Source organism: Nycticebus coucang, chromosome 3 (assembly GCF_027406575.1).
Source record: "Nycticebus coucang isolate mNycCou1 chromosome 3, mNycCou1.pri, whole genome shotgun sequence".
In the NCBI taxonomy this organism is placed as follows: domain Eukaryota; kingdom Metazoa; phylum Chordata; class Mammalia; order Primates; family Lorisidae; genus Nycticebus; species Nycticebus coucang.
In genome coordinates this window covers 3,641,996-3,709,538 of record NC_069782.1, presented here as the reverse complement: position 1 = coordinate 3,709,538, position 67,543 = coordinate 3,641,996, and the positions used below count along the sequence as shown (strand labels likewise).

Below are 67,543 nucleotides of genomic sequence, written 5' to 3'. Positions count from 1 at the left end.
CTTCCCAGCTCTCATGGAGGCCTCATCTCACTTGTGTCTGCTTTGGGGGGCACAGCTCAGGAGCTGAAACCAAGTGGTCAGAACAGCATTCCCAGCAGGGGACATCTGTGCCCACATGGCTAATGGGGGCCCCACATACTGGCTACAGGGAGTCCTGAGCAGGGAGGTGTCTTGGAGGAGCTCAGCAAGATGACAGGATACAGGTTTCCCACTGCATGCAGGGAAGAGGGGAAGCTGTCTAGAGCAGTGGTTCTCAACCTGTGGGTCACAACCCCTTTTTAACAATTAAAATATATTGCGGCAAGAGGAAGGTTGAGAACCACTGGTCCAGAGGCTGCGTAGGGACGGGAGCGGAAGCTGGGCTGGATCAGGAGAAGCTCCGTGGCTCAGGGTGGGGCTGTGGGACAGGCGAGACTGCCTCTGGGCCGGGTGACTCAGCCAAGCGTGTGCTTCAGGCCCCGAACCCGCCATTCAAGCCCTTTTAAGAATAAAAACAAATATTTGTGTTGCATGCTGTGCGCGTTGGGGTTTAGTTTTCTTCTTGAGTCTAAAAATAGGTGCATCTGAGCGCCCCTGCCAGGTTCCTCCCACCCGCCTGGACTGGTGTGCTGGGTCTCACGCCAGATTTTGACTTCATGGCCAGCAAGGGTTAAGCAGAGAGTGACCATGATGGGGACACATGGCTGTGGGCTGTGTTGAGGGTGGAGGACACCCAGGGAGGGGCCTTGACACTATCCCGCAAGAAGTGACTTCCCCTCTGAGGTCCAAGGGGTGACCAGGTGGAGGGGTATGTCTCAGCCAGGGGATTGGCAAAGGCTGGGACAGGACAGTCCCAGGTAGAAAGGCCACAGCTGGGCAACTGTGGAGTCCTGAGGAGGAAGAGCAGACCACCGGGCTGGCCAGAAACCTGCAGGGCCCGCATGTCATGAGTAGAATTGGGAAATGGTGCTCGGCCACTTGGAGGGGCTGGGAAGGGTGGTCAGTATGCAGCCCCCAGACGCCTGTGATGGGCAGAGCAGAGTGTGAAGCACGGCCTGGCATGAGCCTAGGAGTCCTCAGGGCCAGGGGGTCTATGAGGGGAGGAGCCAGTGAGTCCCCCAGATAAGGGGGGCAGGTTGGGGACAGTGTAGACCTTAGGAGATGATGTGGTGTGTTGATGCCACTCACAGGAGCTGGGGGTCAGGGCAGTCACTGACCATATTGCCCAAAGACCGGAGGGGACCCAGGGGCCTCAGCCTCAAACAGGGGCTGGGGATGGGGTGAGGAGGAGCAGGAGAGTGGTGGGAGGGACCCCAGCTGAGGGGCTCAAAGAGGAGCACAGAGCCTGGGACTTGGAGGCTGAGCCAGGTGGTGATCACAGGGCAGCTTGTCAAGTAGGCAGTGCGGTGAGCACCCAAGGGAGGAGCTCTTTGCATCTTCCCTGAGAAGTGGTCAAGTGGCCACGAAAGTACTTCCCCGACCCCCAATTTCCCAGCAACCCCATTAGGGTGATGCCTGCCCTGTGTCTGCAGACAGCATTCCCCAGGGACATGTCCTGCCCTCCCACCTCTGCAGCAACCACACTGCCCAGCACAGCAACTGAGGGACCCCAGGGCAGGAGCAGGACTGTCTTGGGGCCCTGAGCAGGGTGGGTGGCCAAGGGGTCCCAGATTTGCTGCCAGCTTGGGGGCATATCTCTTCTCTGCACCTCAGTTGCCGAGGCGTGGGAAGACGTCTGCTGAGTCCTCCTCCCAGCCTTCTCACTGGACCCTTCTCACAGCTCTTAGACAGGGACTCTTATCCCAGCTTACGGGGCAAACTGAGACAGAGTGGTACCAAAGTCACACAGGCAGATACGGAAGCCTGAGTTGGCGCCACTGTTTGGCCCAGAGTCTCTACTGTCAGGCTGCTCCTGGGCCTGGTTGGCCTGTCCCTCACCAGGTACAGGAGGGGTAGGCAGGCTTCTCTCCTCACATGCTGCTGAGGGACAGTGGATCTGGGCCAGGCACACCCTTGGCCTTCTCTGGCCCTCTTGTCCAGGGCCTGTCTGGTCTCTGCTTGGGGACCCCGGGCTCTGCCTGCAAATGTGGCAGGTCCCACTGCTTCTCCCATGGCCACGCCTCGCCAGAACCAGTGTAGTAGACTCCCCACCCCACTCCACCCCTGCCCTGTGGCCTCTTCCCTGCACAGCAACTGAGGGACCCTATTAGCAACGTTGGCGGATGCCAGCTAACAACCTTCAGGGCCAGTCTAGTTGCTGGCCTGTGAGCACCACATCCCACAGGACCCTGCGGTCTTCCAGCCGCACCTCTGCTCATTCCCTAACCCCACTCTGTTCCAGCCCCCCCATTCTCCTGCAGCCCTAGGCCCCAGCCATCCTCCCTTCTCTGGGCTCTGGCTGGGCTGGCCCCTCTGCCTGGAGCATCCCCAGGCCACATTCCCTCATCTCCTCTGAGTGTCTGCTTAGCCATCTCACTGTGGCCTGCTCTGCCCCAGCTTTCCCTTAGCTCTGGCTACCACTTTCCACGCTGAGTGCCCGTGATTGTCATGTTTCTCGCCTTCAGGGTAGACTGTCAGTCCTCTCCTGCCCCTCCAGCCCATTGGCTCCCTGTGGGCAGAACCTTTGCAATAGTCTTTGTGGAGCGAATGAATGGGGGGTAGCTCAGGTGTCAGGCACAGGAAAAGGCCTCCCCCGAAGCTACCATCACTGCCTCCTTGCGCTGGAGGAGGAGTGGCGCAGAACTGTGACCCTGTTCAGTCACAGAACCAAGACTCCTGGTACCTACGCATAGAGTGCAACCTCTCAGCATCTCCGTTGTGGCATCAGAACACCAGGAGGCTGTGTAGCGCCCTCTCTAGAGATCAAACCATGCTTGAATTCCTTCAGCAATGGGCAACTCCTCCTTCCAGGAGGTTGGCCAGCCTGGAGAAGGCCTTTCTAATGTGGTCCGAGGCTGGGCCTCTTAGGACTACCCCTGACGTCCATGGGCCCAGTTGGCAGCAGGCCCCATGCACCACAGAAGGGGCCCTTTGGAATAGGGGAGAGTCCCTCCAACCTCCCAAGAGACAGTCCTGGTGACTCAGATCTGTCGCCGGCTGCCCTCCCCCTCCCAGGGTGTTTGTGGTTGAGATTGAATCGATCTGTCTTTCCTGAGAACCCAGGAGAGGGAGTGGGTGTTAGTCACCCCATCCGTGTCAGGACCCATGGGAGGCAAGAGAGCTCCTGCTAAACGCTAGAAATCAGGGAGCCAGTGGAGCAAGATGACCCTCTCTCCTTCCAGAACCTTCTGGGAAACTTGTCAGCTTGGGGAAGTCATGCTGCACTCCTCCCTTGGCCCTATACCTCCAAATCCATGCTCCGTTGTCCTTTGGTTGACCCCCAGTTCTGGCCTCCATTCCCTCCCGCTCCCTCTAGCTCCCCAGAAAGCCATTACTAGGAGCCCTCAAGGCTGTGTTCCAGGGCCAGCACCTCAGCCCTGACTTCTTGCCCAGCACAGCCTTGGTCACAGGGGGCTGAAGGGATCTGTTGACTTGTCATTCTGTGCCCTGTCCTGGCCTAGGGCTCATTGAGGAAGGACTTTTGTCTCAAACCCAGCTCTGAGACCCCATAATGCCCAGCCCAGCTCGGGCACTGATGCGCTCAACAGTGAGTGTGAGTGAAGAGATGAGCATGTGAGTGGGTGGGCACCAGGCCCTGAGCTCACTGGGAGCCAGAGTGAGGATTAGAGCCAGAAGCCACACACAGGGCCCCTGGGCAGGGCCCTCACCCACTCTGGGATGGTGGGGCAGGTGCACAGTCTGAGTCAGCAGCTTGACCCTGGCTGAGGCCCAGCCCCGGTGGTAGGATGGGCCCAGCCTTAGACAGCCTGGTAGGAGTGCTGCCCAGCATGGCCAGCCAAGACCTTCCATCAGGCTCATCCTAAAGCAGTGGAGTCCTGGAGACCACCCTTAAGCCTCAGGGCAGTGGGGGGGGGCGCCTATTGGAGATCCAGCCAGATCCCAGGTGGGATGCCTATATCTGGCACCTGGAGGCCCTGGCCCTCTGCCTGCAGGTGGAGAGAGGATTCCTGATCCTCAGCCCAGGCTTTCTCCACCTGCCGCTTCCTTATAAGGCTGTGAGGGTTTCCCCTCTGTGGCTGCAGGACTCAGCTACATTCAGAAAGGTGCATGACCCAGATCACAGAGGACAAGCTTGGCCCTCCCTGGGCACACTCTCCTGTGTTCCACCAAGGTGGGGTCAGCCGAAAAATCTCAGAAAAGAGCTGGGTCTGCCAGTCCTGGCTGGGGCACTATTCAGCCCTGGCCTAGGAGCAGGGCAGGCTTCAGGTGGGCTCTGTGTTCTTGCCCCTGCCCATGTATGTGACCAGCTATCTCCCCACCCGTCTACCTGCCCACCTAGAGCCTCTAGTGGACACTGCTGTGAGTGTCAAACCTATAACTTCCTGGGTCTCCAGGACTCACAGGTTTGATTCCCAAGTGTCTTGGGGCACCCGGGCCAGGTGGATCCATGTCCGTAGGTCCTGCAAGTCCAAAGAAATATGGAGAGGCAGATAAAATCCCACAGAAGGAAGATGGGTGCAAGCTCAGACCACGAGGAGAGCAATGGGCTGGAACAAGATCCAGCCTGACTTTCCGCTGAACTTCCTGGCTCCCAGCATGCAAGAAGCCTACAGCACACCGCGCCCGGCCTCACGCCCCCCGGGAGCTGCCCTGCTGTCTGGGCACACAGTGACTCAACTACCACTCACCTCTCTTGTTCCCTCCTCGCCCAGCACTCTGCCTGTCCCTTGGCAGACTTTGTTGAAGAAGGCAGGTGTTGTGGGCAGGAGGGCTGTGACAGGGGTGGGGCATGTGCCCTAGGCTGAGGGCACAGCTAGAGCATGTGGGACAGGTGGAAGTGGGTGGTGGGCAGTGGACAGTCGGGCAGCAGGAAAGACTCAGGCAACCACACCAATGGGATAGCCTCTACCCACCAGGGCCACGGGGCCACCTCTGGCCAGCTCTGGCCACCAGACAGCAGCTCAGTGGGCAGGCCAGGTGGCCCCAGGGAAGCGGGGACAGTATGGGAGACCCTGGTGTGAAGCTCAACCTGGGGGCCAGTCTGGGCAGGGAAGGAGGGGCTGGCGGGGCTGAGCCTATGTCCCCTCACCCCAATTCTCCCAAGGGGGAAACTGAGGTCAGTGGGGGCCAGCAGGAAAGAACTAGCCAAAGCCCCTTCCTCTCTCCCAGGTTTGCCTCAGTCAGCAGTTGCATCCCCCAAATCGGGCACCACACAGGGCAAGTGTATGGGTTGGGGACACACTCCCAGAGCTCCAGGCTCTCCCAGCTGTAGAGGCCTCAAAAGCTGGCCAGTAGAACCCACATGACTCTCATGTGCCTCGTGACCCTGTGTTCTGGGAGCCAGTGGGTAGCAAGGCTGTTGTGGGAACTGCTGGACGAACCGGAGGAATATGGAGGTCTCATTGTGGGTCCCGGCAGGCAAAGCCCAGGCCTGGGAAGAGCTGAGTACAGGGCATCACTCTGCAGAATGATGAGCCACTTCATGGGGGCCGAGGGGCTGGCTCAGAGGAAATGCTCCCCAAACATCAGCCCCAGTGGTGGAGCCGGGGCTGGGGTCAGGTGGGCTTCCACGCTAGACCGGCAGGCCCTCGGAGGATGTGCAGGGTGGCCCCGGGGGCCTGGGCCGGGTTGAACCATGGCCAAGGCGTAAGTACAGTCTGGGCACCAAGGCTGTGGCAGTCTCAGAGTGCTTCCTCATTCCTGGCCCCGTGGGAGTAGCTGGACCCCGGCATTCCGCTGCAGCCGCCACTGCGGATTTGCTTACCGTCTCATGGGGAACCAGGGCCTCCTGCCAAACTGCCCGCCCGGCCTGGGCCCCACACACACCAGCCCCAAGGGCCCCACTGAGCACTAGGTCCTGGCCCTCAGCCACCTTCCGCTCTCAGGGAGACTGAGGCCACACATTGGGGAGGGTCACCCCTGGAGGCTTCCCACTGTCAGGAAGGGACAGGGCTCGGACTTCAAGTCCAGTGCTCTTCCTCTCTTGTCATCTCCTCTCCACTCCCTTGAGAGGGTGCATGCCCCTTGAAAAGCCCACCAGGAGGACCCTTCAATGGGATCTTGATCTGGGGCAAGGTTCCGTGGGTGCCCAGGCTCCGTGGGTGCCCAGGCTGGACACAGTGAGGATGGGGAGTGTTTGATCACTGGTTCCGCCTGATGCCAAGCTGCCAGGGACAGCGGGCAGTGGCCAAACCGGCCCCACCACATGCTTTCCGGCCCTCGGCAGGAATGCCATTCATCGCCCGTGTGTGTGTGTGTGTGTGTGTGTGCGTGTGTGTGCGTGTGTGTGTGTGTGTGTGCGCGTGTGTGTGTGTACCGACACCGCAGGCTGCAGGCTGGGAGGCCAGCTCCAGGCCAGGCCTTTGGGGAGAAGCAACAAGACCTGGTGGCCAGCCAGGGGCTACTGGGCTTCAAGGGGCCTTAGGCTGCCTTCTAGGCTATGTGACAGCAAAAGGACTCTGGAGTCACGTGAGCCAAAAGCCACCAGACGCAGCTAGACAGCCCCACTGGGGCCTGAAGCCAGACCCCTCTGGGCCAGCAGAGGTGCAGAGGTGTGCAGGCTTAGAAACGGCATTCTCCTCAGAGCAGCTCCTGCCCAGTCCCCAGAGTCAGCTCCAAGCATCAGGCCCATGGCCTTCCTCTCCCTGCAGCCTGGGCCAGTGCTGTCCAGGGATGCCTCGGAGTCTGTGTCCAGCCCCCACCACTGACCCCTGCTGGGTGAGGCCGGCCTGAAATTGGGCATGACTTAAGCCCCAGGTGGGACCTGGGCAGGGGTCTCAGGGCTGTGGAGGGATGGGCATCTCCCCGTGTGGAGCTCTTGCAGCCCATGGAGAGGGGTGAGGCAGGTACAGGGCTGGAGGCACAAGAGGCCCCAGGGGCTTCTCCTCAGTGGGCAGCACATGTGCTCCACTGTTGGGGGTGAGAGCCGCAGGGACATCGCAGGGGGAACTCCACACACACTCTGATTCCAGCATTTATTGGGGCCAAGCGCTCCCCTCCCGGGGGGCTGGCGACACAGCTGTCAGACGTGGGCACTTCAGGGACACGCAGCACCTTGGCCACCACAGTGCCTGCACAGAGCACAGGTAGCAGGGCCGCCTGGACCCCCGACCCTCCCACCCAGGGAAGGACCCGCTGCTAACAAACTCTAGGGAGGGCAGAGCCTGGCGGCCAAGGGACAGTGCTAGTGACTCGGTGGCCTCAGGGCCCCCGAGGGTCCACGCAAGCAGGAGGAGCCTGACTCGGGGGGTGGTGGCCGCAGCCACCCCTTACCTCCGGTACCCAGTGTAGGTCACAATAATTTAAAAGACATTATAGACATTTTAACGCTATATAACAATATAAGTTAACCAGGTTCCTTGGCAAAGGACACCATGCCTGTGGACTTGGGGGCGTCCCGGGACTCTAGAGGGGTTGTGAAGGATGGGGCCAGGGTGGGGGTGGAGCATTCACAGTGGCCCAGAGGCTCAAAGTGTCCAACATGGCTGGGGACACATGGGCTTTACACCAAGGCCAGGGCCCAGATGGGGGTCGCTTACCCAGGCTAAGCCCAGGTGACCTGGTTTGTCCATGGCCCTAGAACACACCTCCCGGGCCTCTGTTGAGCACACCCTGAATGGGGAGCTGGAGTAGTGGGGGTGCACCAGAAGCCAGTTGCAAACCATTCTCTCTGGCCTTGGTCAAGTCCCGCCCTCTGTGCCTCAGTTTCCTCAGAGAGGGGGTGGGAGGGTCTGGAAAGGACACATCTAGCTCTGGACTGGGACGAAAGGACTAGGAGAGGGCTGGGGTCCCCCAGGGGCACGGAGTGGGGTATGGCCCCGGAATCAGGTTTCTCAAGGCACAGGGGCCCGGGGGCAGGCAGGAACCAAAGTAGGAGCCATTGCTACACCTGGGGTCTCTGGAAAGTCCTTGTGCCATTTTAGACCTCAGTCGTCCCATCTGTCAACAGGGCAAACCTCCCGCCCACCTGCCTGGCCCTGTCACAGCATCTCCTGGGGTCGGGCTGGCTCTAAGATAGGAGGGAGCTCTGTAAACTGGAGGTGCCAGACCAGGAGGGTAACAGGATTGAGGAGGGGCGAGGAACTCCTGGAACCTGACACAGGTGCCATTGTGATTTGCTTGATACGATTTTTAAAAGAAGGGCAGGTGGGCTGGAGGACCCTGTCCGAAGTGCTCTTCCGAGGTCCTCTTGGTACCGTGTGACCTGCTCAGCCCCTGTCCAGCTCATTTCTGTGACCCAAAGTACATCATGGTCCCCACCAACCCAAGGTGCCTTGGGCCTGCAGGGGAGAGTAAGCAGAGAGGGTGTGGAGGGGGTGGGCTGACACGGAGTGCAGATAGGACTGGCTACGTGCTAGTGCTGAGAATTCTCTTTTGAGACTATGAACACATAAATAATTCTTGTCATTATCTGTCCACAATGCCCCAGGGCCAAGCAAGAGACAAGGCCGGGGACAGAGTCTCAAGTGACCAGCTGGCATGGCCATTCTGTGTCCATGCCACCAAGCAGGGCAGGGGACCATCAGAGTCTTGTCATCACTTCGCTTTCCAAGATGCAGGAGTGTCCTGGAGGTTCACTTTCCCAGAGAAAAGAAAAGGAATTTGCTGGGCCCTGTCAGGGGCACCAGTACCATTGACCTTGCCCTCTCAATGGGTCGTGAGTGCTGTTCTGCCATGGGAGGTGATGGGAGGGAGCCCTTGGGGGACAGGGAGGGAGCCCTTGGGGGACAGGGAGGGGCTGTGGGCCCTGGCTGGGGCCCTTCTGCATCCACCTCTGTGCATGGCTGGCAGCACCAAGCAGGACCGGCATGGAGCAATGTGCAAAACGCCGCCGGTGGAGGGGTGCCGTGGCTGCCGTGGCCGCGCTTACTTACAGGTGAAGACCTCGGTGCGCTCGCTGCAGGTGCTGCACCTGACGAAGCAGCACCAGTGGAACTTGCAGTTGCACTGCCACACCTTGGTGTACTGGTGCGTGTTGTAGCCGCGGCCGCAGCACATGGTGTCGCAGCCGTCCGCGCCCGGCGAGGTGCGGTTGCACAGGCGGCCCTGTGTGCCCACACTGCCCGTGGCCGCATCCTCCTCGCAGTAGTTGGGTGACTTCTCGATGTACACCAGGTCCGTCTCCATGGGCTTCTGGTAGCTGCGCAGCTGCTTGATGCGCAGGAAAGTGGGCTGCCGCAGGCGGCTGGCTCGCACCACCTCCACCTGCACAGCTGCATTGTACTTCTCCTTGAGCAGGTGGCCCACCTCGCGGAACTTGGGCAGCGTGGTCCAGCAGGTCTTGGTGGTGCAGGAGCCAGACACTCCATGGCACTTGCACTCCAGCTGCATCCGGTCCTCGAGAACCTGCAGGTGACAGGGCAGCTGCTCAGCTCTGCGCAGTGGCCCAGTCCAACCCCAGAGCCCACTTCTCCACTGCCCGCTGTGTGACCATAGGTAAGTGTCTTCCCCTTTCTGAGCCTCAGCCTCCTTCCTATGAAATGGGGCTAACAGGAGGTCTCTACTGCATAGGACAGATCAAGACAGCAGAGCTTGGCATACATTTTCCCAATGTGTTTTGTTAAATTCTCACAACACTTCAGGGAGCAGCTCTACCGTCATCGGTCCTCTTATGAGAGACTGAGGCTCGGCACAGGGGACTTGCTGGGAGTCACAGGGCAGCCAGGGACCCAGCGATAGTAGGCGCTTAGTAAGTGTGGGTCCCCCTCCCCCTTCCACCTTGCCACTTCCCACTCTGGTGCCTGGGATAAATGCTGGTATGCAGCTGGTGCTTAACAAATGTCTGCGAGAGCCTGCATGCCCACAGAGCTCATACATGTCTGTCCATGGACTGGGGAGGGGTGAGTGCGGGTCAGCGAGGCGGTCGTGCTGGGAAGCTGGCAGCCACGGCTGCTCAATGTTGTTCTTTCTCTCCAGCTCCGTAAAGGCCCTGGAAGGGTGCAGCCGTGTGTTTTCCTTGGGCCTCCCTCTGCAGCCCTGGAAGGCCCCTTCCCAGAGCCAGCCATGACCCCAGGTACTCATTTACCCGGATCGAAAGGGCCCTGCCAGCCGGGCCTGATTAAAGATGGGGAATCATTAGCTGCCGGTCTGCAGCAGCAGAAGGGCCATTTGTCAGCTGTCAGGGCTCCTCTGGCCTCACTTTGGTGGCCCAGCTCTTTGAGGACTTGGCCACCCTCTGCCCCCCTGGGCCAGAACTCACAGGGGCACCTGCTGTCAGCCCCCAGGTCTGGCCCAGAGGAGAAGTCCCCAGCATGTGAGTGAGGGAGGGAGAGAAGGAAAAAGAGGAAGGAAGAAACAACCTCGTAGAAACGGCCCCCAGCACCTTTCCTGGCCTGGCAGCATGAGCTCCTGGACCTCGCAGAGGACCTCTGGGGCCCACAGGCCAGTGAGGGGAACAAAAGGAAAAGGCTATAAAAAATGCAGGAACCCACGCTAACCTAACCCTACTGGGTAATGGTCCTAGGGGTGGGGGCCTTCCAGGAGGAGGTAGTGCCCACACTGGGCATGGATGGATGAGTACAAGCCCATTAGACCAGAGGAAGATGTGCTAGGAGGGGCTCACTGTGAGCAAAGGTCTAGAGACCTCTGGGAATGCAGGGAAAGGCCAGGCGTGCACATGGAGTGGGTGCAGGGTGGGCCCCAGGCTAGGCCTGAAGTGATGTCCCAGGGCAAAGACTGAGGAGTGTGAGGAGCAGAAAGGGGAGGGAGGCTGACACCCCACGGGGATGGGCTGAGGCAGAGGCATTCCCGGGGGAATATATAAACCAGAATTGGAGGGCTTTGAGAGGCACCCAGAGTCTGGACTGGGCATATCTGGGCCCTCCTGTCTGCCCCAATTCTCCCCATCCTGTTTCTCCCTGTGATTTTCTCCTCATTCTCCAAACAGATATTGGCTTGGATCTGTCCCCTCCCCCTCTAACCTGCCCTTCAAGCCTGGAAGCTTCTCCTGACCTGGCCACACTGCCTGCCAAAGATGCCCCCTCAGGCTGGGCACCACCCTAGGAGCTGACCAGGTGGTGGTCTCTGTCAGAGTCCCCAGCCAGGAGCAGGTTACTTCACCCCAGGAGCTGATTCTCCACAGAGCGGCCTTGATGGCCCAAGGCCTGGCAGAGGTGTGCAGACTACAGGTACAAGCCAGATGGCCCCCTGGTGTCCCCAGTGTGGCCTGTTGAACGACTGCCTCCCCACAATGCTCTCTCATCTGCATCAAGACCAGGAGGCTCAGCCCACACCCTCCTGCCTGCTTGGGGACATTCAGACCTTACATGGTCAGGCCAGTGGCCAGCGGCAGATGAAGCTGACTGGGCAGCTGTTTGCAGAGTAAGGGGCCACATCCTCGCTTGGCTGGGTCCCCTAGGCCAGAGCCTCTCCCAGGAGGTGATCACAGGATTCAAGAATGTGCCGTTTCCTTCTCCTGCACCCTGATCATTAGCATGACAGCAATGGTGTGAAAAGTTCCGGCACAGTGGCAGCCGGAACTTTGGGGCACTGAGACCAGGCCCCTGCCCAAAAAGACCACCGGCAGAGCTCAGAGTAGAAACTGAGCAGCTAAGGCGGGGGCTGAGCCCCCAGGCTGTGGTTCGTCTCTGCTGGGCCTGTGGGTGGGCAGACTGGGGGCCCCTGAGAAGGCCCAATTTTGTGTTCTTTCCAGAATAAGGCTGTGGCCCATGCTCTAGGAACAGTGCTCCATTACAGCCCCAGGGCTGGAGGGGGAGTCAAGGGGCTGGTGGACCCAAGTCCTTCTGGAGGAGCCTAGTGTCTGTCCTGAGGCCAGCAGAAGGCTCCTCACACACCACCCTGGCAACAGCCCGGGGCTGTGGAGGGGGCACCTGTACCCCCTCTTCCTGGGCACCTCCCATGCCTGCCATTTCCCAACCCTGGTGGTGTGGGCATGACATGTAAGCCCCATGTCTGCTCACCCCCTGACCAAGAGCCCACATCGCGGACTGAACATGGTAATCAAGCAAAGCTCAGCCACTGGGCTGAGATAGGAAGTGTGGCTGTGCGGTCGACAACTTCTCTGCTTGTTCAGGTAAGGACTGTGCCGAGACATGGTACATGCCAGGGTGATGCTCACCAACGACTACCAACCTCACATCATCAAGAAGGAGCCCCCAGGCCTCCCCGGTAGATAATCTCCTGCCCTCACAGGGGTCCTCAAACTTTTTAAACAGGGGACCAGTTCACTGTCTCTCAGATTGATGGAGGGCCTGACTATATTTAAAAAGAAAAACTGTGAACAAATTCCTATGCATACTGCACATATCTTATTTTGAAGTAAAAAAACAAAACGGGAACAAATACAATCACACCGCCTTATGTGGCCTGCAGGCCGTAGTTTGAGGACCCCTAGACTGTAGAGGGAAGAGACTGTGGCTCCCGCTGACCCAGGCACTGCCTCCATCTGCGCCATGCAGCCACAGGGCCCACGCACAGGGGTAGAGCAGCAGTCAGCACTGGTCTCTCAAGCCTGCATAACCACAGCATGCCCCAAGGGCTCTTTCTGCACAGGAACCTTGTAGCTGCTCATGGGGGCCACCCAGCTCTTGTGGAAGCCTGGGGTGGGGGGCCAGATGGGCCTGGGGCTCGTGGAGGCAGAGCACAATCAGGCTTCCAGGTGAAGGGTGAACCTACCACCCTCTGACTAACGGCCAGTGTGGTGGGCCAAAAAATACTCCCTCTCCAAATTCCTGTCCCCTTTGGACCTCAGAGGTTGACCTTATGAGGAAATGGTGTTTTTGTAGATGTGATTAAGAAAAGGAAGGAGATGAACTAACCCTGCTTCATCCAGGTGGGCTCTAAATCCAAGGACAAGTGTCCTTCTGAGAGACAGAGGAGACGCAGATTCGGAGGAGGATGCCACGTGAAGAGGCAAAGGCTGGAGAGATGTGGTCACGGCCGGGGAATGCCAGCAGCTGACAGAAGCTGGGAGAGGCAGGAAGGACTCCCCTGGAGCCTTGGGGGGCATTCACCCACCTGCCTGATTTGGGGCTTCTGGCTCCAGAACTGAGAGACACACGGCTGCTGCTTGGAGCTCCCCATCCACCGTGGCACTTAACAGTGGCAGCTGTCAGATTGCTCTTCACCCATCTAGCTGACAGTGCAGGGAGGGCAGGGCTGGATGCCCTGGGAAGGGGCCAGGGCACCCAGCACGGGGGTGACCTGTGAAGGTCTGGACTCAGTTTTTCTAGAAACCTCAAAGAGCCCTGTCCCATCCCCACCCCCAGCACCAGAGCACCTTGCTGCTGGGATGAAGGACCTCACCACATAGGGTCACTGTGAACCCACCACCCTCAGCCTTTCCCAAGGGCTCAGGCCACGCCCGTGCCACACAGCTACATGGGGTGGGGGCTGTTGGAGGGGTGAGGCGGAAAGTGCTTCTTACCACTGTTCAGATGAAGGGACAGAGGCTCAGCCAAGGCCTCACTGACAGTTACGGACAGCATGGTCTGAAAGTCTGCCCACTGACCACTTTAGGCCCATTCCTGTGGCCTCTATCTTCCCTCACGTCGCCCCAGTTCTAGCCTGGCATACCGACCCCTCGACCCTGACCCCCAGCCAGAAAGCTGCCAGGACTTGTCCATCCTCTCTCCACTGTGCCTTCTGTGCCCCCCTGGGGACCATCACCAGCCTCCTTGCTTTGCCCCCTCCTTTCCTCCTAGGGCCAATCCCACTTTCCTCCATTTCCTTTATGACTTTTATCACCTGTGAGTCACCAAACACCTCCAGGCCCCATGCCAGGGGTTTACATGGCACCCCAGCTGAATCAGACACGACCTTGGCCCTGGAGTTGGTTAGGGTCACTCTGCCCCTGAGTCTTTCAATAGCACCTGTGGCCCAGAGGCCAAAATGCAGCTTGGTCATCTCAGCTCTTCACTGCCAGGCCCTTCACCCAGCCCTTGGCCTTGCTGCCCCACACACCATAACTCGAGTTCCTCCTGCCTTTGCCTGTGCTGGCTCCTCTGCCCAGAGTGCCATCCTCACACTTCCATTGCTTACACACCCCTACAAGCAGTGACCAGAGCTCAGGCCTCCAGGGCTATTTGGCCAGGTTTGCTCTCACTCTGAGCTTCACTGTCTTCATCTGTAAAAAGGAGAAGGGAGTTATTCCTCCTGGGGATACAGGAAAGCCCTTGCTCTGAACCTAAACGGCGTCAGCTGCTGAAGGGAGCCCTCCCAGATGCCTCTGGGTTAGTGATCACACTCCTCTGCCCTCCCAGGGCATGTGGGCCTCCATCAGAACATGGATTGCCATCCAGCTGTATCTGGAGGCTCATGCTCACATGTCATCTATGAGCGCCTTGAGGCAAAAGCTATACCATTGACTCATGATTCATTCATCTATCTATCCATCCACCCGTCCGTCTACCTACCCAACCATCCATCCACCCATCCTCTCATCCCCATCCATCCACCCATCACACCCATCCAACCATCAATTCATGCATCCCTCCATCCACCCATCCTAACCATCCAACCATCAATCCTCCATCTACCCACCCATCCATCCATCCAACCTTCATCCATCCATTTGTCCCACCCATCTACTTACCTGTATACCCAGCCATCCACCCACCTCCCCACCCACTAATTCATCCATTCATCCACCCACCAACCATCCATCCATTCATTCATTCATCTGATGATAATAACCACCTACTGCACGGAAATCTCTACATCTACAAGAGAAAGTCAAACTTTTGGCCTGGTGTTCAAGGCCTATTCTGTGCTGGCCCCTGCTTGCTTCTTGAGCCTCATTTCCCCCACCTTGTGCTTCCATCTGCAGCCCTCCTGGGACCAGCCTCTCTTGCCTTTGCTCTTCTCAGCTCTGGCACGTCCTTCAAGGCTCTACTCTGATGGCACTTCTTCCAGAAAGCTTCTATTCCTTCCCCCAGCCTCCCAGGCTCTTGCTGTCCTAGGTGTGGCCCCTGAACCCCTCATGTGGACCCAGCTGTCATAGCCAGAGCCATGTCTGGCTCCTCTCTGCCCCTGTGCCCAGCCTAGCACCTGGCACAGAGAAAGGGCGGGTGAAAAAGAATGTTCACAATGAAGACATGAGTGACCAGTGGCCTGGGGCAGAGAGATTCTTCAACTCCTCTCTGCCTGGAAAGGCGAGTCTGTCCTGTGCTTGAGGAGCCTCCCAGGCTCTGCTTCCCTAGCTGCGGCCCCCAGGGCTGGGGAGCCAGACCCGGAGAGGCGTTCCACTTGGCTGGCCGCTCTATCTCAGGCCATCTTGCCGCCATGGCGGCCGCTCCTCCCAACCAGGTATCTGGGCCCTCATCTCCCTGCGGGTGCGGCCAGGCTCGTCCTGACTACTTGCCCAGTATGTCCCTGTCTGAATTTCCTCCACTAGCACCCCGAAGCGCCATCCCACCCTGTGGGGAGCTGACTACTTTTCAAGAGCCCCTGACTCACAGTTTCCACACAGGCTCAGCTTGTTCCTGCCTCCCAGGGGGAGCCCCTACCTGAGCCTTTCCAGGCTCTCTGAGCCACAGGCCATCTCCTCTGGGAAGTCTTTCATCATATGTTGGCATGGCCCCTGGGACCAGGAACACCAAGGGCAGGGACAAAAGGCTGTGGCCTGGACCCCACCTCCTCACAGTCATGTCCTCAGCCAGGCTCAGCTCACACGATGGATGGAAACAGGGTCCCTGTCCAGCCTTGCTGCTCCAGCTTGGGCTGGGGGCCCATCACACCACCACTCAGGGCCTCAGTTTCCACCCTTTTGGAACAGGAACAGTGCAGCTGCCTCAGAGAGCTGTTAAGAGGCTCAGAGTGAAGGACGCAGAGGGCCCAGGGGGCCCAACACACCCAGCGCACATCTGTGGGGATGCAAATGACTGGCTGTCTCCACTAGAAGTCGGAGACCCTCGGGTGGCGCTGCAGTCACAGCCCGCGGCCCAGAGACCCTCGGGTGGCGCTGAGGTCACACCCTGCGGCCCAGAGACCCCCAGATGACACTGCGGTCACCCCCGCGGCCCGCCTACCTTCCTGCCGGCCTCGTTGTTGTGCAGATTCATGAGGCGCCGCGCATTCTTCTTGATCTCTCGGGCATCCACGAAGCGCCGGGAGAAGTCGATGCCATAGCGCACGTCGGCGGAGCAGCCGCCCCACTTCCAGCCCTCGGCCTGGTTGTAGTAGCCCTGCTTCTCCCGGTCGCAGCCACAGTTGCTTAGGTTGCCCTGGCTGCAGGCGGCAGTGACAGCATGGGCCACGCCAGCCGCAGTGATGGCATAGGTGAAGGCCGCCTCACGGCTCCCTGCGGGAGAGACGGCGTGCGTGGTGAGGCTTGGCAGCCCGGCGCTGGCTGGACTCAGGGAACCGAGGGCTGGGCCTCCATCTACCTGCTGCTGGCTGGCTGTGTGACCCTGAGCTTGTCACTTCCCTCTCTGGGCTTCCGATTCACCAAAGAAGGCCTGAAAGCAGCCCCTTGCTGGGATGTGGTGAGGGCAGTGCCTGGTGTAAGGTAGGCACTCGGTGCACACTGGGACCAGCATGTACTGCTATCTTCAACTTCTGTCCCTGTTCCCAAGAGAGGGAGCGGCCCAGTTTTTCCAGTTCTGGGGATGAGTAGCAAGGGCCCGTGGTGGGGCAAAGGAACTCTGTGCCTCTGTCCCCTCTGTCAGCCTCCTAGCTGCTGCTCCTCAGGGATAAGCCATTTGTGCTGACCCCCGTGGGGACCACGCGTGTGTGGAAGATGGAAGCTGGGTTCATGGAAAGCACAGGGGCACCCCCTCACCACCCACCAGCCGGGAGCCCAGGCAGACACCATGCGGTGAAGCCCACCCAGCTCTTTGCTGCCACCTCGTCTCTGACCACTGACCTTCAACCCCTTACCAGGCCCTGGTCCCCTGGGTCTCCCCTCTCCTCCCAACACCCCTGCCTGGCTCAGGGGCCCCTGAACTGCCTAGACTTGAGTGCCAGTCCACCCTGTCCCTCTAATTCCCCCACCCCCTGCTAACAGCTGGGTCCTCCCAAGTACAGTCTGGGCAGTGCCCTCTCTCCCACCTGCAAAGCCAAGCCTACGGCTGAACTAGGAAAGAAAGGCGCCAGGTCAAAGCCTGCTGGCTTCCCTCCATCCAGAACAATGGCTCGGTCTTTCCGGGTACTGCTCACATCCCCTGGGGGTTATGTGGTCTCCTTAGCAAAGTTCCCTTTCCCTTCATGCCCAAATGCTAAAGACCTCCCAAGGCCTGGTTCCAAGGCCACCTCCTCCAGGCAGCCTTTCCTCCATCCAAAAGGGAGGCTTTGCTTCCTGACCCTCAACCCCAGGTGTGACCCAGGTGTAGACACTCTCACCCTAGTCAGCCTTGCAGGTGAGGCTTCCACATGGGTCCCAAAACTCCTTAGAGGGGCAGGTCCGCTCAGCCCTGCACGTGGGGCTTCCACATGGGTCCCAAGCTCCTTAGGGGACAGGTCCCTTCTAACTTGCTCTTCTTTATTCCCCACAGCTCCAGGCTGGGTGCTGTGTGTCCCCCCACCCTGGCCCTGGACACTTGGTCCTTCTCTACCTGCCCATAGCTGGGCTTGTGTGGTCTCCGTGGCCTCAGCACTGGGTCCAAGCTCAACAATGCCAACTGGAGAACCAAGAGCCAAACCCAGTGTGTGGGAGTCCCACTGCTCATCTCAGATGGAGCAGACCCAGCATTCTGCCACAGGACGGGGCCCTGTGAACGCCAGCATGGCCCTCACGGTACCCGGTGCTGTCTGTTATTAGGGCTGACATCATGGCCTGCAAGTCAGGTCTGTTCCATGAGTGAGTACCAACTGCATGCCTGGCCTCATGCTGGGGGCTAACTATGTGCCCTGGGGGCCACCTCCTTAATTCCAACCAACTGGGGGCCCACCTAAGTGCGGACCCTCTTCCCCTGGAGTATCTTCCAATAGGGTGAGGGCCACCATTCTTAGGAGCCCAGGCCAAAAGGACTTTGATGGTCATCTACTGTCATTGGGGGGGTGGGGGCACAGCTTCTTGGGAACTTCTTTCCTCTGAGAAGAATAGAGGGGCAGGTGGCGACCAGCATCCCTTCCTGCCCAGCTAGGTGTGAGTCTGCAAAGAGCTCCTGCCTTCCTGGGCTTCACCCCACTGGCCCAGCCTTGCGTCTCTGGCTGCTTCCTCCTCACACTGCCCCTTCCCCCCCAGGACAGTGACAGGAAGGACATGAGACTCCACTTCCCTGGGTCTAAATGAGGTTAAGACGATCTGAAGGGTTTGAAGTGGGTCATTGAACTCTCTGCGTTGCCAAGCCCAGCAAGCAGGGCATGTGGACAGGATGCCCGCCAGGAAGCCTCACAGGGCCGCATGGACAGAGGGAGGGAGAGTAAACGAGGTGGGGAATCCAGAAAAGAGTTGAGAGGAGGGGCAGAAGAGGGCATCGTAGTACCTCGAGGGATTCCCTGGCCTGCCACTGTGGGGTGGAGTCAAGGAAGGCTTCCTGGAGGAGGCGACATCCTAAGTAAAGTTAAGTCTTGGCAAGGACTACAACTAGCTCTTTGTGGGCAGTGCCCATAGGTCAGTGGTTAGGGTGCTGGCCACATGCTCTGGGGCTGGTGGGTTCATACCTGGCCTGGGCCTGCTAAATAAAAAAAAAAGAATAGCCGGGCGTTGTGGCAGGTGCCTGTAGTCCTAGCTACTTGGGAGGCTGAGACAAGAGAATTGCTTAAGCCCATGAATTTGAGGTTGCTGTGAGCTGTGACGCCACGGTACCTTACTAAGGGCGACATAGTTGAGACTTTGTCTCAAAAACAGTAACAACCACAGCAACAACACAAATAGCTCTTTGCAAGTGTGTGTGGTGTGTGTAGTACACGTGTGCCTTATTACATGTATGTGCACATATAGTGGGTGGGATGGGCACACCTTCTCAGAGGCAGGCCAGGCAGGGGTGAAGTACCAAGGTGTGGAAGGGTTTGCTGAGGCCAAGAGTAATAATAGAAGAGGGTTGGGGAGGCAGATGGAAGCAGGCAGCAGGTGGTGGGGCCAGGTACTGTGGGATTGGCATATCGGGGGATTCTGGAAGTATTTGGAAGCAGATGGGCAAAGTGGTACTGTCACTGCATCTGGCAGACTTCAACCCTTCACATTGTTCTCATTTAAATTCCAAGGATCAGGCAAAGTGGGTCTAATAATTATTCCCATTGTACGGATGAGAAGACTGAGGCACAAAGGGTATGAAACTGGGTATCATGGGCTGAAGCTGGATTTGAGCCTAGGCAATGGGTTCAAAGCTCAGGAGAGGCTGAGGGAGGGACTAAGGCTCTGGGGCAGGGGTTCTTCGAAATCATTCTACTCCCAGTGTGACCCTTTTTTGGCAAAGTGTCCCTTAGCAAGAGAAGACAGGAAAAGGGGATGAGCAGAGGGGATCCATGAGGGGAGGGTGCCCCATGGGAATGGTCTGCAGAGCTTAGTACAGGGCTGCTGCAGCAGACATGTGTCACAAGCTAGGTCCCCAACAGAGGAATCTAGGAAACCCAAGCATGGAGCAATTTTAGATGGATGTGGCCACTCCCTCAGCAGTCCTGGAGCATGTGGCTTTCTTTTCCTGACCCACAGAAAGGCTGCCGGCAAGTGCCTTAAGGATGGTTATCCTGCAGCTCTGAAGCCCCCAGCAGGCCAGCAGGTGCCGAGGCTGGGGCTGTGCGCCTTCCTGTCCTCCCTATGAGTGTCTGCCCTCACTGGGCTATGCCCACCTCGGGCTCTGACTCAGTTACTCATGGGTTACTCACCACCTGCCACTCCCGCTAATTCCTTTTTTATTTGGTGTTAATGAGCCAAACCCTCTCGTCTCTCGCCATGGAGACAAGGGGGAGGTAAACTGCAGAGAGAAGTTGTAGTTTTGGGAGAATCAACAAGACGGGGTTCGGTCTGGCCAGAGTCTCTGACAGGAATGTGGCCCTGCGCACCCAGAGTGCCACATGCACTGTCAGCTTTAGTTCTCATGACAGCCCCACAGGGAGGGCCTGCTGCCCCATTTGACAGACCTGGACACCAGCTCAGACAGAGGGCTCCGTACCTTGCCCCAGCTTACGCCATGCTGGGCGTGGAGCCGAGAGGGGAGAGCAGCTCCAAGCCTCCCCATCTCCACCTGAGATGAGTGAGTGGTTAGACCAGGAGAAGCTGATCCCCAACACCAGGTGCAGACAGCTGGCCTTGCCCAGCAACACCAGTGGCTTTAGTGTCTAGTACTGGCCCTCAGGCCTGAGCCCAGCTGTCCTCACCCACCACTCTCTGCAGCCCCTTTGGCCAGGCTGAACAGCTGGCTGACCTATGGGTGGACACAGCAGCACCCAGCACACCGTGACGCTCACTGAGCTAGGGAGCTTCCTGGCTTCCTGCCACTGCCTTGGTGGACAGTGGTTCTCTTTTTCTGGAACACCTGCCCAGATTCCCACATGTCCATGCCCTACCCAGGCTCCTCCTCTGGGCTCTCACCAGGGGACCCCCAGGCTGCAGGGGTGGTGAGCAGGATCCACATCTGATTCTTTGGTGCAGCCCCCACTCAGCCCTGGTTCCCAGATCACTGACACGTGCAGGTCTAGGCCTGGGCATTTTCTCTGCATCCCCTAATCGCCACGAACACAGATCGTTTTGATTAGACCATTTCACAGATGGGAAAACCGGGCATCCATGGCAGTAAGTGATTTGCTCCAGGCCAGTGGTGGCCGTGACAGCAATCTGAGCTCCATGGCTTCTCCAGATGTGTTCAGTAATTGGAGGAGGGAGTCAGATGAAGGTAGCCTAGATGGTCTGTTTGGCGCCAGCAGCTGTCAGTACCCAGAGCCTGCCCCAGCACAGGCCCATTGTCTCCAGCGCAGTCTGTCTTGGTGGCTTGGCCAGTCCAGGTGCTCACCATTAGCCCTGTAGGGCCCCACCTGAGGTTCAGAAAAGGCAGAGAGGCAGCTGCCGGGGGGGAGCCTCGGGTGGAAAAAGCCGAGAGCGCTGGACACCAGCACACCTGCTGTGTGGCCCCAGTCAAATCACAAACCATTTCACAGCCTATGTTCCAATTTGCCACAGGAGCCAGTTCTGAGAGCAGACAGGACCCACAGGCGGCCAGTGGGCCAGGGCTAGGTGGAGACCTGCCACAGCAGCCCAGGACTTCCAGGACTGGCCCGTGCATCTCCCCCAAGGGCTGGCCCAGACAGTCCCATCCAGGTGTCCCATCTGCTCACATTATGGATGAATCCAGAACTTCAGCACAGCAGATCCTCAGAGACCACCCTGGGGATACCCCAAGGCCACGCAGGGAGCCCCAGCTCTGCTCTTTCTGCAAGTTACTGACCTCAAGCCCTCCCTGAGCCCACAGGTGCCCCCTCCATGATGCCAGAAGACCCAGTGCCTGGGAAAGGGGGCAAGCCTGAGTGGTTCTGTGGCCTTGTCCACCAGCCAGCCCCTCACTCTGACCCTGAAGAGGCAGAGGGCACTGGAGACCGTGGTGGGCCCTGGTGAACAGCTTCTGGAAAGAACGAATTTGCTTCCAAAGCAAACCTAGGGCTTGGACAGGACATGCTGCCCCCTCCTCCCTGGGCAGAGCCAGGGGCCGAGCCTGTCCTCCTCAGGTATGGCCTCCTCTCCCACCCACCCTCACACCTGCCACTTCCTAGTGTCCACAGGGGGACAGCACACTATTTCTAGAAAGCCATAAAAAGCAAGTGAGCGCACCTCCCCGATGAACTACCCCGGGGAGGTAGGGCAGGGGCTGGAGTCTGAAACCTGGGTGCTAGGAGGGCTTCAGGGACCATCCAGTAACATGCCTCCATCCCCAGCCAGGAGCCTGACACCAGAGAGGGCCAGCATGCTGCTCAAGGTCACACAGCAGCTAAGGAAATGGGGGAGCCAGGACCTGACATTCTGAAGTGGCTGAGGTGGGACAAAGGTCCAGGAGCCACACACAGTCCCAGAGGAAGAAGGGAGGCTCAGAGTCTAACACTTCAAGTTCAAGTCCAGACCCTAAACTTCTCCAGGTGGCTGACCTCAGACCAGTTAGGGGGCCTTTCTGTGTTTGTTTTCCTACTTACAAAATGATGATAATTGTTCCAGTGTGGCCAGAAGACCATACACGGTCCAGGGGGCGGCTGACCTGAGCTGGTGCCAAGACACATAACAGACAGCACGCATGGGATCTCCGTGAGTTTCGCGTTTGGGCATTGCGTGTGGCGTGTGTACCTCTGCCTGTGTGCCGGAGGGTCCGTGAGCAACAGCGTATGCTCGTGCACTGTGTCTCTACTTGTGGCCAGCACAGTTCAAGTCACCCTTCCTCTCCGCCAACCTGTGTATGCCCATCTTTTTTTTTCATTTAAAAAATATGGAACGCTTCACGAATTTGTGTGTCATCCTTGCGCAGGGGCCATGCTTATCTCTGTATCATTCCAATTTTAGTGTATGTGCTGCCGAAGCGAGCACTGTTTGCCTCTTTAAAAAAAAATGGTGTTTTTTCTACAGCACGATAATAAAGAGGCTAACAACCCGATTAAGAATGGGCAAAGATCAACAGACGAGGGGACAAAGAAAAATGTGGATTATAAACACAATACAGTCCTACTCAGCCAGGGAAAAGACTAAAACCCTGTCATTAGCAGCAACATGGATGGAAGTGGAGGGCACTATGTTAGGGGAAACAAGCCAGGCACAGAAAGACAAATATCACATGTTCTCACTCATGTGTGGGAGCTAAAAATGTGGCTCTCACAGGGCAGCTAGAATAAGAGACACCACAGGCCGGGTAGAGTGAGGGGGATGGAGAGAGGTGGGTTTCAGGGCACAGACACACACGGTAAGAAGAGCAGGTTCTAGTGATCTGTTTAGGGTGACCAGAGCTAACTATGATGTATTGTATATTTCAAAATAGCTAGAAGAGTTGAAATGTTCGCAATACACAGAAATGATCAATGAGGCAATACAGACCCTAAATACTTTGACCTGCTCCTTATACATGGTATGCATGTATCAAAATGTCACATGTGTCTCATGACATTATAAATTAACATAAAAACTTAAGAAATAAAGGCCAAAGGTATTTCTCCAAAGAAGGTATAAAAATGGCCAAGCACATAAAAAATGCTCAGCATCACTAGCTGTCAAAGAAATGCAGTCAAACCCACAGTGAGATGCTACTTCACTCTCACGGGGAGGGCTGGAAGGAAAAAGACCAACAATAACAAGTGTTGGCAAGGAGGGGGGGAATCGGAGCCCTCCCTGCTGCCAGCGAGAGGATGAAGTGGTGCAGCCACTGTGGAAAAGTTTGGCAATTTCTCAAAAACTTCATCAGAGAGTTACCACATGACCCAGCAATTCCACTCCCAGGCATAAACTTAAGAGAAATGGAAAACATACATCCTCACAAAAGCTTGTATGCAAATATTCATAGCAGCCAAAAGAGGAAACGACCCAAAAGTCCATCAATGGATGAAGACAGTCCAGCCACCCAGCGGGATATTATTCAGCCTTACAAAGGAACGAGGTGCTGATACACACTGCCCTGAGGACAGAACTCAGAAACAGGGCGCTAAGTGAAGGAGGGCCATGCGGTGTGATGCCGGTTGCAGGATCTGTCCAGATGCAGAAAGCTGTCACCAAGGGCTGGGTATTGGGAAGGGTAACTGACAAATATAGAGTTTTTTTGGGGGGGAAGTAATGAAAATGTTCTAAAATTGATGGTGAATTGTCGCACAGCTCCGTGGACACACCACAGACCACTGAACTCTATACCTTACACGGGTGCGATGTGTGAATCGTGCCTCAGTAAACCCGTTATAAAAACAGTGTTTAATGATGCTGTTCATTTTGTCCTTCTTGATTCAAACCCTCACCCCTGTAAGTCCCCTCTGTATAAGTTAGGGCCCCCACCTCACAATTAGGACACTGGGCTCAAAAGACATAGGCGACTGGCCCAAAGTCACACAGCAGGCAAACCGCTGAGCTGAGATCTGACCTGTGTGCACCCTCAACCCAAGCCACACCCACCAGGACAGGCAAACCCTAGGGGTTCTGCCTCCCACCTCACTCACCTGGCTCCACACTAACCCTGACACTAGACTCTGCCTTTTAACCACTGCTGTGTCACCACCTCTGTTCCCCACACCGAGTGCAGCCTCCCCAGCCCACACCCATCTGTCAAGCCTTTGTCCAAAGCCAGGCTCACAGCAGGGCTGGAGGTGGGAGCAGATAAGCTGGGAGGGGGCTCGTGGACAGCGGAGGTGGCAGGCAGTGGTCAGAAGCATGTAGGGGTCAGCAGGAAAGGCCAGAGAGGCCTCCCATCAGGAAGGGATGTTGAAGGGATGTTGAAGGTGGGCCTGGAATGATGAGACCATGAGGAGAGCAAAGGCATGGGAACAGTGTTCTAGGCAGAGAGAACAGCAATGCTAAGGCCCTAGGGTGGGAACAAGCCAAACACATGTGGCCTGTCTCAGCAGAGATCAGTGGTGAAGTGGTGATAGTTCTTGGGGGCTGCACCATGTCACTCTCTGGGAGGGTAGTAGAGGCCTCAGTCTGGGACTTGGGGAAGATCTTAGACTTTATTCTAAGAAGATGGGGAGCCCCTGGAGAGGATTGCTCTGGCTTACATTTAAAAGGACCCTCTGCTATTTAAAAAAATGGAGACTTTACATCCTTCGTATTAACCCGGATGGAAGTGGAAGACATTATTCTTAGTAAAGCATCACAAGAATGGAGAAGCATGAATCCTATGTACTCGATTTTGATATGAGGACAATTAATGATAATTAAGGTTATGGGGGGGAGGAAAAGCAGAAAGAGGGACGGAGGGAGGGGGTGGGGCCTTGGTGTGTGTCACACTTTATGGGGGCAAGACATGATTGCAAGAGGGACTTTATCTAACAATTGCAATCAGTGTAACCTGGCTATTGTACCCTCAATGAATCCCCAACAATAAAAAAAAAAAAAAAAAAAAAAAGGACCCTCTGGCCAACCCCACTGAGAGGCCATTGCAAAAGTCTTGATAAGAAATGCTGGTAGCCTGCCAGGTGGTGGGGGCGAGAGTGGCCAGGTTTGGGACGATCTGAAGGTGGAGCCAATGGGATTCGCAGGGGGACTGGGTGGGTGAGTGGGTGGGGTGCTAGGGACAGAGGAGTCTAGAAGGGATCCTGTGTGGGCAGGAGCAATGTGAGGGGCCTGTCACCAACAGGCAGCGAGGAAGATTAAATCTGGGGAAATCGAAGGGTTGCCTTGGCCATGGTAGTGTAAGGTGCCAGGTACAGCTGGAGGAAGGCAAGGGGCAGATGGGCACTTCATTCTGGCAATGAAGAGACATCCAGCCTCACCCTGTCCCCCCACCCCCGTACCTGAGGCCACCTCCAGGTAGAACTGGGACTCATGCTGGGTGACGCTGGCCAAGCCCCCACTCCCTGGGCCTCAGTTTCCTTGTGCTCAGGTCCTTACATCTCTCAGCAGGGGAGCTTTTATCAACCGGATCTTTGAAAAAACAGGTGAGAACAGGGCTGCTGGGGCTGACATGAGGCAGGGGACACAAGTGGGATGGGGTCCCTGAGGCCTGGACCCGGGGGCATTACTGGCTGGTGCCCCTCACCCCCTAGGCCCCAGGCTCTTCATGAACCTAGAATTGGGTGAGGAGTACTGCCCCCGACACACCCAGTCTACCGCAGGATAGACTGAGACCCTGGGAGTCAGGGAGACAGCCCTGGGCCACTCTGGCAGCTCCTGGTGGCCTGGCTGAGCAGATGCAGGGCTCACATCCAGCCTGGGTTGCCTAGATTAGCCAGGGCACTGAGGAGCCTGCTGGGCACCAGAGCGGGGAAAAGAAGCCCAGGGATCCAGGAAGAGGCCCAGCGTGTCCCCTGTGTCACAGGATGCAGTTCCCTGCCTGAGCTGGTGTCAGACCTGCACCAACTACCCCTCACCACCACCACACACACAGGGCCCACGCTGGGGGCATTGGAGGGAGGCAGGGAGGAGAGTGGAAGATCCCGAGATGCCTTCCAGGGCCTGGCAAGGGCCAGATCGCTCTTTGTGCCCACAGCACCAGCCCACCAGGTGCTCCTGTGAGCCTGCTCTAGACCAGCTGGATCCTATAGAGGCTCTGCCCAGGGGTGACTGGGCAGGCTGCCTCCAGCCCCTGGCCCTGTTTCTGTACCTGTTAAAGGGAGGTGACAACCTCCCTGCAGGGTCCTACATGACAGTTCACACAATGGAAGGCTCAGGCTGGGGTGGGGACATGGGAAGAACGGGACTTGTGGGGCTGCTTTTGTGACACACACACACACCACCCCCAGGGCAAGCCTGGAGCCCCGGCCCTGCAGTCCTAGCCCAAGTGGGTGAGCGGGGGCAAAGGGCCCCTGGGCACTTCGTGTGAGTGTACTGTCTTTCCACATGTCTGTGTCCCTCTCCGTCCCTCTGTCTCTCTCCAGCCCCACCCAGCCCCCACCCGCTCAGGCTGAGTCAGCGTCTCCACACTGGCTCTGCCCTGCCATTGTCATAAACAGAGCATTGGAAGAAGTCATGCCAGGTCCGAACACGCCGGCACACCCGTGTGCCCGAGGCCTTTGTTCCGACCCAGTGGAGGCCCTCACATGCTGAGCAGCAGTCCCCAGGTGGGGACACCAGGCCCATGGTAAGCAGAATCTGAGTCCACCCCCTAGAAAGGCCTCTCCTGTGCCCAGAAGCCAGAGTTTGGCCTCAGGCAGCCCCAGCCCATGAGTGCTCCAGGCAAAGCCAGCAAGTGCCCGAGTGCAGTGACACAGGGGTCCCCTCTCCCAGCAAAACCAGCAGGTGCCCAAGTGTGGTGACAACAGGGGCCCATGTCCGCAGGGCCTCTCAGCATTGTTAGGGGCATGGATTCAGGGGCCACTGAGCAATTCTGGTTCTCAAGGCCATGTGGCCTTGGGTGAGTCACATGGTCTCTTTGAGGGCCTTAGTCTCCCCATCTGTGGTTTACGAACAATAGGGTCTGAAGCCAGGGACCGCCTTAGTGACAGGCCCAGGCCACAGCAGGGCCTCAGGAAGTGGCTGCGGTTAAGAAGGAAACTGAGGCAGAAGTCAGGCTTGGCGATAGCTGAAGAGCCCCACCTTGTCCTGCCCCAGTGGACAGAGCCCTGGACCTCCTGCCTATGGACCCCCAGTTTAGGTAGCTCTGTGCTGACCAAGTGGAGGGTCTTCCTGACTACATTCTCTGGAGAGACCCTTAGTCCTGGCAGAGCCCCAGCCCCAGCTCCTCCTGGTATAGGTGAGTACACAGAGGCCCCGGAGGCATAGGGCTGTGGCTAAGTCTGTGTCCTTGGCAGTGCCCTCGCCCTCCCAGAGCCCTTTCCCACCCTAATCCTGTCTGTAGGGTCCACAAGAGAAGGTGGAAAATTCCCATCCTGAATGCAGTCGAGGCGGCCTTCGAGGGACTATGCGGAAAGACCTGGGACTGGAAAGGCACAGCCCAGCCAGCAGCATCCAGCTGGTCAAAGCCCACTGACCACCCACGGGAAGGTCCCTAGCCCTGTCACTTTCTCCATGGGAACCACACTCTCATATGTAAGCTGGCCTTCCAGGAGGCAGCCCCCAGCCCATCACATCCTGATCCAGGAGTGGGCCTGGGCAGTTTTGCTTCTGGATAAGTCTTTCTGACTCTGACCTTCAAGGACCCAGTTATCCCTAGAGTCCCAACTTCCAGGCTCTGCTGGCTCAGGCTGGGCCCTGGGATTGGGAGGGGCTGGGGGATGTCAGGGTTGCCAGGATGAGGATGGGCCTTCAGACCACTGGGCACATTCAACAAGAGGCACTTCCTCCCCACCTGGCCCCATAGGCTGTGCCCACCTGACCTGGCATACAGTAAGTGCCCAGTGCGTGTAGGCTGAATGACACCCAGGGCTGATGAGGGGAGCCACCCTGCATTGACTGTCCAGGGAAGTGGCTGGTCAGTGACCCTCTGCTCTTGGACTGCCCCACTTGTGCTGGAGGGCAGAGTCCTGGGAGGGACAGTCAAATCCAGATTCAATATTCCTGTGCCCCTACTAGGTAACTCAGGCCACTCCCCCTGTCCCCTTCAGTATAGCACCACTCAATAGAAGTCCCGGGTCAGCAGCAGGTATCATCTGAAATTTTCTACTCAAGTACAAATAACCAGGTAAACTTAATTTTGGAAACATATTTTATTTAGCCAACATATCCAAAATCTTATTCCAGTATGTAATCAGAGTGAACATTACGTTTCACTTGCTTTTTTGCTTAAGTCCTCAAAATCCCTCACGCATCTTATACTTCTAGCACTACTCAGTTTGCACACACCAGAGGGGACAGTACAGCCCTCAAGCACTTGTCCCCCAGAGAGAGCTATGCTTGGTGTGCGGAGTCCCTACGGGGCTGTGGTGCAGGCCCAGAGTTGCCCTCTCTCCCCCCGGGGACCCTCCCCTCTCAGATGCTGGGAGGTGAGTCACTGTGCCCCTTCAGACTGTCCAACCGCCAACAGCCCTCACTGTGCCTGGTGAGGACGCTCCCTGTGCAGAGCTCACCCCAAAGCAAATGGCAGCAGGTGGCAACTATGCTCATGCCCTGGGCCATTCACGTGAGCCTGGATTAGGGGCGGCCCCTATGCCTGGTCATGTCTGAAGCTGGCACATGATGGAGTAGGGCTGGGCCTCCCCACACCCTGCAAGGACACTCAGCCCCCGCCCCACACCCGTACTGGGGGGACCCAGGGGACTCTGGGCTGAGGCGGCAGTGGGCAGTAGCAAGAGGGCCCCAGCATGCAAAGGGGAGGCCCCTGGTCTCTCAGAACCTTCAGAAGCTTGCCCCCGCCCCTCCAGCTTCAGGCCTCTCCACCTCCTGTAGCCCTCAAACCTCCCGTAGTTTCTGGAAAATCCCATCGGCTCTCTGAGTCCTGGGCTCTGGTGAAAATGGTTCCTGCACCTGGAACCCTTCCCTGCGCTCACCTCCAGCCTGGCCTGGGTCACTCCCTCCGGGAGGCCCATGCTTCCTGATTTGACTGCGGTGCCCGGTGCCCGTTAGCAGCTCCCTGACTTGTTCAGGGGCCTCTGGGGGCCAAGGAGGCCACCAGTGTTTCTAACACTTTCCTGGATGCAAGGTTCTCCCTACCCCATGCACTTGTCTGCCTCCCACCCCCATGGCAGAAGGCTGCTGAGTGAGGACAATGCTCGCCCTCAAGCTCACTTCCAGTAGCAGAAGACATGACTTAGGGGGCCTAGGCCAAAGCTTCCCTTGATACCTTGACACGTGATATCAAGGGCTTTGATCATGGGCTTTGGCCAGCTGGATGCTGCTGGCTGGGCTGTGCCTTTCCAGTCCCAGATCCTCCCACATGGCAGCTTTGCTTCCTAGGCCAATGCCCAAGCTCACTTCCAGAGGCAGAAGAAGTGGCTTAGGAGGGGCCTAGGCCAAAGCTTCTCTTGATACCTTGATACATGAGGAAACAGACTCCAGACAGGCTCAGGTGGCCAGAGGGTGGAGGCCACCAGGCATGAGGGACACCATGTTGACCTGGTACCCAGAGGCCCCGGGCAAAGCTGCCACAGGGTCACCATATAAAGCAGCCACCTAATAGGGAGTAGAGAGTCCCCCATCCCTGAAGGCAGACAAGCTACCTAGCCAGGTGCTAGAAAAGGGGTTCGAACTTTGCACAGGGAGTTGATTTGCCCTTTTCAGGGGTTTCCTCTCAGTCCTCAAGATTCAGGCACTGCCCAAGGTCACAGGCAGGCCTGAGGGGCTGTTCCATCTAGTCAGGCCATTCCCCATCTCAGGGCCAATCATTAATTGGCACTGCTTGAGTGGCTGATCCCACGAGTGCCCCCAGCTGCTTGCCAGCTCATGGGCCAGCTCAAGTCCCGTGCCCGGGGCACCCAACACACTTCTGACGTGGGCCAGCCTTGCTGCCCAGCCCCACTTCCTGCTCGTGACCCCAGCAGCCAAGCCTGGGAGGAGCAAGGTGCCTTCTCAGACCCTCCCCACCCCCAAGCACCGGGCAGGAGTCCTGCTGCCTGGAGAACTCGGCCCAGATCGGCCTGCAGCCAGAGCCCTGCTGCCCAGCACTGGGCCTTCATCTGAGGGCAGCGAGGAGCCCCTAGAAGGCTGTAGGCTGAGCAGCAAGGCTGCAGGCCTAGGCTCTAAAAAGCCCACCCGCCAGGAGGCAGGGCCCAGCCTGGGAGCCGTAAGGAGGATGACGCTCCAGGATGTAGCCATGGCCTGGCTGTGGAAGGGGCACTGCTGAAGAAGGGGTGAAAACCGCATTCTGTTCCCCCAGTGGGTACATCAGATCTGAATAAACAGAGGGGAGGAGCCTCCCAGGCCCAGAAACAGCAGGGGCAAAGTCCTGGAGGTGAGAAGAGGCCTGGCAAGCTGGAGGAAGAGGGAGAAGCCAGATATGGCCAAAGCTCTGGTTTGGAGGGAAGCAGGGGTGAGATATGGGATGAGGCTACTCAGAGCCCAGGCTAAAGAGTCAACTTTATCTTGGGGCAACAGGTTGCTAACTGCAGGTTTTGGAGGAAGGGAAGGACATGGCAGGCACAGTGTCTGTTTAACTCAGTGAGTGGGGCTGGCAGGGGGAGGAGGCAGTGACAGCTGCCCAGGGAAAGGACAGAGAAGCAGGCCCCACATGGACGTGGAGCAGACAGAGGATGGACAAGAAAGTGACACCAGGTTTCTGCTGAGACACCTGGATGGTCAGGCTGGGGTAAGGCTGGGGACAGGAGACTGAAGCAGCAAGGTGCTGAGTGTGTCAGACCATTGGTTCCCATGGGTCCATGGATTTAAAGCCATGGCCAGAGTGAGCCCCTGCTGTCACGGCAGAGAGGAGAGAGGGGCCACAGTGCACCCAGAGGAACTGGCACTTCCCTGCCAGGGCCAGGCTGAGGAGGAGCAGCCAGACAGACCTGAAGACCCAGGCAGCAGCCAGGCCCCCAAGCCGAGGATGGGAAGAAAGTCAGCAACACACAGGTCACTAGTGGCCGGTACAATCGAGGGTGCCAGAGGGGTCACTGGACATGGACAGCACTGCCAAAACACTTACCTCCAAGTTGCACATGGGGACCTTGTGTGGCCCCCAAGAAGCAGAGACTGAGATGGGCGTCACTATCTCAGAAGTGAGGGAATCACCATGGCCCTCCCCCCTGAATCTCAGGGAACGAAATAAAGTCCAAGCTCTTATCCCTCTACTCAGGCACAGAATGATTTGCAACCAGAACGGGTGACGGACACCTGGATAAGCTCACTGTGTCCAAATCAACTGACCTTGGGAGACCTCACAACTCCCCAGGGGGCCTGAGAGCCCAGAGCCTCAGGGCTGAGGGCTGGGCAGGCAGGTGGGCACCTGGCACAGAGCAGGCACCCGTGCCCACGCCCTGCCTGCCGAGGTGGCTGGGGAAGCCCCACCCCGAGTGCCTGCCACCTGGAGGGAGGGAGCTGCACTTGGGTGGTGGGCCCCAGGGAGGGGGCGGTGCCACCCACAGGCTGCTCACCACAAAGGGGCCCCCAGGGGCTTTCCTCTGAGCCACCCCCGCCCCGTACCAGCGTTCCAAGCCCTACAGAACCCAGCCCTGGCCCAGGTCCCGGCAGCTGCGGCTTATTCAGCGGGCCCAGGCTTCTCAGCCCTCTGGATCGGAAGGACGGGCTGTGCCCTCAGGCTGGGCACCCCTGCATGCCTGGCGCTGCGCCCACGTCGACACTCCCCCCTGACCCTCAGGACGGCCAGGAGGGCAAGGCCAGTCCCCAGCCCCACCCTCAGGCATTCCACAGCAGTTTACTGAGCACCACTGCACACAGGCACGGGGGACACAGATGGGGGCCCTCTGGCTCAGAGCTCACGTCACAAAAGGAAACTGAGGCCCTGCACTTCCCTGAAGGATGTGCCCAAGATCACACAGTGGATTCAAAACCAGGTCAGGCTCCAAAATTCACTTTTTTTTTTTTTTAAGAGACAGGGTCTCCCTCTATTCCCCAGGCTGGAGTACAGTGGCTTAACTACAGCTCACTGCAGCCCCAAACTCCTAGGTGCAAGCAATCCTACTGCCTCAGCCTCCCTAGGAGCTGGGACTACAGGTGCACACTACCGCACCCAGCTAATTTTTTCTTCGTTTTTAGAGATACAGGATCTCACTGTGTTGCCCAGGCTGTTCTCAAACCCCTGGCCCAGGCAATCTTCTTGCCTCAGCCTCTCAAAACGTAAGAGATTACAAAATGAGCCATCATGGTTTGCCCAAAACTTACTTTTTTAGTTAAGTCCCTCTCTGGGCATCAGTTCCTTTATCTGTAAAATGGGCACAGTGAAGCCCATTCCCAGAGAGAGGGGCCACATGGCCCCCAGGACTGTGCACAGTCAGCAGGATCCTGCCGCACCACATGTCATGTGTTGGGGGCTGCTGGTCTCTGTCCATCTGGAGGCTCAGCCCTTCCCTAGCTGGACTCCACAGCTGAGCACCCACCCGCCGTCAGATTCATCGGTACTCCCTGTGTCATGCTGTAGCAGTCTGCAGCAGTCTTCAGGTTGTCCCCACTGCCTGGAAGCCCTTCCCCTCATGCAAGGGGAGTTTTTCTAGGCCCGCAGCCCTGGCCCCAGTGGCCAGGCTTCTGGAGCCCAGAGGTGCCCTTACCTACTCGGAGCTCTTGCCCGAAGACAGTCCTCTCGCCGAGGGCGGAGCAGTTCCAGCGCCCGAAGCGGAACTGGTACTGGCACTCGTTGATGCCCATCTGCGCCCCCTCCCCGATCACAATGATGGCATCGGGCCGGCTCTGGCAGATGGCGCGCTGCCGCGGGGCCAAGCCAGGAATCTTGTTGCAGATGATGTTGGCTCCCAGGGCCACCACGGATGACAGCGCTCTGCGGAGGCAGGGAGAGGAAACACAGGCCATGAGACCGGCGCCGGGCTGGAGGACACCCCCTGCCCTTTCTCCTCCTCCAACTCAGCCTCTCGGACTCTGCTCCCAGCCCTCAACTCACACCGGTGACCCCAATCTGAGAAGGTACACATCCAGCCCTCACAGCCTCAGAACACAAGAAGCATAGAATCAGAGTCACACACCTGCAGGAACCAGCCACATTCACAAGCTTCTGGATCAGACACGCAGATCCTTCAGCTCACACAGCATCACACCTGGCATTCAACAGCCACCAACCCCGGACCATCCACAGCTCGCCAGCCACTGGGCTCACCCATCACTTGCAGACATGCTGATACCCCCTAAGGCATCTGGGTCAGGCAGGCTGGGAGCCAAACCCACCGGGTACTGACCCCAGCCCCCATGAAACCAGGGAAAGCACTGCCTCTATGAGCCGTAGTTTCCACACTCATGAAACAGGTACAAAACACCTGCCTCCCCAACCCCACACAGTTCAGATGAACACAGGGAGAAAGGCTGCATGCTGAGGGATGGCTGTGCTGTTTGCACTCATTTAGCAGTGGCTGGGTGCAGTCAGGGGATGAACAGCACCTGCAGTGTCCTGGGCCCCACAGAGGACTATACTGCAGCTCTGTAGTCCCCCAGCGGTCCCCTGAGGATGCCATTAATCTCGTTACAACTCCCAGGAATTGAAGCCCCAAGCAGGAAGCGTCACCCTTTACTTTTTACTTACAGTGTTATCAGTGTGATTGTTTGTTTGTTTAATAAGGTGAAATTCCCAGAACCATTGACCATTTTCAAGTGCAGGGTTCCACAGCATTTAGCATATTCAGTGTTGTGCGACCTCCAACTGTCAGGTTCTCAGGTATTCTCAGGACCCCAAAAGGAAATTCTGTCCATACCCACTAGTCCCTCCCCATTCTCCCCTTCCCTAAACCCTGGCAACCCCCAGCCTGTTTTCTTTTTTTTTTTTTGTAGAGACAGAGTCTCACTGTACCGCCCTCGGGTAGAGTGCCATAAGGTCACACGGCTCACAGCAACCTCTCACTCTTGGGCTTATGCAATTCTCTTGCCTCAGCCTCCCAAGCAGCTGGGACTACAGGTGCCTGCTACAACACCCGGCTATTTTTTTGTTGCAGTTTGGCCGGGGCTGGGTTTGAACCCGCCACCCTCGGCATATGGGGACGGCATATAAGTGGCACCCTACTCACTGAGCCACAGGCGCCACCCCCCCCCAGTCTGTTTTCTATTCCTATGGTTTTGCTTATTCTAGACGTTTCTGAGAGATGGACTCAGCCAATATGTGACCTTTTGTGTCTGGCATCCTTCATTTAGCAAACGGGTTACCCCCCAAAGGGCCTTCCTGGTGGGTGCTCCATCCTTCTCATGGCTGAGTAGTATTATTCCAGTAGTAGTATTCCAGTTCATGGCCGGACACATTCTGTCCCCCATCCATCGCTATGGGATGTTCAGCTTATTTCCACTTTCTGACTATTGTGAGAAGCGCCTTGAGTTCCTGTTTTCAGTCTTTTTGGGACATATACCTTGGCATGGAGCTGCTGGGTCATACAGTGACTCTGTAACTTTTTGAGACATTGCCAAACTGCTTTCCATAGGAGCCACAGCAGTTGTTTGGTTTTAAGCACCCCGAGATGAGACAGCAAGCTGGGAGAGGGCAGGGCCTCTCTCAGAGTGACCTGCAAGCAGCATGTGGGTTTCCAAACACCTAACCAGGCCCATTACTGAGGGGCAAAGCATGTGGGAAGGTCCAGCAGAGGCTCCCCAAAGCTGGGCCCCCAGTGTGGTGGGGCCCTCCTTCTACCCACAGCCTACCAGCCCCTTTCTCAAGAGAAACAAGTCAGTGTTTTTCCAGGGCAGCCATGCACCCATGGCCAGCTGGAAAGTCCCCATGTGGCCTGAGCCCGCAGCACGTGCTGCCGCCCGGCGCCCAGGCCGACACTCAATCCCTACAGCCCGCCCGGCCCGCCCGCTAATCTGGCCAAGACCTCCCTGGGTCTCCCACGGGCACAATGGGCAGAAATGCCCCAGGCTGGCGTTGAGGAAGAGCATCTGGATGGGTGGGGCTGGGAGCGGGCTGGAATCTGGGGAATTCAGCCCAAAGTAATTGTAGATCCTCAGGAAACCGAGCTGGGGAAATGAGATGGATGGGAACCCGGCAGGGCACCAGCCTCCACAAAGGGCAGAGCCACCGCAGGTCCTGGACCTAGAGGATGCTCCCCAGGCCTGAATTCTTCCAGTAGGCTCAGGGCAGCCAAGCCCCCACTGCCTGCTGCAGGATCCCCTCCTGGGGGCAGGAGCCTGACAAAGTGGGCCTTCCTGGGACTCGTGGAATTTGGGATGGACCCTGACGGCAGGAGTCAACCCTTACACTGGCCCCAGCCCTGGTCTCTCACCTCCAGGCAGCTCCCCACCTTCAACCCCACTAGCACCCAGACTTGACCACATCACTCCCCTGCTCAAAGCCCATCCATAGCTCCCCAATGCCGTGAGACCATCCAAGTTCCTTTGCCTCCTAGGGGCCTCCTAGGACCTAGTCTCTGATGAGCACCCACGTCCTTGTGTCTGCAGGTCCCTCTGGGTGCTGCCCTCTTCATGCTCCCTCTCCCGCCCAGGCACAGCAAAAGCCCCAGTGTTCAAACCCCTCGGCCCCAGCACTGGGGAGGCACACTATGTCACAAGTGCAAAGCTCGTCTCAAAGTGCCCGGCATCCCCACCTGACAGTAGGCACCTCATGGATAGTGCCAAGCCTGAGCTCAATCAGATCCTCAGGGCTGCCTGGTGCAGCCATCCCAAGTGTTTGTGGAATGGATGAATGAAAAATGAAAGAGTCAGTTCTCAAGAATCAAGTCCAAAAGAACTCCTGCCACTCAACAACAGAAAGACAATCCAATTTTAAGATGGGCAAAGGACTTTGAATAGACATTTTTCCAAAGAAGATAGGCACATGTCAACAAGCACATGAAAAGATGCTCAACCTTCCCCGTCATTGGGGAAATACAGATCAAGACCACAATGATAACCACTTCACACCTATTAGGATGGCCCTGATGTAAAAAAAGCAAACCCAGAAAACAGTGAAGTGTTGTTGAGGATGTGGAAAAACGGGAACCCTCATACACTGCTGATAGGAATTTAAAGTGGTGCTGCCGCTGTGGACGACGGTGTGGCCGTTCTTCAGTAAATGAAACATAGAGTTAACTGGCCATTTCCCTCGTCGTAAATATCCAAAAAGAACTGAAGACGGGTTTTGGGACAGGGACTTGTACACAGACGTTCAGACAGCACTAGTCATAATAACCAAAGCATAGAAACAAACCCAAATGTCCATCAGTGGATGACTGGATGAACAAGATGTCAGCTTGTCCACACAGTGGAATAATTTGGCCATAAGAAGGGATCAACACTGATTCACAATACAGTGTGGAGAAATCTCAAAGCATTGCGCTCAGTGAGGCACCGGACCCTATGACTACACATTGTTAGATTCTATTTATGTGACATGCCCAGAACAACCAAATACACAGAGATAGAAAATGGGACAGTGGCCGCCAGGCTGGGAGGAGAACAGGGAGTGACTGTGTACGTAATAGGTGTGAGATTCCCGTCCGGGTGAGGAACAAGTTCCGGAACTGGACAGAGGTGGCAGTCACACAACATGGTGAATGGACTAATGCCACTGAATCGTACACATGTTATAACAGTTAAAGTGGTAAATTTCACTTTATGTGTATTTTAATCACAATATTAAACAATGACATCTACACACAGGACTGCCCCATACCCCTCAGTGTAGGGCAGGACCCAGGGAAAGGGGACTTGAGGACCATGACCGCCTGGTACCCTGCCCATATTCTCAAATGCTCACCAGGGATGTGTGCGGCAGATGGAGCAGGAGACTGGGGCCCCCGGGCACACCCCTGAGTCCCAGTGCATGGGATGGAGGTGAAGCAAAGGCAGCAGGGAACAGGGTCACAATGATACACAAATTCCCAGGTCGGGTCAACGAGCTAGGAACAACTTCAGCACTGTCTACCTCAGGTGGGGGGTTCCACTAGCAATGTTGATGCTCCATTTGAGGGCCAGCTCTGGGCGTTTGTGGACCTCTTCTGAGTCTCACTTAATCCTCACCTTGAAAGCTAGCCACCCCATCCCCAGGTGTGGGTGTGAGGTTTCAGGGAGGCTGGGGGTTGCCCTGGGGCCCCATGGCCTGGCTTGAGCCAATCTCTGCTTCCAGAATGCAGGTGGAGGCAGCATTGTGGATCACAGAGCCACACACAGTGGGTGCCTGGCTCACACCCAGGGACAGCCTGGGCCAGGCACAGGGCCTACTTCTTACTCTCCAAACAGCTGAAGCCCTACCCTGTTAAGATCCTTTAGGCCATTGGTTAACTCATTCTGGGTCCACAGGCCTCCACCACCCCCCTCATCACCGTCCAGTTTGACCACTGCCCCCCTCCTTGCACCACCCCTTCCACCTGGAGGGGAAGGGGCTGCAGATAGGTGACTGGGGCAGGAGAGGTGAGGTGGAAATATTATACACAGTAACTAAATAGGCAGCCTTTGCAGGAGGCCAGCTGGGCGACCAGGAACGGGGCTGGGACTACTGCTGCTGGGAGTGAGGGCCCTTTAGGGTGGACGCTGCTTTCACCTGCAAGTGGGAAAACCTCTGGGCTGGCATTGTGGCCTTCAGTGGCCTGCCCGCGTGCCCCTCGAGTTGGCCAGGGAGGCCCTGAGCAGCTCACAAGCACGGGGTGCTGGGCAGGGACTTGCGAATTTCAGGCACTGGCATTTTCGGTAGACAGTTCTGCTCTGGGCTCATCTCCTGTGCTGATCAGGGCATCAGGACACAGGCAAGATGCCAGGAGGAGTGGGCTACAAGTCTGGAAACTGCTTACCCTGGACTGGGCCAGTGCCCCACTGGGCACTCACAGGAGAAGGGTTCGTTCCTCAGACAAGAAGCCCCTGCTCATCCCCCAGGGACTGTGGACAAGGCCCTCTGGTCTCAGCAGAGGGCCTGGATCTGCGTGGGGGATAAGGGGCCACTGGAGGAGGGGGAGGTCCTGCTACTGATGAGCAGTCCCAAGAGAAGGGGGCTGCCTCTAGACTGAGGGGTTCAAGTGGGGGTGAGGGTCAGGTGAAGACACCCCCTGGTAACAAATGGGAGCAGAAGTGGCTGGGAGGCAAGTCCTCCACTGGGGCATTATCCAGGTGCCTGAGTCTGCCTCTTTCCAGCTGTGAGACCTCAGGCAAGTTTCTCCACTTCTCTGCGCCTCAGTTTTCACTTCTGTAAAATGGGAGTGATGTAGCCCTGATACACCCTAGAGCCACTGGGAGGAACACACGATGTGGAGCCCACAGCACTTGGCAGCTGTCCTGCAATGAGGTGCAACTGATGTGGCCATTATTTACCCTGAGGCCAGAGACAGGGGACCCACAACCAACCTCATTCATTGGACACACAGTCTCTGAGCCAACAAGATCCAGCCCCTTTTGGGGACCAGGGACCAGCTGTGTCTGTTAGGGCAACGAGCAATTCCAAAGCCAGTAGGTGTCTACATCAGCCACGGTATCCACCACTCCTGGGTCACCAGCCTGGATCAGTTCCCCCTGTGACCCTGCAACCTCACTCTGGCATCTACGCAGCCAACAGAAAGGAGACGCTCAGATGCTCACGGACAGCGCACGTGCCTGCAGCACAAGCTGGGTGTCCACCTACAAAGGAACAGATAAATAAAGTGTGGTGTGTTCCGGGCGACACCACACAGCAATGGAAAAGAGGTTTCAAGGCCTCACACACATCATCACGGATGCGTCTCACAGACATCCTGCAGAGTGAAAAAAGCTGGACAAGACAGACACAGTCCCCCCACTCCATGGAGCTGTGGGACGAGCAAACCGCATCTTTGAGATGGAAAGCAGAGGAGAGCTATCCCGGGGTGTGAGACGCTGGCTGGGAGGAGCATGCCCGAATGTCCTGTACCCCAAGCCAGGTGGTAGTTACACAGTGCTCACGTACATTAAAATGCACTGGGCTGTCCACTTGACATGTTTGCACTTTATGTTAGTTATACCTGAAAACAAAAAGTAAAGTATTACAATGCACAACTTCATTGAAAACAGGGCTGTCAAAAGAGGCAAGAATAAAAACTCCAAGCTTTCTCATAATAATTAAAATTTAGAAAGCACACTTAAAAACTGAAATATCAGCATGAAAAATCATGGGTGAAGTGCCCCACGCCTGTAATCCTAGCGCTCTGGGAGGCTGAGGTAGGTGGATTGCTTGAGTTCAGGAGTTCAAGTCCAGCCTGAGGATGAGCGAGACCCCGTGTCTACTAAAAATAGAAAAACTAGCCAGGTATCAGGATGGACGCCTGCAGTCCCAGCTACTCAGGAGGCTGAGGCAAGAGGATCTCTTGAGCCCAGGAGTTTGAGGTTGCTGTGAACTATGTATGATGCTATGGCACTTTACCCAGGGCGACAAAGTGAGACTCTGTCTCAAATATAAAAAATCATTCCTGTGTGCCTGGCCTGTGGTGGCGTGAACCCCTTCTGCAGCAGGGGCTCCTGGGGGCCACCAGGTGCTATCCTGAGCCAGAGCCCCTGCAGGGCTCCTCCACCCCAGCTTGGATTCAGCCTCTGTAGAGCCCAAATGAGGCCAACAGGTTGCCCCGGCAGCTCCCAGACAGTGAGCAGATGGGGACAGAAGACCCTGGGGGTGGTGAGGTGCCTTCCTGCTCCCTGCCTGTATCCTGCTTAGCACTGGAGCCAGAGGGCAGAGCTGCCCACCCACTCTCCATCCCTGGGCCTCAGCCACTCTGGTTAAGACCCTTGTCACTTCCCAGCTTCACCTCTGCCGAGACCCAGTCTGGAGTGCCCGCTCCAGCATCCTCAGGAAACATTGGGATGACCTGTCATCACACAGTCGGGACCCTGAGCCCAGGGAGAGGGCAGTGTCTCACTTGTGCTCAGGATTGGAGCCATCCTGTCCCCTGCCTGTCTACGACACCACTGCTCATTCCAGGAGTAACCCCCCTCCAAAGCCTGCCCCACAGGTAGGAGGTGAACCTAAGTCCCTCATGCTGTTGGAATTTTCAGGAGCTGAAGGCAGAGAGAGCACCTACTGTGTGCTGGACTGGGCTTAGAATAGGAATAGGAATTCCATCTCAGAATAGGAATCCAGAAATGTCCACAGCCTGCCCAGCAGCCTGCCCAGCTGCTCAGGGAGGCAGGGGTCCCCATGACACACCTGTCCCTGACCCTCAAAGCGGGCAGGCAGGGTGTGGTCCCTCATCTACCTGGACAGCCGTCTCCCTGCTAAGTCCCTAAGGGTAGGCGGCTGCATTTGGGGCCAGGCTTCAAGATGGCTGCAGGCTTCCTCTGGGTCAGAAAGGATATTCCCTCACATAGGGGATATTTTCAGCTAACCATAAAAATACACCTTGGGGTGGGCCTGCCTTGATGGGATCTTAAAGAAGGAAGCCCCCCAAGTTGTGAGGAGTCTCCCATTCTGCAGGCTGAGTCAGGGACCTTCCCCCAAATGGGCCCAAGCCTCCACCTCCAGGCGCCAGGACAGCAGGAAGACTGCCTTGTTCTCCAGAGTACGCTGTGCCTGGTACACGGCAGACCTCAGCCACACTTGCAGAGGGGGTGAAAGAATGAATGAGGGATGACTAAATGAGTGATGCTCAGACACACTGGGGAGGACGCCCTTCCCAGGGCAGCGACCAGATAGCAGCCCCTGCTCATGCAGATGGGGCTGAGGCAGCTGGGATGCCCTCAGCGGGGCTCGGCGAAAAGTAGACAGCTTGTGGAGTACTGTGGTGACTGTGGTGTGCCCCCTTGTCATTCAGAACTGTGCATCACAGGCAGTCCAAACCAGTTTGCATCCCCACTTCACCTGAGGCTGAGAATCATCAGCTGCTCACGTCCAGCCTAGCACTTAAAGGGGTGGGGGGATGTAATGGGGGTTATGGGGGAAACCACCCCCAAAGTACCCCTTGATCAGGCACTGGTTCCCCACCAGTGACAGGACAAGGTGTACACGGTGTATTTTTATGGTCAGCTGAAAATATCCTCTATGTGAGGGAATATCCTTTCTGACCCAGAAGAAGCCTGCAGTCATCTTGAAGGCCAAGGGTCTTCAGACTTTGGCCAAGGATGTGGCCTCCTGTCCTGAGAAGGCCATGGGAGCCAGGCACCTCCATCTCAGTACCCCGTTTCTCCTACAAGTTCCCAATAAATGGCCTACAAATCACAGCCCAGGATGGAGATGCCCCAGCTGAGGGCAGATGGCCCTTAACAGTGGTGATCTCACCAGGCTGGGCTCCTGCTCTCTCCCTCTCTCTGGACTGAGCACCAGCTCATAACATGGGGACCAGGCAGTTCTGAGACTGCCCATTTCCACCCTTGGGTTTCTGGGCTGGAGTGGCCTCCACCTCTGAGAGAACCACAGAAAGCTGGGAATGTTCTTAGGGCCAGGGGCAGGGCACACTCTGCCTGGAACCCAGTGCGAGCCTGCCTGGGCCGCTACATCCCTGACACCCCACAGCCATAGGAGCCAGGAGGAGGACCCTAGAGATATCTGCATCCCCCCAGCTAGCATGTACCCCTGAAAAACTCATCAGAGATACAAGGGGCCCCCACAGCACATCCCGCTCTATCCCTGGAGCTGCCCACCAGTGGCCTGGCCCAGCCCTGGCCTGCTCCCCAGCCCACCTCCATAGGACTGTGGTCCCTGAGTCTGCCCTAGCCCCTTTCAGCCCCCATCTGGGCTGTTCCTCACTGGCTGCTTGACCAGGTGGCCCCAGGCACACCCTTCATCCCTCACTTTTACCCACAATGCCCTTCACTCTGCCTGCAATCTCCCCCTTGCACAGACCTCCTCACCCACCAGCCCCCTCTAGGAGCCCTGAGATTCTGTGCCTGACCACCAGCTGCAGACTCCCCAGGGCAGAGGTCCCTAACACTGCCTAGCTCCTGGACGTAAGCCACCTTTGGGTGAGAGCTGCCCCCACAACCCAGCTTCCTGAAAAGTAGGACAGGCTGACTGAGCCTCGGTCAGTTCCCCACCTCCCACCCACCCCAGCCTGGGCCCCGGCCCTGGCCCCGGCCCCAGCTGCCCAGCTGCCCTCAGCTCCTCCAGCCCACGCTCCTGGCCCGGGGCACTTTGTAATTCTTCCTTCTCGGGCATCCTCCAGCAAAATATTTGAAGAATGTTCTAATTATCTGTGATCAGCCAGGGAGGCGGGCCTGGGTCCACTTGTCCAGGAAGTAACTCGGCAAATACCCAGGAGGGCAGCGTCTGGCCCCCACGCCCACCCAGGGCCGTCTCTGCCAGCCTCTCCCTCAGGTGGGCAGGGGCTGACCTGGAACTTTCCAGCCACACACAGACTCGTCTCTGGCACTGGAATATGGGGGGCTGCCAGCAGTGGCCTCAGTCCTCCTTCCTGTCAAATGGGGTGAAAATGCCTGCCAGGTCTGGGGTCATTCATCAGCCCCCTGAAACCCTCCCCCAGCTCAGGGAAGACAGAAGGAGCATGTCACAGTGCCAGAGCGAGGCACCGGCCCGGTCCCCAGAGCCTTAGCCTGTGTGATGGAACAAACGGGTCAGAGTTCAACACACCTGAGGCCAGGGGCCCAGTGGCACTTAGGCAGCCTGTCCTTCCTAGAATTTGCTTATCTTCCCTCTGCAGTGGGGCTTGGGCCAGAGGCCTGGCCACTTCCACACCCCCAGGCCTCTGGTAGGCCACCCCCACGCTGCTCTAACCTCAGTTTTCTCACCTGAAAATAAGAACCAAGCAGCCCTCCTTTGGCAAATAGCCCTTCCCCCTCCTGGCATGGACACAAAGAATGTGGACCCTGGTGAGGGCTAGGAGGGGGCATCAGAAAACAGGTCTGATAGCAGCCCACCCCAGCCGTCTGGCCCATCCCTCACCTGCCCCCACACACACCTGTGGCAGGACAGGCCAAAAACCCCCTTTCTGAGCAGTGCCCACTATGTGCTGGCCCCTGGGCCGTGTCCCCACCCTGCCACACCCAGCTCCATGGTGTCTCTTCACCATGGGCCATGCCAGCCTGACCTTACAGGCGAGGAAACCGAGGCTGAGAGAGAGGGCCAGGAAGGGAGCCGTGTGGGTGGAGCAGGAGGAGGCTTCCTGAAAGGTGTCTGGGAGGGCAGGGCCTAAGACCATCCTTCTCTCCTCCTTGCCCATCTGTGTAGCAAGGGGCAGACGTGACAATCCAGGTAGCTGTAGCTGGATCCTAGAGAGGGTTGCTAGGGTCCTGTGTATGAGTTCTGCTCTGCTGCTGACTTTCATTGGCCCCTCTGGGCCTCAGTTTGCCCATCTATCCCTGGGGGAGAAACCGTGCTTGTGGGTGGGGCCTCCTGCAGGCTGCCCCCTCTGCCATGGCGGAGTCCTGTCTGCCTAAATCTTTCCAGGCCACTGCCCGGTTCAGCTTGCCACCCGTGGTGTTCCCAGGGAAGAGAGCACAGTGTCTGCTCGCTCATTCCTACCCCCGGCAGGCAGCTGCCCTCCCACCCTCCCCACATAGCTGGCATTCCTGACCTGGCATCCTAGGACCCCACCCTGGAAAGAAACCAGGCTTCCTGGGAGAAAGCAAGCATAGGGACAGGGGCTCTGGGCAGGGCTGAGGCCACTGGAGGTGAGCAAACCACAGCCAAGGGTCCTCTGTATCCCCCGCTGGTACAAGGAGCCCATGGCTAAGGAGATCAGCCCACATCTGCTAAGTCTGTGAAATCAGAGCCTCACCCTGTCATCGTGACCCTAAAGCCTCAGGATGCCGACCTCTGACCTCAGAACCTTCCAGACCTCTACTGGCATGCAGGGCCCATCATGACACACTGGACCAGCACATCCCTCTCCAGGGGCACACTGCCCATTCCAGCAGCCAAGCCTGGCTGCAGACCTAGCTCCTAGAAGGCCCCCAGGTATCTCCCAGCTCCCAGCAAGATCTAACTGTGCCAGGCTCCTGAGAAGCCCAATGGGGCCCAGATACAGCAATGCCCTTCCCTAGGCCTCACCCTGGACCCTTCTTTTGCTTTCCAGGGACACCAACACCCACAAATGCCAGGGCACCTGAGGCTGCACAGCAAGCTGAGGCCCAAGCAGGGAAGAGACTTCCCCACTGGCCCTGGCCTTGGCCGTGATGCCCCAGATCTGTCAGATGTGGGGGGTGTCTTGCAAGCCAGGGTGACCATGATGCCAACCTGAAACTTCAGGACAGATGGATGGGCGGACAGGTGGGCAGAACAGGTGGGAGGGAGCTGGCAGGCCCTGTTGGCCCAGGGCCAGGCTGGAAATCTGGGCACTTCGTAGCTGGGCCAGCGCCTTGGCCTTCCTAGACGTGGTCTGAGTGGCAGGTATGGGGGCCAAGTTGCCTCAGTAGTGAATGGTGAGCCACCACCTCTCTGAAGACTGAAAGGCAGGACTGAGACTAAGCCTCACTTTACCTCCATTTCTGGCTCTGCCTCCTCCCACCCTCTCACCCTCCCCACTGCAGGAACGCCCACTTCTGCTTCATGGAAGGCAGCAAGGGGAAGCCAGGGCTCAGCTCTGGGCCCTCAGTCAGAGCTGACTGCAAGTCCTAGCTCTCCCTACCCCCACACTGCTCCTCAGGGCCAGGGCTAATCCAAGAGGGCTTCCCTGACACCTGCAGTCATCACACTGCACACCCTGCCTCACTCCTAAAGGTGCTGGAAAGGAAGTAAAAGAGTACAGGATGGGGAGCAAGGTCCCCCCACATCTCCAGGAGCTGCAGGCTGGAAGGCAGCCCACCCCGCTGCATGGCTGGCAAGGTATGTTCCAAGAGAGGGCAGATGGGAGCTCACGGGCAGCCCACTCCCTCCAGCCCAGCACCAGCATCAGTCAATCTGCTGCTGACCGACAGCAGCCCCAGCCTGGCATTACCAGCGGCTATGTCCTCGCGAGCCCCATGCCCTGTATCCTCGTATACTCTGAGCTACTGCAGGTGTAGAGGGAGAGTGGAGCCTGGCACTGATGACTCCCCACCACCTCCCAGGACACCAGCCTGCCTGGCCCTGCCAGCCTACAAGGCATACTCCTAAAGACTCTGGGTGGGCTGGCTTCCTGGCACCTCTACCTATATCACAGGTCTGAGGCTCAGGAAGGTCTCTCTAAGAAGCTGGGCATGCCCAACATGGTGCTCCACCCTGGGGCAGTGCCACCAAGGGGGATGGATGACAGCCCTACTGGGGCAGTGATTGGGGCCAAGCAGCACCTCCGTTCACAGGAGCATGGCACAATGGAGGCCAGCCATCCACGGGCCGATTTGGGCGATACAATGGGGCACACAGGATGAGCCCAGGAGACAGAGACAGTGGGGTGATAGACCTGGCTCCCTCCAGAGGGGGCGTGTAGGCAGCACCTGGAAATTCCCAGCACTCCTGCCAGCACTTAAATCACTCCGGGAATACCTGAGTCAGGGGAGCCAGGAAGTCATCCGGCCCCCCAGCCGCCCCTCCCCTAGGATGACCACCCACCACCGCGCCAATGGGAACCAAACACACATGGGGCCCCTCAGGCCCTGCCACCCCTAGGCAGGGAACCCTGACCTGGGACTTTGCAAGGCTGTAGGACCATCTGACACAGATTTGCTGGGCATTGCGCTAAGTAATGGGCTAGGTGCTACACTGTACCCTGGAGGCGCGATGGCGGACTCCCAGCCCTAGCCCACCTGCTGGTGTTTATGTGCTGGCACTGCCTCATGCACCCAGCCCCCAGTGGGTCCTGCAGATTCAGCTGCCCCCTCCTCCCAGCTGCCAAGTGGCCTGGGCCCTCCATCTGCAGGGAGAGAGGGACCACCCTATCTCTCCCCCACCTCCTCCCCAGAGGGGTCTTTCTAAACGCCAGGGACAGCTGCTGTGGCACAATCTGCACCTCACCTGCCCACCTCAAACACTCCCCAACTGTCCACGTCCTCCTCACACCTTCAGGCTTTTGCCTGTGCTCCTTCCTTCGCCCGGAGAACCATTCTCCTTCCCTCCAACACATCCAGAGGTCATCTTCCTGGAGAGGTCTTCCCCGGCCCACCCTCATTGCAGCTGTGGGTACTGCAGGGCTTTAGGTCAATGACATGCAAGGAAGGGAGGGAGAGGGAGGGGCCTTCCTTCCCAGGCCCACCTGCCCCTGGTCAGTCTCCTTCCCCAGCACAGGATGCTATGGACCTGAGGGGCAGGCTTGGAGTGGTGGGAGGCCTAGCAGGACAGGAATGCATAGAAAGCAGGGCCCAGGACCCAGATGGGGAAACCGAGCCCCAAGGAAGGGAAATGATGCCCCTATGGCTGAGCCAGGTACAGGCTCCAGCCTCCCCTATAACTGCACACAAGCTGATCCGCCAGAAGTGACAAGCTGGTCAGCTGGGGCTTCCTTCTCTCCCCCTCAAGCTGGTCTCAGAGCCCTGGGTCAGGCTGGTGCCAGGCTGGAAGGGACTAGAAATAGGAGGCTTCTGGGCTCCCCACTCCAACCGGGAAAGCTGCACCTCTGGTCCCAAAACTAAACCTGGAGGAGCCCTGAGACCTTGAGGAAGCCTCATTCAGGACTCCGGTGGCTCTTATTCAACAGACAATTCTAATCAGCTGTTTTTTCAGCCCACATAAGGTAACAGGCAGCAAATTGAAAGGTAACAGAGTCTGTTGGAGGCCGGAGGCCCACATCAGTGAGGAGCCCTGAGAGGCAGCACAGGCCTCACAGCTAGCAGTACCTAGGTTCCAGTCTGGATTCAGCCACCTTGACTTGTGCCCAGCTACTTAGCACTGACCTTCACCTTCCTCACTTTGCCACTGGCCACACTCGACAGCCCCTTCCTAGCTCCCCTTTTCTGGCAGCTGAGGAAAAAATGGACTCAACAGCAGACTGCTCTGCACATGGCAGGCCAAGGGAGGGCCTTCCTGGCTTCAGGAGTAGGACTGCCCAGACGTGTCTACCCGTCAGGCATCCACAGGGCAACTGCTGCGTCCTGTAGGAATTCCCATTTGAAATAGTTTTTAAAACCATTTTCTCACTTGAGACTGCTCGGGCCTAAGTCTTAGCTCAGGACCCCTCTGCCCTGGGGCCATAGCCACATCTGCGGTGGAGAGGTGGACAGGTGAGGGGAGACACCACTTATCCTTGTGCGTGGCTCTTCCCTCCAGGATCCCTGGCCCATTTGCATCTCTAACTGGGCTCCTGGTAGGACTTTTGAGCACAGGAGGATGGGGAGCCAGGATGACCAGGGGAGCAGGTTCCAGAAAGCAATGGAGGGTGGCAAGTGACATCAAATGGGACTGCCAGGGCACACTCACTTTGGTCACTGCTGATGACCAGGGAGCTGCTTGGTGGGCAGGGTGGTTTCCTCCTGGGCCCTGCTATGGGCACTCAACAAGCTTCAGTCTAAAGCTGCAATGGCTGCGTGGGGGCTGAAGAATTTGAGTGTCTTTCACCCACAGCCTCAGACTGAGTCCTCATGGCATCCCAGCACCTTGCAGCCACCTGCTCCAGACTGCGGCTAGAGGGACATCAATGGCCAGGCTTCCAAGCCTCACCCCACCACTCTGCCTCTGAGGCTGTGAGGTGGCCTCAGCATCCTTATCTACTGAAAGGGCCAACCATACCACCCATGCACAGGGGACCCATGAGCACGAGCTTCTCTGCCCAGGCAAGGCCCTTCCCCAGCATCCCTGGCCTTCACTCCGCTTACATCTGTTTGTGTACCTCCAGGGCCGGAGATCTCACTGCCTCTTTGCCAGCAGTGGGGCTGGGCTGAGACTCAGGATCCTCACTCAGAGTCCGAGGATGCCCTAGGTGGGAGGAAGAAGGGGGGAGGGGCCTGGGAAGTCTGAGCAGGAAGACAGGAGGGGAGTAGGGAGCACACCTGTACCCACCCCCACCCTGCCGGCCAGCCTGAGGGGAGGCCCCCAGCCCCTCGCCAGGGAGGGAGGACAAACGGCGGTTTTGTCCTTGGCCAGCCGGCCGCCTGCGCCACACAATGACCCTTTCATCAGGCTGCAGAAACCCTGGGCCAGGGTTTCATCTGACAAGCCCAGCCTCCTGTCCCCTTGGGAGGGGGACTGAGCCCTATCTGAGCTGGACCCAGGGCCATGAAAATTGGCAACCTCAGGGGAGCCTGCCATAGCCCTTCATCTGCCCAGAAGGCAAGGAGAGCCTCAAGAGGCCAGCAGCCTGGCCACTGGCCACATGGTAGGCCCCTGATCTGGGTACTCACCACCTGAATCTGAGCTGACAGATGGCCTGGGTTTCCAAAGTTGAGCACTACACCCCCTATACCCCCATACCACTGCCCTCAGGGTCTGTCCAGGGTGGTCAGATGACAGAGAGTTGGTCCAAACCCTATAGGGACTCTGGGCTACCCATAGGCTGGCTATACAGCCTTGGCCCACATGCCCCTTGAGGCTGGTGTGAGGCTCTGGGGAACATGACCAGGTGGAAGGGACAGGGCAGGAGGGTGACTTACTGGGCCAGTGTCTACTGTCTACCCAGAGGGGTCCAGAACAGTGAATGAGGAAACAAATAATGTGCATTTGATGCATCAAAACTCAATCTCCCTTCATAGTCACCACTGCCCTCCCCTCACAACACCTCCAACAGCTGGCTAGAACTCTGGGGCCCCAAGAGACCCAGGACTCCACTCCCTGTGGACAACCATCGGAAGAATTTCCCTTCCAAGGTAGAGTTGGAGTCAGGTGAGGAGCCTGGAGCTGGGGGGGTCTGGACCCGGGGCCTGGGGGTGACCTCAGGACATGGTGTCTTCTCTGGACACCCATCTGCCCACCTCAGCAAGATGCTGTGAGGCTTCCTTGAGGGGAACACCTGGGTAAATGTTTTTGACAGTCAGTCTTGTTTCCTCTTCCAGGAGTCTCTCTCAAGCTCTTGTTTAGTCTCGACAATTCCTATCGATCCCTCAGAACCCTGTCTGGGGTGGGTCATGGTAGTTCACACTTGTAGTCCCAGTAACTGGAGAGGCTGATGCAGGAAGAGGCTGATCAGTGGAGCCCAAGAGCGTTCCACACTGCAGCAAGCTACGATCATAACACAGCACTCCCACGGAGGGGAGACAGAGCAAGGCCCACTCAAAAAATAAAACGAAACAAAGTCTGTCTGGGAGTCACCTTCTCCTCCTGGAAGCCTTCTGAGACACCCTAGAGAGTTCATCACTCCCTCCTGAATGAACAAAGCCAACGAGCCTCCCTGTGTGCCCGTAGCCAGCCTCCCTGCTCCTAGTAACCAAGAGTTACAGCGACCCATCTCCTGGGCACTCACTGGGGACCAGCACTCTGCTGCATTTCCTTTATGGGTTCTCACAGCCACCCTGAGGCTTGAGCTCCCAGGATCCTCACTGTGCAGAGGGAATAGCTGAAGTCAAGGGACACAATGGGCCAAAGAGGTGGAGGCAGGGCCAGAACCTGAACCTAAGCATCAAGGGAAACCTGTACCTAAGACTCAAGGGAACCAGGTTAGAAAATGGCCCATTCTGCTACAGACCCAGCGCACAACTGCAGAGCCCACTGCAGCCCGAGGAGGATGCACATGAGGCCCACCTTCCCCTCCCTCTGCACAGATAGTCAAAGGGAGGCATTTCCAAAATGCATCATTCTCCATTTCAACTGACAGTTGACAAGTCTCATCCACAAGTTTTGAGTTTTCTATGATTAGTGTGGCTCCATTTGGGAATTGCTGGGGAATGAGATTTTGTGGGGTCTCCTAGCTGTGTACACCACCCCACAGAGGGTTGCATGCTTTCAAATCCCAGCTGCACGTGGCCTGACTCGTCCTTCCAGGGAAGGAATCTCCATCCCATGGGACTGATAAGGAGGCAGAAACCCAGAGAGGCCCATGGACCTGCTTGGGGTCACACAGCAAAACCCCTCCCATACTCATGCAGATGCGGATCCGAGGGTGACCTGTCCACGCCTGATCGTGTGGCCCCTTTCTGCTCCCACATGGTTGTGATGCCATGGGAGCAGGCCTAATTCAGCACCCCACACCGGGGTCATGCCCACAGGGTTTCTGGGACTGCGGTTGGCAGCACCAGCAAAGCCACAGCAGCAGAGCCGGGAAGAGGCCCAGCCTCGACAGGGCAGTGGTGAGTGCCACCCCCCCAACAGCCAGGTGGTCGGTGAGTAACCACCCCGTCACCCATGACTCACTCGGCTCCCCAGAGCGAGCAGTCACCATAAGAGACTTGTACCGGAAGACCTGGGGGGGTCGTCATAGCCAACCCCCACATCTGGGAGAGGAAGGCGAGGACCGGAAAGGACCTTCCCCGGACAGTAGCCCAGGCTGGATCTGACTCAAGGCCTCAGCCAGGCCCCTATACCAGCTGACCAAGCACCACAAGCCTTCCTCTTGGCTTGTGGCCCCCACCTGCCCTTCCTTGGGCCCTGGCTGACCCCCACTGGCCCTGTGAGCGCCTGGTCTGATGACAGGCACAAGCAGGGTCTAGCCAGGGCTTCCTAGCACAGCTGGGCCAAGCTCATCGTCCAGCGGGGGCTCGGGGCCCTTCCAGGCCAACACACCCGTCCAACCCGATCAGTGGCGAGGGCCCAGGCATGCGTCTGGGATTCGGGGTGTGTGGACCACAGCGCAGGACAGGGAGCTGGGAGAGCAGCCCAGATGAAAGGGGCAGGATCAACTGTCGGCCAGTGTCTGTCATCCCAGCAATGAGATGCCTTCTGGAAAGTTCTCTGGAGCAGAACGAAGCCTCCACCCAGCACCCCTCCTACCCCTGGCATCCTCAGATCCCGCAGGCCGACCCTCTCCAGCATGCCTGCGGTGCGGACCACTGATTCTCGCCACCTTGCACATGACGGCCTCACCTAAGCACAGCTGTGCCCAGCTGGGGTCATTTCCCACCAAACAGGGCAGGGGAAACCCCAGAGACGCCGTGGCCTCCCCATCTCACTTCCAGGAACACATCTGAGTCTCTGCTTGGGAAAGGCTGGTGTCAGCGTTTTCTTCCCCTTGGGGCTGAAGATCAGGCTGGACCAGCACTAGACCTGTGCTGCTAAAGGCAGGGCAGAGACACAGCCTGCCTTACCGTCCCCTGCCACCCACCCTGGACCCCAGCCCTGGCCCAGGAATGTGTGGAAAAGCTGTTCCTTTGGGAGAATTTCTGCAGGGAACAAGCCTTTGTGGGTATGGTTGACAGTTACTTCAGGCTGGGATGTGGAGGTCACCCCAAAGGAGAATGTGAGGTCTACTGGCCACCGCCTGCCCCAGGGACCCCTCAAACTCAGCCTCAGCATCGACTCCCACCCAGCCCACACTCCTTGCATCCCTCCTCCTCTCAGACACTCTAAACCATCCCTGGAGGACTCCTGGTTTTCCACCCCAGGCCTCCCTGCATGAGCCAGCCGACCCCAAAAATGATTTCCCAAGCAGAATGGTTGCAATCCTGTAGCAAGGTTTAAGATCGAAATGCCAAGATTCTGGGGAGAAGGAGGCTTGCCCACCTCCAAGAACTGGAGGCTGGGATTCCAAGGCCCCCTCGGTTGGTCCAGTTCCTGAGAAGCACACCAAAGGCAGGACCCTCTGGCCCAGCACTTTCAGCCTGCTATCCCGCGGATCAGGCCAGGCGGTCCCCACCAGGCATGCGCCTTGCTACCCACCCCCCACCCCCACCCCACCCCGGGCGATGCCTCCGCAGCAGCCAGGGCTGCCCGCCGGGCCTGGAGCGCTCTCTGCGCCCGGACCTTGTAATTATGTCCCACAGCCCGGGAAACCGCGGGCCTCGCAGCATCTGGCTGCGGTTGCGAACTTTTGTTTCAAGATGCGCGACTATTTATAGAAGGAAAACTGGTAGGATAGTAATTTCCTAGGAGCTGGAGGAGAAATTGGCTGCATCTTTATTAAATGGGGGTGGGGCGCGGCGATTTATTAGGACTTCGACCGCACGGGGAGAGGGGGCAGCGCACGGAGCGGGAAGGCGGCGGCTGCCCCCTCTGGCCGCGTTAGGCGACCCCGGACGTGGCCCGCGTGTAAAGGAGGGGTAGGGGGAGGGGAGGAGAGAGGGAGGGAGAGCTGGCTCTGAGGTTTAATCAGTAGCATCCAGCTTAAATTCCCCCAAACGGCGGTTCCATAAATCAAACTTCTTTTTAAGTTGGAGGCCAGAGCATATGCGTCCCATTAGGAATCGGGCAAAGCCACCGCCGCGCGGACTCGCCCCCTCTGCTCGCTGGGCCGGACTGGGCCCTGCCCGGAGCTTCTGCGAGTTTGCTGGGCGCTGCCCGGCCCTTAGCACGAGCGCGCGCTGGCGCTGCGCGGGCTCCCTCGACCCAGACACCTGGGCGAGGCGCGCCTTCCTCGCCCCAGGCTTGCATCAGGATGCGCCGAACAGTGGAAAGGCGCAGAGAAGCCCAGCGACTTCGGGGTACACCCTGGGCGCTGTCCGGTGGAGCACAGCATGCAAGTGTGCGCCAGTGTTTGCGCGGGGGAGCGGGTGTGTGCGTGCGGCTCTCTTAAGTGTGCACTGCCATGCGCACCGCATGGGTTAATATGAGGAGAGGTGTCCCTTACCGGTCCAGGGCTCAGCGGGGACGCGGAGGGAATTTCCGCGCCGCGCGCCGCCCGCACGCCCTCCAGCCCTCGAGCCCTCGGTGCGCACAGCCTGGTCTGCGCGGACAGTTGGGCCGCTCTCAGGCCACTCTGACACCCAAAACTGGGACTTCTCGCTGCTGCAGCTATCCCCCAGGTGTTCCACCTCGGCAGCGTAGGCCAGCAAGGAGATGTAAAGTCCCTGTCTCCCGTGCGCGACCAGCAGCCGGCGCCACGCCCAGGGGCCTGGCTGCTGCGTTCCCTACCCGCCCGGCTCCAGCTGGGGCCCCACCCGCCTACCCCGCGCCCCGCCCGCGGCACTCACAGGTAGCTGCCGCTGGACAGGAGGAGAAAGATCTGCGGGCAATAGACGGAGAGGAGCGCGCTGCGCGGCGACCGTAGGAGCATGGTGGGCCGGCGCGCCTGGCCGGGCTGAGGAGGCCCCGCGGGCAGGGCGCCTGGGCAAGCCGAGGCCGGGGTCCCCGCAGCGCTCCCTGATGCAGGGCGGTGGCACTGGGCGCTAGGGGCCGGGGCTTGCGGGCCCGGGTGCAGCGGTCGCCCGTGCCCCGCCGCCAGGGCCGCGCATCGCGCTGGGTCTGGGGCGGCTGTGGGAGCTGGGGCTGGAATGCGGAGCGGGGACCCGTCCAGGGGCAGCCGGCGCGCCTTGGTGGCCGTCGGGCCCTCCGTTCTTCTGTCGGTGCTAACCGGCTCTGTCGCTCACTCTGGCTCACGTCTCCAAGTCTCCCGAGGCGCGCAGCTGCCATTGGATGGGCCGCCCCTACATCCGCCTCCTCCCCCGGCGGGTTTTTTTAAAGGGGAGGCTGACCGAGAGCGTGCGGTGGGAGCCGCCTCCCCGGCTTGTCCAAGTTGCCTTGACCGGGACATCCCCACCCCCACCTTCAGGGAGCCACACAGCTCTGGCCTGGCCCTGGAGGGTGCACCTAGGGGGAGGCACCGTGGGGTAACCGCGCGCGGAGGCGTGTGCTCCTCTCAGGGCTGTGCTGGGCGATGTGTGCTCCGGTGTCTGCATGTGCCTGTGTGTGCCTGCGGATAGAGGTGGCCTGGGAGGCTGCAGGTGTGTGTGCACAGAAGCACTGTGTGTGTTGTGCGCGCCTCGCCTTCGGTGAGGGCGGCTGTGGGTCCCAGGCACTCTGCGCCGCTGCAGTCCCTGGTGTCTGTACCACCAGCAGGTGTTGCTGTCCTGACACGGAGGCCCCAGCTCTGGTTTTCCAGGCCCCCTTCTTTTGCTCTCCTTTGTGGGGTTGGTTGGGTTCGGGAGGAGCAGATCCACAAGGACGTGCTTTGCTAAACAATCCTCCTGCTTCCAGTTATTTTTAATCCCAGAAACACAAGTTTAGGGTCCCACCTCATACTGTGTGCTAAGCCTGGCTACATAGGAATGTCCCTCTACAGGCAGTGTAAACCCTGTCGGCTGGGGCAAAGGTACAAAGCAGGGAAGGCAAGAAGAAGAGGGAAGTCAATGCAATGTGGCCCGTGCTCCTGAGGAAATGGATGTCCTGGCTTCTAGATCTGGCGTGGAGACTCATCCTCAGCACCCAGAAGAAAGAAACTGCTTCCTCTGCCTTCATGCCTCCCAGGCCAGGGCCCTTATCTTCTGCTTCTGGTCCCAAAGGCAGGGGAGGGCATGGGGCAGGGCTGGTCCTGGAACTTCAGTGACTCCAGTGCCAGTGGGTACAAGGTGTGCAGACTCCAGACTGGCTCCTCCAAGTCCTGCTTTGGCCTCCTCCAGGACTAAAGCTGGAGGCTGCTCAGTCCAAAAAGGACCCTCAGGGAGGAGGTATAACTCCCCAAAGCCATTAGCTTTTCAAAATGCTCAAAACACAAGGCTCATCTGTCCTAGGTGCCCTGGCCCCTTGGAGATGGAGAAGCATGAGTTCTTGTTCCTGCTTGTGTGGGAGACCCCCAGGGGTGGCACATGAGTTGCACTGTCCCTAAGGGCTCGTGTGTGTGGTGGCTGCTTGAGCACAGGAGGGGGATAAGGGAGTCTTTCCTGTGTACATTCAAAAACATGCACCATTCAGGCATGGGGATGGGGGGATCTGTGATCATAGAACAGCCCCCAATTAACACAATCTCTGATTTTTGGTTAGAACTTAATTACCCTCAAATTCCAGCTTCTGATTCGGAGGCCTTAGAATACATTGGAGGAGTCCCCAGGGTGCTGACTTGGGCGGTATCTTGGTCATTAACACTAAGAAAGGTTTTACTTGTGGCCACAGGTGCTTATGGGGCACACCCTCCACTGCCCTCAGATCCAAGGCCCCTAGGACCAACCGTCACCATGCAGTGCGAGAGGGGCTGTCATTATCTCAGTTTTTTCAGAGAAGGAAAGGGAGGCTGAGAGGTTAAAGGCCATAGGGTAAGAGTGATGGGAGGACTGACAGGAGGACTAACCTGGACATCGATCCCAGACTCCCAAACCTCCTCCTTAATCCACTGGACTCCCAGGTCATTTAACTCCTTAGGACACGTCTGGGCCCAGCTGCCCCCTCGTACCCACCTGGTGCAGCCAAAATGTCTGACAAAGAAAGCAGGGTCCTGGGCGGCGCCTGTGGCTCAAGGAGTAGGGTGCCGGTCCCATATGCCAGAGGTGGCGGGTTCAAACCCAGCCCTGGCCAATGACCAAAAAAAAAAAAGAAAAAGAAAGCAGGGTCCTTCTCCCCACTGAGAGCTGGCAGGCACTGAGCTCTGGAGGTGGAGGAGGTTGGCTGCGTGTCCCTTCCCTAGCAGATCCCAGCATGGATTTCCAGCTTTCTTGGCTGTCATTCCACACGATGTTAGGAGACCACATTTTGAAAACCCAGGAATAGGGGGAGTTTGTGTCTCAGGGGGATACACCACAGGGAGGAGTTCCCCCCTCCAGGGGTTCTGGGCTGGTCCTTCCAGAATGAGGCTGACCCAGGTGCTGGGAGCTCAGGCTGGGCCACAGAGAGACCTGGTGGGAGCTTGCTCACCTGCCCTCTCTTCTCAGACACTGGCTGCCATCCTATTCAGCATGGCCAAAGTTGCAGTCCCATTTATAGGAAGGAATGGGAGACTCAGGACAGTCACAAAGACCTCCAAACCCTGGGATCAGCCCTGGGAGCCCAGGCTAAGGGTGGACTCAGCTGAGGCTGCCCACAGTGGGGAGGCTTCCTTGTGTACATTCAGCTGCCTATGCGGGAAGGGGCTGCCTTGCGACTTGACTCCTGTTGGGGAACTGATGCTAGGAGTGGTTGGTGGTGGAGGCCAGCGCTGACTCCCATCCCTGCTCTGCCACTGTTCCTGTGGGCAGTGACTTGGCCTCCTGTGCTCAGCTTCCTCATTCTTAAACCTGGGAGAGTAAAGTCACTCAACTCTAGGGGTACCAGGAGGGGAAGGCCTGGGTGCTGAGAAGCAGGCGGCAGGGACAGAGCCTCATTAAGGGTTGGTGATCACCTTGGGGGTCCTGGGGAACCTCTGCAGGGTTGCTGAAGAGTCTGGAAAACAGCAGCCTACTCACCCCACCTCCACCCACAGCAGGCCCTGTGCTCTGCACCCCTCACCTCCATAAACAAACACCCAGGGACACAGCCTGCCCACAGACCTACAATAAACAGGGCCACCAGCAGCCGCAGACACAGCCGCTCAGGACAGCACGGCTGAGGGTAGGAAGGAGGTCTTCCAGCCCTGCCTCTGAAGCCACGGCTTCCTGTCCCTAATAGCTCTGGGCCTCGGTTTCTCCACCTGTACAAAGGCGGAGTAAAGAAGGGATGGGGGCGGTGGACGATTCTCAAGTCGCGCTTCCACCTCTCTTGCCCAGGAAGTCCCATCTCCCGCCAGCGGCACTGAGACCCGCCCTCCCGCGATCCGTTCACTTGCCTCGCCCGCCGCCGGCAGCGCATAGTAGGTGCGCAGGGCGAGGCTGGGCTAAGGTCTACGCAGGTGTCAGGGGCCGTGCTGGCGCCAGGGCATGAGCGCCCCCCGGGAGGAGCACCGCACCCCCTCTCGGTCACGTCGCCCCTCCACCCCCACTTAGAGCGAGGCCGAGACAGATTCTGTCTAAAGGAGATCGCGACTCAACAGGTAAGGACTCGGCTGGGTTCAGGAATGTGGAAATACGACTCAGAGCAGCTACCGCAGCGAGCAGCTAGCGCGGCCCGCCGGGCGCCCGCCCGCCCGCCGGGCCGCGCGAGGGGGAGCGCAGCGAGAGGGGGCCGGGCCCAGGGCCCCGGGCGGGCGGGGGCGCGGGCCCCGGACAGAGCCCGAGGCGGCCGGGCCGGCCCCGCAGCCCATCCCGAGCCAGCTGGACGAGTTGTCAAGGTAATTTCAACACGTCCGGGTGATGGATAGAGACGAAGGGCCGTGGCGGGTGCCTCGGCCTGCGCGCTCGTGGCCGGGTGCGCGCCCCCGCCCTCCCGTGTCTCCCCAGCAGCCCGACGCCCCCAGTCCCGGTGCACCCTCAGGGCGGCGAGTATTCGGCCCGGGCTCGGCGCCCAGAGCAGCCGGGGGAGGAAAGGCGCGTCCCACCCCCCGGGCCTGGAGCCCAAACAGGTGAAAGTACGCGCCCGGCACGCTCGCCGCTACCCGCGAGCCCGACCGCACCGCCCGCGCGCCCCGTTCTCGCTCCTGACCTGGGTTCGGCGCCCCTCGGGATCACCCACTGCTCAGAGGACTCAGCTGAGTCTTTGCGGGACTGGGGAGAGGGTGTGACACACAGGCCAGCCCTGGAGCCCCAAGAGCCTCCGTGCCCCTCTGGGTCCCCACGTCTCTGCAGGGCAGCTCTTCCTTTGGAGGCAGCTCCTCCCGGCTGTCTTGGCCCACGGCTGCGGTCCCCGCCCACGGAGATACTCACCCGAGCTTCACGTAGAGGACGCCAAAGCAGAGAAACACATAGAAAATCCACTTGCGAAAGTTTCTGTGCATGATCCAGGGAGGGGGGCTGCGCCATAGACAGCGGCGGCCGGAGGGGACGCGCAAGCCCGGCAAGGGCCGGGCAGGGGCCTGGGGATTGCGCGCAGACCGCGCTCAGCCGGCGCTGCGGCTCGGGCGGCCGGCGACGCGCGGGCACTCGGCGCGCGCTGCCACCATGGTGAGCCCGGAGCGCCGCCGCCGCCGCCGCCGCCGCGTGCGCCTGGGGAAGTGACCGGGGCCGGGGGCCGGGACTTCGGAGCCGGGCTGAGCGACCGTGGGGCCCCTGCAAGCGCGGCCGGGGCCCGGGCGCGGCAGGCGGGCGGGTGCTGCCTCCCCCGGGCGCAGCTGCCTGGGGCCGTGCGCGCCTAGCCGAGCGCCGCGGCGGCCAATGTGTCCGCACTTGTCGGCCTCCCCAGGTGACTCGCGGCCCAGGCGAGCTAGTCGCGAGCGAGCGAGCGCGCCCCAGGTAGGAGGATCCGCCTCCCGCCCGCCCTCCTCGCTCGCTGCGTGCTCTCTCGCCCTCACTCCCTGCCTCTCCCCTCCCTTTTCTCCTCCCTCCCCGGTGACACACAAACGCATCTACCCCCGGGCCCCCCTCTCCAGGCCGGCTCCCTTCCGATTCCCCTCCAGGGACTGGGTTGGGGGTGGGTGGGAGAAGGTTGAGGGGGGCCGCGGGGGAGGGTGTGGCTCTTGAGAGACACCTGCGCTCCTCTGTGCCCAAGGGGGTGGGAGTAGGAGTTGGGGTGGGGGCGGGAAACGACCTGTAGGAGTCCTGATGACCACTTGGCTTCCGGTATCTAGTGTGGGAGGCAGAGACCACCACCCCCAGCACCTTTAGGAGAGCACTTCTCCTCCACCGGAAATTACCTACATGGGGTCCTCAGGGCCATATCCTTAACCTCACTCTGGCAAAGCCCCATAGCCGTCATACCTGGTGCCCCAGCACCCAGCACTCAGCACTGTTGCCAGAAGGGCTAATCTAACTTGGGAGCATGGAGGACGGGGTAAGGACAGACTAGTCTGGTCAAATGCAAGGGGATGGTGCAAATGAGCTCCTGCAGACGCCGTCTGCCAAGCGCTATGATGCAGGCATCATGCATAGCAGATGTCGAAGGGGGCTCACTTGGAATTGGGGGAGGCTCCTGGCCCCCCAAGATTCCCTACTTACCACCCCTCCACCCAGTTCCTGTGGTTTGAATGGTACCCTCTGCAGCGCCCAGCTCAGTGTTCAAGTGTAGCCACCACTGCAGAAATCAGAATGGCCTCTGTGCCTCTCACACTCGGGGCCAGTTGGGCCTGGTTCAGCTCAGACGAGTGGGTAACAGCGCAAGGCAGACCCTGCCCCATCCAAGAGCTGTTTGTCCCCAGCAGGCAAGATGATCAAGATGGGCTGGCCAGACCAGCTCCCCACCTGTTCTGTGCTTTCTTAGCCCTGTATGCCTTCCAGTGGTGCCACTCAGGGGCTAGCGGATAGGATTGCGGAGACCTTAGTCCCAGAGGACCAGCCGGGACCCAGACCTGCAGGGGTGGGAGTGAGCCTGTGGGAGGGGCTGCTTCCGTTACCCTGTGCCTGGCCTAGCCAAGTCCAGCTGGCGGGATGTTAAGCTCAGAGCTCACCTCCCCCGACAGGCCTCTAGCTGTCCCGACAGACCCCCTGCCCCCATCTCCTCCTAATCCCTCCAAATCCCCTGAACCTTTGCCACAACCCAGGCTCAAGCCATTCCTTGGCCCCTGGATCAGAGGTGAGGCGTGCAGCTGCCTCGAGCGCGGTGGGATGGGGAGGGTTTCCAGATAAAAGGCACAGACTGGAGAATTGAGACACAGAAAGAATGAAACGACGATAGTAGCCCCACCCCTGAGTGTCCCTGCCTCCCAGAGCCCCATTCCGAGGTAGTCGTCCCATTTCACCCCGGGAAGCTGAGCCCGGTGAACAGGAGGGTTTGGCCCAGCCTCACAACTAGTGGGGGAGATCCAGGAGGCTGGCGGGCCGGGGCTGGGAGCCGCGGGAGGAGCTGGTGCTTGCGGGCGGATGCTGCCACCAGGCGGCGACGCGGCGGGAGGAGGGACGCGGGTAGCTGGGCCACATAGGGCCCTGGGGCTGCCAGGCGGGCAGTGCCCCCGCCCCAGCACCTAGTCCAGAGGCCACCCGTCCCCCAGTGCCACCAGCCTCAGTCTTGGAGGCCGTCAGTTGGGCGAAGCGTCAGGAGCTGCCGGCGGTGGCAGGGTAGACCTGGCCGTTTCCTTTCGGCGCCGCTCGCCTCCCCACACCCGGCCTCTAGGCCGGAGGTCAGGCTGCCTCCGAACCTGCCAGGCGGGGGAAATGAAGAGGGTTACCGTCGGCGGGCGGGAAGCCTGGGTGCGTTTACCAACAGAGTCCCGGGGAGAGTGGGACGCAGAGCCACCTCCGGGAATTTGGAGGGACCGCGGCACAGCGTCGTGCCGCCCCCTGCCGGCCGCGGGTGCGAAGCGACGCGGGGACAACGGTCGGGCCAAGCCTGGTTCTAGGGCTTCTCTTGGCCCACCCCAAGTCTCTCCCACGCGTCCAGTTTCTCGTAGCCTCATCAAAGTCTCCTTGAATAGCTACAAGTTTCGGGGACCTGCAGCGGGAAGAGCGGGTGCCCATACCCAAGCGAGTTGTCTGGGCAGCAGGTGGCTGTGCCCGCAGTCCACACGCATTTTGGACTCCCAGGGCCAGCTCCAGGCCTTGAGAACTGCGTGACTACAGCCAGCGCCCCCCCACCCCCGTCTACCCCTTGTATGGGATTGCAGCTCTGATCATATTGAAGAGGATGGTGGCCAATGTGGGACCCCAAGTGTCCCACATCCATTGTGGGGAGGGGGCGATTGAGGGGGCGGATGTGGAGCTTGAGCTTCTCTTGGGAGTAGGGCTCTGTCTGGTTCCCAGTCGGTATTGAGGCCTGCCCATGGGGGGCATCTCCACGGTTGGGACACCCTGCAGCCCTCAGATGGGTTTTTGGTCACTAGGTTCAGTGGGGCTGGGCACATCCTTCTTGTGTGACAGGCAAAGTTTTCAACCTCTCCATCCTGGGGCTAACGATCACAGCAACAGTAGTAGCCATACCCCATGGGGTTCTTTGGTCAGGATAATGAGTTAATCCCCAAATGAGTTAACCTAAAAATCAATGCAAGTGCCATGTCTGGCTCCTACAGGCCTATCTGGGCAGAGCCAGGGTGTGGCCAAGCCAGTGTCTGACCCCACTGTGAGACCAGCCTCCCTCCCACTTCTCAGAGGGAGTGGACTGCAGCTGCCTCTGGAGTGGCCCTAAGCAGAGCCAGTCTCTAATTGCGTAGAGGGAGCATTCGTGGGCCTCTGTCCAGCGAGGAGAGGAGCTAGAGCCCACCAGATTGCCCTCTGGAAGGTTCAGTTGGGACCCATTGGTTCCCTGGAGCCTGAAGTCTCTTCTGTGGGCAGCAGGGATCCAGGTCTCTCTCTCTCTTTCCCTCTATTTTTAGAGACAGGGTCTCCCTTATGAGACAAGAGCCTGGGAGCTGAGCCTGTGTCCCAGCCTGTGCACATGTGGCTCTGGGTAACCGAAACTTCTTCGAGTGTGTTCTTCCGGGGTGTGCTTGTGTCACTGCTAACCAGAGTTGCAACCTCAATTCCCTCACTCCAAAGCTTTATCAAGGTTTTCCAAGCAGAATTCAGGAAGTTGTCCTCAATTCACCTTCCTTTTCACTGCCCACATTCAATCCCTTCACAGTCCTTTTGCCTCCATTCCAAAACAGATCCTGCCTAAGCCACCATGGCCTCCACCAGAAGATGAACTAGCTGTTCCTCCAGCTTTCTTTCTCCAGCCCCTGCAGTGCAGCCTTCAGCCAGCAGCCAGAGGAGTCTTCAGTAAACACAAGCCAGATCAGGCCACTTAACCTTCCCACTGCTCTCTGAATAAAATCAAAGTCCTTATCTAGGCTTTAGCCTGGCATCTTCTGGCTCGCATCTTCTCTCCTGTCCATCCTCTGAGTCATTCTTTCTGTTACTTGAACACATCAAACTAGTTTCTGCCCCAGGGCCTTTGTATGTGCTGCCCCTTCTAGCTCAGTGCTCTTTCCCTATATTTGTGTGGCTCCACCATGAATGTCCTGCATCAGAGGGGCCTCACATTCCTTCCTCCAAACACACTGATACTTGCAATCATAACACTCACTGTTCCCTTTGTGACACTGAGGACAGCATGTCATTATTTGTTTCCTGTTTGTCTCCCACCAATATATAAGCTCCATGGGGGCCACTGTAATGTTTGCTTTGGTTACTGCTCTAATCCTAAGACATAAGAGAGAAACTGGCATATACCCTGTTTCCCTGAAAATAAGACATCCTCCGAAAATAAGACCTACTTACAGGAACGATAAGACGTCCCCTGAAAATAAGACCTAGCGCATCTTTGGGAGCACACCTTAAAATAAGACACTGTCTTATTTTCGAGGAAACAGGGTAGTAATTGCTTCATCAAGTAACTGTTGAATGAATGAATGAATGATTTTCCAGGAAGCAGCTGGCATGCATGACCTGCAGTACTACAAGCTAGAAAGAGCAAAAACCTGACCTTGACTTTTTTGAACCTTGAGCTTGAGCCTGACACACCAACTCCAGCATCGACTCCCCACCCCCACTCCTGTTACCCTGCCCCACCTGGTTCTTGAATAGAGACTGACAAAGGTTTCCTGAATGCAGCAACTCCTAAGCAGCTCACACTGAGGGGGCATTGGCCGCTCTAGAGTGCTCATTTATTGGACCTCACACAGCCTTGTGAAATGATACTTCTGGATTCATTATGCAGATGAGGAAGCTGAGGAAAAAAAGAAAGTACTTGGCAGAAATCACACAGCTGGTGGAGGTGGGATTTGAACCCAGGCCTGTCAGGTCCAGGGCTTGGACTATTCCCTCCACATGTCTCAGCCTCCTGGGAGGGAGGCCCTGTGCCTTATGGATTGGGGGTACCTGGCAAAGCACCCACCTAGTCTAGCACTCTTAGTCCAGCACTGAGTGTGGCAGGAAAACAGAAAACCACAAGGAGGGTGCTGCTGACATTGGGCAGAACCAAGAGGAGTAAGGCATGTGGGTGGGGCCTGAATATACAGTGGGCAGAACTCTAAACAACTCAGATCTCCAAGACTGTATGATGAGATGTCATGCCCATGACTGTGTTATGCTCCATTACAAAAGATGAAGTTAAGACTGTTAATCAGTTGACTTGGCGTTCATTAGAAAAAGATCCCCCCTGGCGGCGCCTGTGGCTCAGTGAGTAGGGCGCCAGCCCCATATGCCGAGGGTGGCGGGTTCAAACCCAGCCCCGGCCAAACTGCAACCAAAAAATAGCCGGGCGTTGTGGCGGGCGCCTGTAGTCCCAGCTGCTCGGGAGGCTGAGGCAAGAGAATCACGTAAGCCCAAGAGTTAAGAGGTCTCTGTGAGCCGTGTGACGCCACAGCACTCTACCCGAGGGCGGTACAGTGAGACTCTGTCTCTACAAAAAAAAGAAAAAAAGAAAAAGATCCCCCTCCTGTGTCACCCCAGCCCCACCCCAGGTTGATCTAATCACACCAGCCCTTTCAAAGCAATTTTTCCCTGGCTTGTGGCTATAGGAGCAATCAGAGAGCTCTGCAGCGTGAGAAGGATTTGACCTGCCATTGCTGTTTTTTTTGAGACAGCGTCTCAAGCTGTCACCCTGGGTAGAGTGCCATGCCATCATAGCTCATAACAACCGCCAAATTGGGCTCAAGCAATCCTCTTGCCTCAGTTTTTCTATTTTTAGTAGAGATGGAGTCTTGCTTTTGCTCAGGCTGGTCTCAAACTCGTGAGCTCAAGCAATCCACCCGCCTTGGCCTCCCAGAGTGCTAGGATTACATAAGGCGTGAGCCACCTTGCTCAGCCTGCCATTGCTAGTTTTGAAGATGAAGGGAGCTCATGGTGAAGTATGCAGGTAGCCTCCAGAAGCTGAGAATGGCCTCTAGCTGACAGCCAGCCAGGAAATGGACACTGCAGTCCTACAACCACCAGGAACTTCATCCTAGCAATAGACTGAATGAGGCTGGGAAGAGGATTCTTCCCCTGAGCCTCCAGACAAGACCCCAGCCCTGCCCATACCTTGATTTCAGCCTTGTGAGACCCTGAGCAGAGAGGCAGCCATACCAGGCCTGAAATTCTGATGCACAGAACTATGAGATAATAGATGGATGTGGTTGAAGCTGCTACGTTTGTGATAGTCTACACAACAATATAAAACAAATTCAGGAGGGTTTGGAGGTGTGGAGATAGGGGAGCAGAAATCAAAATGATGAGACAGTGTGAGCAATGGCTCCTAGGCGGGGCAGGGTTGTGGAGGTTAATAAAAGATGAAGTAGGAAAGAGGCTGGGGCTTGCACACAGAGCATAACACCAGGCTAAAGACTGTGGGCTTTATTGGGAGAGGCACTGGGGAGTTATTGAAGATTGAGGGTGAGAGGGGCACCAGAGGTGAGCCCTGAATGTAGTGTCCCCTGCTTGCCTGACCAGCCAACTTCTAGGATTATCCTGGACCTACTTTTCCAAGCATCCCAGGAATCTGAATGTTTGGCCAGTACTCGGGTCCTGGACATCCAGCTCAGCTGGAAAATAATACTTTGGGCCGGTGCAATACAAGTGGTTGGCAGTTCTGAGTTTGCTTCCCATGTCCTCTCAGGGTACACTCAGCTTTCCTGCACCCGTGGGTTCTGGCCCCTGTGATGGGAGGTGAGGGGCCTGCCTGGTGGAGCTGCTTTTCACCCTCTGGGAAAGGGAGCAGGAGCCCACCTGGGGAAGAGCCATGGGAGGCACATGGGTCCCAGCAGAGCCCAGGGGAGCCTGGGGAGCCCTCGTCTGCAGAGGGGCAGGCAGAGCTCTGGCACTCCTGGGGTGCCACTCTGCTAATGGGGTGTCCAGGAGCCCAGAGAACAGAGAGGAGTGAGCTCCTGGAGCCAGCATCGCTTTGCCAGCAGTGAAATGTGCCAGGCCACCCTGTGGGTTCTGGTCTCTGTGAGGGTCATGAGCCTAGGAGGGCAGGTGGGTGACGGAGAGGCTCAGGGCTACCTTGTAGACAAACATGCTGCGCGTCTTCTGTCTGTAGACCAAACACTCCATCTTTCTTTTTCTTTTTCTTTTTTTTTTCCTTTTCTTTCGTCTCGCTTTATTGCCCTCGGTACAGGGCTGTGGCATTACAGCTCACAGCAACCTCCAACTCCTGGGCTTAGGCGATTCTCTTGCCTCAGCCTCCCAAGTAGCTGGGACTACAGGCGCCCGCCACAATGCCTGGCTATTTTTTGGTTGCAGTTTGGCCAGGGTCAGGTTCAAACCCGCCACCTCGGTACATGGGGCCGGTGCCCTAACCTCTGAGCCACAGGCACCACCCCAACACTCCAGGTTTCTAACTGAAGTCCTCTCTAGGACCAAGAAAGCTGAGGTCAGGCCATGGCAGAAAGCCCAGCTGCACCCTGACCATGACTTCTGGCCATGCCTGAGCCTGATAATAGGCACGAGGGCCAGGTGTGCTGACAGGCTGGACCTGGGAATGAGCTCCCCTCTCTGCAGACCAGGATTCCCGGTCTAGGTGAAGCCTGCTCTTTGTGTGTCCAAGATCCCTTCCTTGTTAAGGAGCCAAGGACCTGGGTCTGGTATTGATGCTCCTGCCCTCTCCCCTACCCACATTCCAGTCACCTGTCACCCATGCCAACCAGCACTGCTGTGATGGAGCAGCCCCCAGGACCCTCCCTGGCTGGGCCCTGCTTGCTGGCAAGCAAAGGCAACGTGCCCTCAGTGTCCTTTACTTCCCCTCCCTTCCACAGGAGTGACTCTGACTCTGTTCTCCATCCTGTCAACGGTGGCTGCTGCTGGAAGATCCAAGTTTGCACTTCAGGGAGGAAGAGGCCCCTTCCCAGTGCCACCCAACATGAATGAAAGGCCTTCTGATTTCCACTAAGCTCCCTCGTGGGGAGAAGAGATGGATGTCCAAGGATCCTGACTTGAGCATACCAGCCACAAGGACTACAACCCAATGAATAATCCAGAACATGAGGGTGAAGTGACCAGCGCTCAGGGATGAGGCTAGGTTAGGCCATAAAGGGCACCGAAGCCAGGCCATGACCTTGGACTTTGTCCTTCTAGGTAAGGGCCTAACGCTGTGCACTCAGCCACCTGTCCTAGCTGGAGTTTCTCAATCTGGCACCATGGACATTCAGGGCTGGATCGTTCTTTGTGATGGGACCGTCCTGTACCCCGGAGGACATTCAGCAGTACCTCTGGTCCCAGCCACTAGATGCTTGTAGCACACCCCTCCCCCAGATATGACAACAAAAATGTCGCATGGGGGGGGGCAGAATTTGCCCCAGTTGAGAAGCAGTGGTCTGAACTATGAGGTTTGGATCTTTCAGTGTGGAAGACACAGGTTCTGTCCATCTTGTTGCTTGGACACCTCCAGCACACGGCCTGGTTGGCCAGGCTTAAGCTGGTCACAAGCTCATCTGAACACCTGCTAGCAGGAAGCAGAAAAGTCCAAATAAGCAATTTCCTTTTGAGCAAGTGATGTAGCATTTTTAGGACCTCTGCTCACATTTCTTCAGCGCTAACTCTGTCTCGGCCACACATTGCCACAGGGAGGCTGGGCATAATGGCCTTGGGGTGAGCTGCTGGCCAGGACCAGCTTGCACTCTGTTCCCAGAGGAGGGGAACGTGGATTTCACAGGACAATTTTGTAGCCTTGTCACCCCGCCCACCACGGTCCTCTCTGTGCCCATTGCCTGACACCCTGCCCCACCACTCACTGTGCCCCTACTAGCCCCTCTAGGCTCCTGGTCCAGAGGGCACAGCCCTCACTTCTTGGCTTAGTGCAGGGTGCCTAGCATATCCGGTCAGCTCCTGCACTGACCAGACGGCCACCCCACTGTACCCTGATTCAGTTAAACCATGTGCTGCACCCCAAACTGATGGTGCCTTGGCTTTCACATTGTTCCTCCATCCTTGAATGCTCCTCCCCACCACACCAGTTCTGAGGTCTAACTCATACAATAGCAAAACTCAAAGAAGATAAATGCATATTTTTCTTTCTTACAAAGGAAGTCCAGATATAGGCAAACCAAAGCTGGTATAAAGGCCACTCATGTCATCAGAGACCTAGGCTCCTGCCAGCTTATTGCTCTTTCTTCCTGAGCATGTTGCCCTTACTCTGGGTCCAAAAGGGCTGCAAAAGCTCCTTCATCACTGCAGGCAAGGCTGGACTTTGGAGCTGTGATGCCAGAGGATGGGAAATGGATGTCAGGACACAGATCAGCATTTCTGCCACACTCACCTCCTACCCTGTGATCTGCCCTGATGTCCCCAGCGTGGGGATAACAGATCTGTCACAGACTTCTTCCCTGGAAGCAGAGCAGGGCCCAGCCCACAGCTAGGTCCAGAAAACCTGTGCTAAAGCAATAAAGGATCAGATGTGATACCCATACCCTCCCCAGCCACCCCTGCTCATAGAGTGTCCAGTAAGACCCACGCAGGGCTGATCTGGTCCCAGCCACTGACACAGGCCTCCAGAGGAAGGCGTGGGAGACAGGGCTCATTGCCTAGTACAAACACTTTAATTTTCTCCCCACTGTAATTCCACAATGCCATCTAACTTCATGCACCTTTCATGCCTCTTAAACCAAGTTACTCTTTAGAAAACAGGACTGAGGGGCTCCCTCCCCTAAGCTCTGGTGAGTGACTAGTCAGCTGGGTGGGGAAAGCAAATTCACCTCTAGGCTGGGACTAGTCCTTGAGAAGCCAGATTAACCATCTGAAATGTAATCACAACTATAGCCAAAATCCTACGTGCCAGGTTGATCTCCTAAAAGTCATGGGGTATTTGTTCTTTGTCTGGGGCACCAAGAGCCACAGCTCCAGGCTGACCACCAGCTGTGGTGGTGCCTGGAAATCCACAGGAATGGGACTCAGGAACAGCGAAGAGTCGCTTGTGACCAGACCCCCTTGTTACCTTCAGGGTGGGAAAGCTGCCAGGGTCGCACAGTGGCCACGTAGTGATTCCAATAGCCAAAGCCTGAGTTCTTACAGCAGACTGGGAGCCAGCAGATCTTGCGTCATCACATGGTCTAGGGTCCCAGGCCTGGCCTCTCCAGTTCCCTCGACTGCACGAAACCTGCTGAGCAGGACCCTGGGGAGGACATGCAGACCCAGCCTCCTCATCCCCTCTCCACGGGGGCT

General features: G+C 57.8%; 1 protein-coding gene and 1 non-coding gene across 3 annotated transcripts; both read right to left on the bottom strand.

The window, feature by feature from the left end:
* Positions 1–7,026: 7,026 nt before the first annotated feature.
* On the bottom strand, positions 7,027–57,750 carry WNT7B (Wnt family member 7B). Of its 2 annotated transcripts, none has more exons than XM_053582509.1 (4): positions 57,269–57,750; positions 32,599–32,825; positions 16,026–16,297; positions 7,027–9,384 (listed from the first exon to the last, which is right to left on the bottom strand). In XM_053582509.1, exons 1-4 carry the CDS (start codon positions 57,337–57,339, stop codon positions 8,905–8,907), a joined length of 1,050 nt encoding a protein of 349 aa, XP_053438484.1. In that variant the 5' UTR covers positions 57,340–57,750; the 3' UTR covers positions 7,027–8,904. The 2 variants fall into 2 exon arrangements, with proteins under 2 accessions (XP_053438484.1, XP_053438483.1); XM_053582508.1 differs by lacking the exon at positions 57,269–57,750 and adding an exon at positions 52,760–53,146.
* LOC128582723 (U6 spliceosomal RNA) lies at positions 22,338–22,441 on the bottom strand. The gene has a single exon (XR_008379170.1). It is a non-coding gene; the product is annotated as a U6 spliceosomal RNA (small nuclear RNA).
* Positions 57,751–67,543: the final 9,793 nt, after the last annotated feature.

Excerpts from the sequence above, each read along its gene's own strand:
- WNT7B (XM_053582508.1), bottom strand. The coding sequence starts at position 52,842 with ATGCTCCTACGGTCGCCGCGCAGCGCGCTCCTCTCCGTCTATTGCCCG. Across the intron at positions 16,298-32,598 it reads CGGGCAAGAGCTCCGAGTAG|GGAGCCGTGAGGCGGCCTTC; the intron begins GTAAGGGCACCT and ends TCTCTCCCGCAG. Across the intron at positions 9,385-16,025 it reads ACAACGAGGCCGGCAGGAAG|GTTCTCGAGGACCGGATGCA; the intron begins GTAGGCGGGCCG and ends TGTCACCTGCAG.